Source organism: Brassica napus, chromosome C5, assembly GCF_020379485.1.
Source record: "Brassica napus cultivar Da-Ae chromosome C5, Da-Ae, whole genome shotgun sequence".
Taxonomy (NCBI): Eukaryota; Viridiplantae; Streptophyta; class Magnoliopsida; order Brassicales; family Brassicaceae; genus Brassica; species Brassica napus.
The window spans coordinates 33,102,214-33,174,302 of record NC_063448.1 but is presented as its reverse complement, the minus strand read 5'-3'; the positions used below and the strand labels follow the sequence as shown (position 1 = coordinate 33,174,302).

Below are 72,089 nucleotides of genomic sequence, written 5' to 3'. Positions count from 1 at the left end.
ATCTGAAGGTGGTGCAGGATCTCGCCAAGGAGTTTGATTCTTTCCAACTCACGAGAATCCCTCGCGGCGAAAACGTTTGCGCAGATGCCCTAGCAGCACTCGGAAGCAATCCGGGCGACCAAGTCAAACGGACCATCCCGGTCCAACATATCGACAAGCCAAGCATTACCTTACCCCAAGAAGAGAGCGAACATGTCGCAGCTATCGACACAGCGGATGAAATGGATGCAAGTAATTCGACCGATCGACCCGCAGAGATGTCGACCGACTGGCGAGTCTCGCTTATCCAATACTTTTCCAGAGGCTCCTTACCGGAAGACAAGTGGGAAGCTCGTCGACTAAAAGCCAAGAGTTGAAACTACGTCCTCATCGATGGACGACTACATCGTTGGACCTCTGCCAAAGTCCTCCTGACGTGCCTTGGCTCGGAGGAAGCAACTTTAGTTATGGAGGAAACTCACGAAGGAGCAGCGGGGAACCATTCCGGAGGCCGAGCTTTGTCTCTCAGAGTGAAAAGCCTTGGCTTTTACTGGCCAACCATGGTGGCCGATTGCTCAACGTATGGTCAACATTGCGATAAGTGTCAGTCTCACGCACCGAACATACATTGCCCGACTAAACTCTTGCAAACAACAACGGCTCCATACCCGTTCATGCGCTGGGCGATGGACATCGTCGGGCCAATGACAAGCTCGAGACAAAGGAAATATGTTTTGATCATGATAGACTAATTCACCAAGTGGGTGGAAGCCAAAGCACTAGTCCAAGTAACTAATAAGGAAGTACAGAACTTCGTTTGTAAGAACATCATCTGCTGGCACAGTCTTCCCTACGAAATCGTCACCGACAATGGGTCTCAATTCATTTTGAATAATTTATGCGGTTTCTGCACTTGATGGGCAATTCACCTTAACACCACGACGCCCCGATACCCGCAATGCAACGGACAGGCCGAAGCAACCAATAAGACGATCCTCGACGGGATAAAGAAACGCCTCGACCTTAAGAAGGGCTATTGGGCCGACGAATTGGACGGAGTACTTTGGTCACACCGAACGACTCCACGAAGCGCGACAGGCAGAACGCCCTTCTCTCTGGCCTACGGAGTCGAAGCAATGGCCCCAGCAGAAGTCAATGTCACGAGTCTGCGTCGATCGAAGATGCCGCAAAATGCGGAACTCAACAGGGAGATATTGCTCGACGCCTTCGATCCAATCGAAGAACGAAGACACCAGGCACTCCTCCGAATCCAAAACTATCAGCACCTCGCCGAGTCCTACTACAACAAGAAGGTCCGAGCAAGGCCGATGGAACTAAACGACTTAGTCCTACGTAAAGTGTTTGAAAACACAAAAGAGTGGAGAGCAGGAAAGCTCGGTACCAACTGGGAAGGTCCTTACAAAATAGTCGAAATTGTCAAACCTGGTGTCTATCGATTGGAGACCTCGACCGGCGAACCAATACCGAGGGCGTGGAACGCCTCCAACCTTAGGAAGTACTACACTTACCCCGCAGCCGTCGCCTGCGCCAAAAAAAAAAATGTCGAGCGAATGATTGACCATCACATTCACTCAACACCGAACGAATGACGGTTAAGTCACTTTCATTTGGCTTAAAGCGAATGACAAGCGAGTCACTTTTGCACAAACGCCGAGCAAGCAACAAGCACGTCAATTTTGCTCCACGATGGACGAATGACTGTGTGCTGCTCGGTCAAACCGAACTACCGATGGCTTGATCCCCTCTCAGGGTACGTAGGCAGCATGTCACCAGGTCCAGCTATACCAATAAAAAAAAAAAAAAAATATATATATATATATATATGTCTATCGATCGTATGAAGAGCATACTCTCGACGCAACACACGAGCGCTTGCATATCATTTTCGTCGACTCGAATGATTGCACATCGCATAGAGTATGAACAAAATAGAGTATTATTGAGTAGAGATATTGTTGCAAGGAGACATTTTCTACGCTGATATGGAGCATGATTGGGAGATGTAGTCAGTACGGAGACTCATCCAGACATCTTGGGAAGAATCTCGTCGCACTTCATCTCAGCAACGAGGAACATCTCGTCACAAGCGTATTACCTCGGCACCAGCTTATCGTCTCGTCCTTTCACTCAAGAAGATGGCAACACAACTCACGAGCCTGATCTCGTCCAATGATATTTACTTCTCGATCCTGAGCTCTCTGCATAATCTCATCAACTCTTGCCTCTACATCACGCCGGACATGGTTTTAGCAAAGAGCGTCGCACCTGAGCTTCCCATCGAAGCATAAAGGAAGCGCAGCCTCTCAAGCTCTCTCAGTCACGGCGTTCTCGAGCTCCACCAAAGACTTTCTATACATATATGCATATAGGCACCATACGAATGCTGGCACATCACCCTCAGCATGCTCGAACGATTGCACATCGTATGGCCTAAGTATAAATTGACAAGATAATTCCTTTCGTGGACATTACTTCAACGACAATAAAACGCTCAAAACTGAGATGCTTACCAAAGAGACGCTTACCGAAGGGAGCCTGTGTCTCCCCAACCTCTTACGACGTCGCCAGGACAAACCTTCCGGAAACGGCCGCACAAATCTTTCCTACCCTCATCTCTTTGTAGGAAATGTGGGTCGAGCTTCAAACTTGCAAGTTTTGTCTCATTCAAGGATTAGCGAAACACAAAAAGAGTTCATGGGAAAAGCGCATGTCAACTGAACGTCAATGTTGATCGGTCAGCATCTACCCCAAAGGCTTCCCCCCATCTCGACATAACTCGAGATCAATGATGAAGTGCCACAACACATTAATCACAGACCTTGTTTCCTCGTCAAGAATGAACTTAACCTTGCCAAAGCTATAGAGCTTGTCAATAAGCTTACCGAAGGCCAATCTATCGCTCCATAATTCAAAGTTTTTGACGGTCGATCGAACCAGAGCCATAACTTCGACGATAAAGAAGAGGACAGAAGGAAAGTTTCTCCTAAACCGACAAACAACTTATCAAAAGCCAAGAGAATAAAGCATAAGGGAATAAGGTGCAAAGTCTACCACATAAGAAATAGTTCAAGAAAAGAAAGAAGAATCCGAAGACCATCACAAAAGGTTCCCAACAAAAGAGGATATATATTGAAACAACAACAACATGGAGATTAATCCCGTTCAGGAGAACGATCTTGAATGATTGACTCAGACGCCTTAGAAGTCGCTGTCGCAGTAGTCTTCTCCTCGACAGGAATCCTTTCGGTTTGAACACCAGGCGCTGGCTCCAACGGAGATCGGAGAGACGCGGAAACTACCGAACCCACAGTCCCTAGATTCGACCCGATCTGATTGAAAGTTTGAGACGGTTCGGGGCGGGGAGGAGTAAGGGCGAGATCCCCCTCTGTAATCTCTTTGACGACGATCTCCTCTACTTCTTTCTTGAACTTTACCTCGTTAGCAGACAAAATATCTTTCAGCTTCTTGGGGACTGGAATTCCCCACTTCTCCAACCTATCCATCGATTGCAGAGTCCCAGAGGCTTGGCTGTGAAGGAGGCGTTTATCTTCCAGTTTGTCTCGATCGGCCTTGTACTTCCAAAATTTATCAAAGCGCCTAGCCGCTGAAACAAACAGACGGCCTCTCTCAGACACGAGCGCGCGATGGCGTGACTGTCGAAAATGATCCATCTCCCTCTTTGTCTTCTCGGCCCCCTCAACTTTTTCCCTTTCCAATCGGGCAATCGTAGTTTGGGCGGTCTCCAGCTCATCCTCAAGGCCGTCGGCGTTCTCGATAGATTGCTTACGCTCCCGGGAAAAACGGCTTCGCTCGGCAGCCAACTCCTTAACTTTACCAAGGGGCTCTTCCTTAGCTTTTTCTACCTCTGCGTCTGTGGTCTTGATTGCCGTTTTGGCCTTACCAAGGTTCTACGCCATCTTTCGCAAGGCCACCTCATAATCTAGTATTAGCTGGTTCTTACGAGCAGCAGCCTACAAAACGAAAAACAGGAAGACGGTTAATCGTACGCACAAAAGACCACTCCAATGAGAACGAAATACGCAGCAATTGTTAGAAACTTACCATCACGTCCGCACGGGCCGATTCAGCGAACCTATCCGGAAATGCAAGCTCAGAAACCTCAGGCATTAGGCGCGTACCACCCCTAATCTGATGTACCAACCCAGCACAGGCGGCGAGATCATTGACGAATGGCAGATCGTTATTATGACAGAAGGACAAATACTCAGATGAAGCCAATAGAAGCTTCTTGACAGGAGGACCCGATCCACCCCAAGGCCCGCAACGGGGAGCCGATGGAACCATCTCCTGAATAGGAAGATAAGAACCATCGTCCCCTCCCTCACACTTCTTATCACTGGACTCGGGAACGCCGTGCTCAGCAAACCTCTTTCTCTTCGATCCTAAAGGTTCGATCTGACCATCCTCGGCTAAGTCCTCAAGATTCGCAATCCTCTTCAACCTCGTCGATCGGGCGATCATCCTCTACCTGATTGGTCTCAACCTCCCGTTCCTTGTCCCCTTCAAGACTGGTGTTCGCTTTCTTCGAAGATTTGCTTTTCTTCTTTTTCTTTTTGGACGGACAAGAATCGGTCGCTTGATCAATCGCCCCCTCCCCTAAGGCCTCACCCGCGGAAGCATCTGTCTTCCCATCAGGAGATCAACGAGCGTCAGAGTCCTTCACCTCTGCTGTCGTCATGGCGCTGAAGCTCTCGCCACCCAACTGAGCATCGAGAATGTCGCTGTAGTTTGGGTATGACTTCATTGTTTTACCCATGAGTGGAAGCTTCAATCTTTTCCCCTTTGTCTCTTCCTAAGGAACGTTCGATGGCCAATCGTCTGAGGCAAAGAGAAAAACAAGTCAACCCAAAGAAAAATTTAATGACCGATCGATTGATCATAAAAAGGGAGAAAAGAAGAAACCTTTTGTGGTTCGCTTTTGCTGACGATTGATCCTCCGACGGTCGAAACTCTCCCAATGCTGCTGACTAAGTACAACGACCTTCGGAACATCCTTCCAAAAAGTATCCAATGGTCTGATAGTATTTGGATGAATAACTGCAAAGTCAGAAAACAAAGAGTTAAAACCGACATAGAAAAAATCAGTCATCTAAACATCATCTAACTACCGATACGACAGTTCCACAGGATGCGAAAATGTTCATCCGACGGCTCTTCAAAGGCAGCACTTTGTCTTTAACATAAAAGTATTAGTGCTGCCAGAATTTCGTCCTCGAGGGATGGCCGGTCAAGATACTTAACCCCGAACACATCTGAACAGCATACACGCCACCGGGCCTCGGCTGGATCTGCGTCAACTCTTCGAAGGCTCGAACAGACATCGATATGTCTATCTCCACCGCCATCACCATCAACGCAATGGCAATTCTCACCGCACCGGTCATCAACTGAGTCATAGCTATGTCCCGACGCGCACAATAAGAGGTAATTAGGCGAGGAATCGGAATCCACAACTTAGAATCTTGTTGGAAGAAAGACTCGTAAACACATTGAAAACCAATCGGTGGAGGCCAAGGCCGCTGGTCGGGCCGCGGAATGATAATCTCAAAACCGTGTGCTCTACACTCCTTCAACAGCGAAGAAACACTCTTGAAAGTCAATCGGGTGGGCAAAACATCGTTCCAACTCTGCCCATGTACGATAGCCGGCCGATGCAATTTTGACGGGAGATCCAGCAGCTGTTCGATCGATTGATCGCGCCGATAAAGGAATGGAATCAGCCGACCGGTCTTCTTCGTCGAACCGTCCGAACGATCGCCCACATCCTCCTTACCAGGATCGACGACCCCGTCATTCGCCAATGAGTTGTCGTCGCTAACCCATTTGGGCCGCTCCTCAGCATCGCCGGCGACCTCGATCCGATCGGGGTTTAAGCTAGCAACATCATCGGGAGCCCTTCGATGAGCCCTAATCGCCGAATCCAACAGTATTCGAATCAGCCCTAATGCTCTTTCCCTTTTCGGTTTCGGAGTACCTCCGCCGGGGCGACAACATCGAATGATTCAACAGCGGTGGTTGAGCCATTCAATCAACTACCGGCGAAAATAGTCAGGGCGGAGTCTCATGGTGGCAGATCGGAAAATTAAAAAAAAAAAGAGAAGGAGGAAGAAGAGAAAACGAAAGGCGACACAAAAAAAAAAGAGAGAGAAGAAATAAAATACCTTTATGATTCTGAGAGGAAGTGAAGAAATGAGGAAAAAAGCCCATATTTATAGTAGAGAAGCACGGGCTTTGAGAATACTGCCATAATTAAGGCTATTGGGCCTACGACGACACCTCTTTCTTCGCGCCAATAGAGCTGTCACTTCAGTGTCTGACACAAATCAGACCGATCGATCGGCCAGTCGACAAAGAAATTTGAGGGACCGAAGCCACGATATACGCTCTGATCAACCGTTCGAAGGTTGCGTTGTGAATAAAGGCAGACCGACCGATCGAACAGCAGATCAAAACGGAAAGAACCAAATTAAAACAATCAAATTAACTTGCGGCGCGATATCTCCAATTTCACGTCAGCGAGACTTCTTCGCGTAACCTCGTTAGCTATCGATCGACCAACGACTAATGCATCGTTGACATGCCTTCTCATCCTAAGTTTGAGAAATACCAACAACGATCGATCAATCGGCCAACAACGAGTCGTCGCACGACGGAAGTCAAGCTGGTAACTTGGGCCACACCCATCCTAGACAATGAAGTAAGCTTGTATTGGACAAACGGCCAAAAACTCGTAACGTGTCAATCGAACGCACTCAAAGCAGCAAGCAAAGACGCATCGGGCGATCAACCGAACCAGGGCAAAGTCCATTGTTATCTGAACCAACTCTTGCTACCCCACTGCGAGGAATCACGATTCCTCACAAGTGGACTGAGGGGGGGGGGGGGAGGGGGGCTTACTGTTGGAGAGGAATTTGACATCCCTCGCAAGGCCCATCGAACAATAGGACTAAGCCCAACAACACCAGAAAGACAATCGAAGGCCCGCTCGGCTAACGGGTCGATCGGCTTAAGGGCCCGTCCTATCGGCTTAGCCTCGCGAACGATTGACTGATCAAGCCAACATCTGGTCGGCATACCTCTATTCGACTCGAAAGTCCATCAAGCATGAGATTGGACATGGGCCTCTAGGGCGAACTAGCTTAAGGGCGAACGAAAGAGAGACGAACTGAGGCTATAAAAGGAAGCGGTTAAGGAAAGAGAAAGGGATCCGAAATAGACACTAAAACACTGACGGTAAGTTTAGGGTTTTACAACCGATCGAGCCTCTTTGTATTCTCGTCGGTGCTTTCAACAAAGCTCCGACCTTGTCTCTTTTCCTTAAAATTCCTTGTAATCACGTTTGTTATGTCATAACGTTCAATAAAACATCTTTGAAGAACCCACAAATCGATTTTAGTTCTATTTCATTCGACCTAACCAAACTCGGATTCAACAGTTGTATTTCTGAGTGACTTTAAGATTTCCAAGGAATATAATGGAAATGAAGCTGGAGGTTGTGGGGAGAGAAGTGATCAAACCAGCTTGACCCTCACCTCAAGATCTCCTTCACCTCTCCTTGGCTGATGTCTCTGGTCCAGCAGCTTACGTTTCAACAAACTTTTTCTACAAAACCGTCTCCAGAGAGTCCCTGGACATCACCTCTGGGAGGCTTAAAACCTCTCTGTCGGACACTCTCTCACGTTTCTACCCTCTGGCCGGAAGAATGGAAGGCGACAAAATCATGTGCAACGACGAAGGAGCCGTCTTCACCGAAGCACGTACCGATCTTCTTCTCTCGGATTTCCTCTAAAAGAACCTTGATAATACCAATTCACTTCCAGAATTCCTCCCCACAATTGTACCAGGTGAATCTGCCGGGGCATGGCCATTGCTGAGTGTTAAGGTCAGTTTCTTCGGATCCGGATCAGGATTTTCAGTCACCGTTTCCACATGTCACAGAATCTGTGATGCGTCCTCGATCTTGACTTTTATCAGTGGCTGGGCTGCTACAGCGAAAGCGGAATCTAGTAACGTGGTGATGATGAATATTCCTTCATTTTCTGCAACTACCATTTACCCTCCTCCTCCTTGCTCTTTCCAAAGTTCTTCAATTGATGGGCTTTACGAGCCTAAAAGCAAGTGTGTAACCAACATATTTTTCTTCAAATCCTCTAAGATCGCTAAGCTTAATCGCAGAGCCATGAGCGAGACTGTCCCAGTCCCTACACGTGCCGAAGCCATCATGTCACTTATCTGAAGATGTGCCACAAACTCCTCATGATCCAACTCCGCTGTTCAAAAATCTATGCTGATGATACAAGCCTTGGACTTGCGGCCTAGAATTCCCCCTGCTGTTTTGTCCAAGGACGCAGTCGGAAACTTACAAGCACCATTCTTTCTCAAGGAAGGCTCAGAGAGCAAGATGGAGATTGCGGAAATCGTAGCAGAATTTAGAAAGGCCAAGGAAGTGGTCAACGAAATGATAAAAGAGAATCTCGCAACCACCATCACGGCAACGACACTTGGTCCGAACTTGTTGAGTCTTTTGGGGAAATTAGCGTCAGAGTTAACACCAGACATAGACTTATTCCCAATGTCTAGCTGGTGCAGAAAGCCTTTCTACGAGGTTGACTTCGGATGTGGTAGTCCGGTCTGGATTGGATCAACTGGACATGTCATCCACAATGCAGTGTTTGTGCTGCTGTTGGATTCAAAAGATGGGGAAGATGTAGAAGCATGGATAAGTTTACCAGGGCAAGACATGTCTGTTTTAGTCCGTGAGCAAGAGGTGTTTGCTTATGCAGTCATTAATCCTCCAGTCCTCATCTAAACCTTTCGTAGATATAATGATAACTATGTAATAACCCGCGCCTTGCGCGGAATGTGATTATTAGTTTCGTTATTTTTTAATAAGGAGACATTAATCTGTTTAATATGGATATCGGTTCGGTTTTAGGTTGTTTTTTGGTTTTTAATCTCCTAAAATAAAACTATCATTTTAAATCAGTATTTATTTTGTTTGTTCGGTTAAAATGTTTGATGTTTTTGGTTTTTTTTTCCTGTGATAATAAAAAATTACTATTATTTGTTTATTTTCATGTTATGAATCTTAGATAGTCGTGATGTCGAACCAATGGTTTCATATTATAGTTTCTAAACGGATAATAGTTAAAAAAAAATAAAAATTCTTAAGACAAATCATTTTACGACCATGAAAGAAGCATTAAGAAAACGAATATTTTAACTTCCAAGAAAATTAGATATTTCAGTTGTGGTAAATACTTAGTTATAAGGTGATCACGTCAATGTGCACATGTATGTGTATGTAAAATTATATAAAGATGGTTGATAAATATATAAAGATACTGTTAATTAATATTAAATGACATTTTTTCAAAATAATACATGAAAAATAAAATTCTTGAAATAAAATTATTTAAAAAAATAGTGTAAAATTTATATAAACTATAATATATAACTTATATATAATTCTTTAAATATATGTATATATATATATATACATATAACAGATGAAATTGGATATTCGTTCTTATAAATATTGATATTTGTGATTTGCTTTTACGGATATTGCATTTTAGTATTTGATTTGCTTCGTAGAGTAATGGATATCCAATTTTTTCGGTTTAAATCAAAACGGATAACGAATCGAATCAAAATTTATGAATAATTTGTCCAGCTCTATTCGTAAACGGTAAAAAAAACGTAAAGAAGAACCATGCATGTGAGTTTTATATTATAGTTTGGCTGAGAAGCTCTCTACATGTGACATGTGTTCATTTTAGTGTGAACGCATTTATTGCAATGCTTCTACACGTCACATGTGTCCAGTTTAGTGGGAACACATTTATTACAATGCTTCTCATTTAATATATAAGGGATCCGTTTCCAAAATTGCATCCCATGGTTTTTACTCTAAATAATTCCGTTTTATTAAAATTGAACTGTGCTTGATTTAATCATTCTTCTTTCTTTTCTTGTGTTTTTTTTCTTGTATGCTATGATTTAAAAAAAAAAAAAAAATCAGTTTCCAATATCTTGTTAGGTGAATTTGTTTTATATTCATAAAGAGTTATTTAACTTCAAATTTAGAGAAATCAATTAACTTCAAATTTTATTTAATTTCTACATACATATATGAAATCTCATATTATTAAGAAATTAAACCATACTATACAAAATTATAATACAGTATAGATTTGAAAACTCAATTTTTCATAGTCAAACATGATATAAATAAATAAATACATATATATATATATATATATATATATATAGTGTGTGTGTGTGTGTTTTAAAATATTCAAAACATATCATAAAAAATAAAAATCTATGTTTTTAATTAGTAATCTGTAAATTTTGAATAATGTTTTTTTAAGAAATTATAAGTAATTAAACTAAAATAGGGAAACATGTAATAAGAAAATTAAACTGTCTTTTTTATATTCCTTTACTAAATTTTAATATTCTTATGGCTATGTGATCAAATTTCTCTATCTTGTAACTCTCTGCAGTCTTATTAAAATTACAGTAGAACCTCTATAAATTAATAAAGTTGGGACTTTAAATTTTCATTAATTTATAGAGATATCAATTTACAAAAATTTTCTTTTTTAGATTTTTAAACATTTTTAAATATTTTTATTTATAAAATAGGAAAATATTTGATTTTACCGTTTATATATTATTTAAATTTTAGAAATTTGACTTTCAAATTGTTTTATTATCTTATTTGGTATATATTTTTATGTTTCATAGAATTGTTATGTGGTTTTCGAAAAATATATTGAAAAGATAAGAAAAATAGAAATATTTCATTGTGAATATAAAACCAACAATATAATATTTAGTTTGTACTTATATAAAAGATATATATATAGATAGATAATTAATTTATGATTTTAATGAGACTATATATTTACATGAGAATTTTAAAAATATTATTAGCTTATTATTTTATTGATTTATATCATATTTTACATCGGTCCAAGTTGAGACCGGCGAAATTTATTAATTTATAGAGATTATTAATTTATTGAGTATTAATTTATTGAATTTTTACTGTAATCCGTGCTTGACCTAATCATTTCTTCGTCTTTTTTGGCTTTTTCTGGTACGCTGTGATTTGATAATAAAAAAAACAATATTCGTTTCCAATATCTTGTAAGGCCATTCATTTTAATATTTGCATTATCAAATATTTGTCTTCCCTGATCTAAAGAAATCAAGCGTTTCAATTTTTCACACAAATCAAAAAGATGATTAATATATCAATAAGTAGTGTTTAAAGATATGTCATCTAGGGTAATCTCAGCACATTATTACGTACAGCATATATTGATTGTCAACTTTTTTTTTCTTTTGGTTAAAGGATTTTCATTAATATAAATAACTTCCAAGGAAGCAAATAAGCACCAGTTCAGAAAAGAGAAGGGAAAGAAGGATCAAGTTACATCACAAGATCAAGACAAACAAGCGTAAGGGAACTAAGGCGGATTGTAACATAATGATGCAAGCCTCGGCCCCATAGGAAGACCAAGAGAAGACGTAGCTGAGCATTTGTCTCTCAGGAATGAAATAATTTTCTGAAATTGTTAACTTTCTTACTGGTACGGAACAGATTTTCAGAAATTCACATGATTGTAAGCTGACAAAAAGTTCAGTTTATGGTCTTGCCTTCGGTGTTGTCATACCCTTGATTTAATATCCTAGCGATTTTGTACTAAATTCAAAACAACAGAAGCAAAGTTTTAAAATAAGAAGTATTTATTTTGTTTTTCAGAAAAAAAAATGTTAAACATTTATTATTTCAGTATTTGGCAAATGATTAACTCATGTAAAGAAAGAGAAAGGAGAACAAAGGAGCAGAGCACATGAAAAGAAAATGGAGATGGTGAACATAACACACAAACACCATCCATGATAATAAAGAGAGAAAGGCTAAAGAAGTGAGAGCGGAGCGTTGGAACCTTCAGAAGAAGACAACACTGGAAAATCCTGCGGCAAGTTTCCTTTCACTATGAAGATGCTCCATCCCAAGCATTTCAGAGAATCAATAATCGCAGGAAGGTAGGGTTTCAATAGGTGGTGTGGTGCTGCGAGGAGACTGTCTATGTTTTACCATTCGAGCGCTCTCTTTCATTGTAAGCAAAACCACTGGACATGCAAGTGGCAGATAAAAATGTTTTCAAGCTCTGGTCTATTTGCACAGGCTCTGCATTGAGAGTGAAATCAATTGAAAATCTCACATTTCCGAAGCTTTTTACAAGACCGGTCAATCAAATTATTAATTAGCAACGGAAAAGCAAAAGAGCCCCGCGCTTGCACGGAGTTAAATTATATGGCAACATTTTTCCTATAAATATGGTCAATGCGAGACCTTTTAACAGAAATAAAAAATGAATCTCCATGAGCTCCTCTCAGGTATATGCGAATTCTCTTAGTCCATCCAAGAAGTTGTGTTTCTTTTTCGTTGGTTGTTCCTGTAGTTGTTGGTTGTGTAAACGATTTTGTTCACCTCCTCCTTGAAACTACCAATGTGTTCTAATTCGGATTTGAAGTATGGGAAATTAGTGAATCCCTCCATTGCGTACATGTCTTAGTGGACAATTTCGGAAAGTAGAACAAACAACAAAGAAAAGTTATATTAATAAAGTTTTCAGTAGGACTATGAAATTCTATCAATTTAAAGAGTTTCAATGATACGCGACACTAAATATAGCGGTTTTGAGTGTCATGGTTTACCATCGGAGGTGAGAGTTTAGCGACGAAGTGGGAGAACCCTAGGCCCTAGCTTAGAGATAGTGAAAAATAATAGACGATTAAGAGGCTTCTTTGGGTCTGTCTGACGCATCAGCCTTACCTTTTAAGGCTTATCTAGAAACTGGGTGTGATAAGCCGCATGTTAATTAAGATGACGTAACAACCATTAATTCATCATACAGCCATGTTCGAAACTCACCGCCGAGGGCCGTAAAATCGCCGGAAAAACGTAATCGGGCACCAACGGTGATGATTTAGATTGATTCGGTCCGAAAATCAGGATTCTTAAAAAAAATAGTTTTTACTCGTTTCATCCTATAATCGAGTAGTATATATAAAGATTCATGATGTTTTCATGAAAATGATCAAAAACGAAGAAATTGATGTATAACTCGTGAAAAATTATGAGCCGTCGGAGTCAATATTGTAGAAAACCTAAAAGGCTAAAGATGAAGATAGTAAAAGTCATAATTGCTTTTAATTAAACTTAATCATAAAAACATGCAAAACACCCATGGTTTCTTTTCGAACCCGGGTTGTTAACCTTTTTAAAGATGTGTAAACCGCTGTACTAAGTGATATAATTTGTAAGTTTTTACGAATAAATAATATATTAAAACAAAGGCATAAAGATGAGTACCACCAAAATAAATGAAATGCTGAGATGGACACCCTAAAGAGAGAGCAAAAACTCAATCATTGTAATATAGATTTCTTTAAACTTTACGATCTCAGAAACTAGTGAGTAGCTTAAATGTACCTAGAGTGTTATTAAAATTCAAAAACTGACCCTGAGTGTAACACACTATCAAAAATCTGCATGTACTAAAACAAGTTTTCTATTATCTTCCGGAATAACCATAATTTTATCCGGTTGTTCACATTTATGAAATTCAAGTTGGGCTCGTAAGAATAAGTTTGGTGCATTGAACCTTATATGACTGCATAAATTTACGAGAAATTACACTCTACACATTAACTCTTTAGTGTATTTAGCTCCATACACATTTACGTACTTCTAGGCAATATGTTAGACTTGCTTGGACGAAACTACCCCTACCGTATTCTTATCGTTTTGTTTCTCTCTACATTATTTTATTACTTTTGTGTTTAACCAAAACAACACGAAACCACTTTTTGTCAGACAAGTTGAAACCTATCACTATCCTTACATTCTTAACTTTCGATAACTACTTTCTAACCCTTCTCATCATCTTTCATCTATATATATTGAGACTTATTCTTCTAAATCCATCCATCTCAATCGCTTTCTACTTTCTATAAGTTCTTCCTCTTTTTAGTAGTGTAGATCTTGATTTAACTCCATGTCGTCAGGCGCCGATGAAGCCCCACATCTTCAATTCTCACCTCGCATGTTCGCCGTTGGTGATGAACCACTGGGAATTAGGGTTACTCCATATCATAAACCATCTGCCATCACCAAAATTCTAAACGCTCTAACTGAAGATGAAATCGAAGCTATCCGGAAGACCGCTTTTGGGAAACTGGTGGAAATTTCCGATAAACCGTCATTCTATGGCCGATTTGGGAGGTTTCTTATATCAAGACAGTTGAAGATCGTGAAGAAACACGAAGCCTGGTTTCTTTTTGCCGGTAAACCAGTTAGGTTCTCCATCAGAGAATTCGCGATGGTGACCGGCTTCAACTGCCGGAAGTATCCTACTCATTCAAAGAAAAGGAGCACGAAGAGTATAACTGAGAAGCCATATTAGGGTGAGCTTTTTGGGTTAATGAATGAAGTTCCAGTAAGCTATGTTGTTACCATGCTAAGGAGGAAAACAGCTACGGATCCAGAAATTAGGTTTAAGTACGCCCTGCTTGCTTTGCTCTCAGCCGTTATAGTGCCAACGTCTCACAATCCGCAAATTGCTCACCAGCATGCCGAGAAGATTAAATATGTTGATCAGTTCCTTGCGTTCCCGTGGGGGCGGGCTTCCTTTGACATGCTTATGAGCAGCATAAAAGAGAGAGATGAAGTATCACTATCACAGAACACCATTGCCCTCAAAGGGTTTGTGCTATCATTACAGCTTGTAATGATTGAAGCTGTTCCTTCACTTACTGGAGTTGTTGAAGATGGTGGTTCTTCTGCCTCCGACGGCGATGAATCTGATGATGAAGATGGAAAGGGAAAGAAAAGTATCAATACTGGGCATGCAAGTGATATTGATACTGTCGCGAAGGTATACATTTCAAGTCTATATAGGTTACAATGTTCACAATTTGCCAGTAAGTTGATGATGGTCTTTTTGTGCAGGCTCACATTGTTTCTATTATCACTGCGGGAGTTGAAGAATTTCATCTCAATCCCGAACTCGGATCTTCCGATGACGATGAAGATGTGCTTGTAGCCAATTTGGTCAAGTGTTTGGAAGATGGATTTGCGTTTGCTAATTCCCATTTTACCGGTGGAGCTACCAAAGCTAACGTGAACCGAATGCGTGAAGACGGTAAAACAGGAAAAAACCGGTCACGAAAGAACACCAAAGTGAACCTGAAAGAGCCTGTCACGGACGCCGTCAACGCTGATTATGTTGCAGACATTGTAAGAAAGAGTGTCTCAGCAGAACTGTGCAAGATGGGGGAACAAATCAAGAATCTCAGTGACAATGTAACGACCTCGCATCAGCTTGTGCGCACCGACATCCAAGGCATGTTCCAGAATTTTTAGAGGGATATTACGAAGTTTGTCACTCCCCTTTGCACTGCCCCACATATTCCCCCACCACCTCCTACCCCACACTCTACTCAGTTTGGAATGAGAAACCCGTCGGGTAGCACCACTCCTGCAAAACGCAAATAACATCATCAATGAGGCTGTTCGTTTTGCAAATCAGCACTCACTCCAAACAATGAAGATGACCTCACCCTGCATTTTCTTTAAACACAACCTAATTGTCACCATATGTGGTGATGCAACTCTTTGATGTCATAGGGTATAACGGCCGAAAAAGGGGTAGTCGAAGAAACTAATGATGATGATGCGGACGTCAATCTCGAATCCGAACAGAATGTAATGGAACTTCTCTGAAACAACAAATGACTTACTAGCTCCAAATATATTTCTTTTTGAATTGGTAGCTCACCTCGACGGGAAATAGATTGCACCTACTTGATTTGATTTGCTAGGATGTACGTTAGTTTGATAAAAATATTAGTACACTGTACTCTTTAATTATCGCATGCCCTGCAACATTACTGTTTGCTAACGTTTGGATTCATGTGTAGGCCGATGTCCTTTCAGACATAGACGCTCCTGCTGTGGAGACCAATCCTCATCTACAAGACAGTGTAAGTAATCTGAAAGAACATAGGATTTACTTATCTGAAACAACAAATATGACTTACTAGCTCGAATGTAAGGGAACTTTTCTGAAACAACATATGACTAACTAGCTCCAAATATATTTCTTTTTGCATTGTTAGCCCACCTCGACGGGAATTAGAATGCACCTACTTGATTTGATTTGCTAGGATGTATGGTAGTTTGATAAAAATATTAGTACACTGTACTTTTTACTTTTCGCATGCCCTGCAACATATTGTTTGCTAACGTTTGGACTCATGTGCAGGCCGATGGCCGTTCAGACATAGACGATCCTGCTGTGAAGAACAATCCTCATCTACAAGACAGTGTAAGTAATCTGAAACAACATATGATTTTCTGAAACAACAAATGTGTTGGTAGCACCCTTTTTTTTTTTTTTTTTTGAATTTTAGGATTTATGTTTGTTTGCCAAAGATATAAGTAGACTGTTCTTTTTACGTTTAGCATGTCTTTTCAACATTAATGTATGCTAACGTTTTCGACTCATGTGCAGGCTGATGTCCTTCCAGACACAAACGCTCCTGCTGTGGAGACCAATCCTCATCTACAAGACAGTCTAAGTAATTTGTGTCAATTTTTTAATGTATGCTAACCCTCCTCTCCACTTGTTATAAATTTTAGAAGATTAATGAGGTGTTTTGGATGGCGAATTTGTTAGCTAAATGCTAACCATATCTAATACCAACGTTATTATAATATCAATATGCCTCTTCAGGAAAATCACCCAAAATCAAAAGAACCTACCGATGTTGGTCATAGTCGAGTCCCACTCGTGGCTGAAAACGATCCCATATCGAAGGACAGTGGAGACACTAGTCTTGCATTTCCTAGGCCAACATTTTCCCTTGGCCTGACGCAGGAAGATCCTCAACTATCCAAAACTAGTGCACCTGACAGCGAGGACTATGGTGATGAACATATGACAGTCGATCCACCACCCACTTCCAATGAGAACGATGCTCCAGCGCCGCTTTACAGGAAAAGCAAGCGTCCACGAGTTGTTCCTCGGTCACTAGTTTGTGATTACCAGTGTGATAAACGTATACTGGTGCGTGCATGGGAAGCGCATGTATTCGCCACTAGAAGGGTCCCCAACATTGACTACGCTGTGAAATTCGCTAAACTTTCATCGAAGCTAGAGTCCCCAATGTAAGCACAGTCTATTAGATTTGCTAATTCAAATATTGGACTACATCCGTTAGTTTAGCCTACTAAAACTTTTTTTTTTTGAACAAACCTTCCTTTCTTAAATTGAAACTTAAACAGAGTTTGAGAGGCTCTGCAGTGCAGCCTTAGCTAAAGCATCTGCATCCTCATTGAAATCTCGGGAAATAAATTCAAAAGAAACAGAAGTGAACAAGGTACATAGTTGATTAATATCAAATAGAACTCCTTGGGCTTCCACGATCTTCTCTTTAGTATTGATGGCCATAATAAGGGACTTGGAATCTGACCGAATAGCCAGTTTGCGCAAACCCAATAGCCTTGCTGCCTTCAGGCCAGCTTTAGCCGCTAGTGCTTCTGCAACCAAGGCAGAGCTGACATTGCTGCGGTTTGATGAACATTGTTGGAGAGTCCTGCCGGTGGTGTCTTTAAAGATGCAACCAAATCCTCCGCCACTGGTGCCAGCATTCCATGCTGCATCTACAAAACACTGAGTCTCCATACCACTATGGCAAGTAGGTGGTGCCTGACGTCCTTTCTGTGGCGTCTGCTGTTTCCCTTTCTCTCTTTGTGCTGTCTGCCAAATCCTTGCTTCTTTCAACGCTAGAGTCACCAACTCCTGCTCAGATCCCTCCCGGTTCTCAAATACAAGTCTGTTTCGAGCAATCCACAGGTACCAAAGAATCCATGGGTATAGGGCTGTTTCATTAAGACCTGATGGTGGCAGATTAATCATTCGTCGAGAAGCTTGCAATAGGTTCTCTGGAGAAATGACGGTGGTAGGGTCCGGTTTATAAAGAGCAGGAACTAAGTGCCAAACACGACTCGCAAACGGGCATTGCAGGAGCACATGCCGTTCTGTTTCCATAAGGCCACATCTCTTGCATCTCCCTTCTACTTCAACGCCTCTTCTTACTAGGTTTGCCCCCACAGGTAAAACTTTACTTTTGATCTTCCAAAGGAAATGTTTCAGTTTCGGTGAAGCCTTGATTTGCCAAATATATAAGTTCCAGTTGAAGTCCACTTCTTCCTGGTCACGGTTTAATCTCCATAGGGCATAACCGGTCTTGGTTGAGTAAGTTCCATTCCTAGTAGGTAACCACACCAGTTCATCCTCCATGTGGAACTCACTCGGGATCAGTTTCTTAATAACCTCCTCATACTGAGGCAAGTGCAGTCTGACGGCAGATAGATTCCATTCCATTGTGCTCGTCTCCAGAAGATCAGAGACTTTGAGATCTTTGTTTGAGTCCGTTGGAGGTCCCATAGGGCACAGAGGATGTTTCGTTGAGAGCCAGGGGTCAGACCAAACATTGATCCTCCTTCCATTGCCTACTATCCATCCTAAGCCTTTAGAGAGAACCTCTCTTCCTGCCAGCACTCCCCTCCAACCATGCGAAGCAGACCGTGGGCTTGTAGCCGTTAGGAAGGAGCTAGAGTGACAATACTTCCCTGTTAGTACTTGAGACAGGAGAGAATCTGGGTATTTGAGTATCCTCCAAGCCAATTTTGCAAGTAGAGCTTCGTTGAATTTTTCAATCTCTCTGCATCCTAAGCCCCCTGCACTCTTTGGTAAGGTAAGTGTGCTCCAAGATACCCAAGACATTTTTCGATGGTCGGGTTTATCATCCCACCAAAATCTGGTGAGGACAGTTTGGATCTGCTTACAGAGAGATTTGGGAAGTTGGAAGCAAGTCATGGCATAAATGGGCATGGCGGATAGAATGGACTTTAACAAGACCAACTTTCCTGCTCCGTTGAGGTATCGGGAAGTCCAACTATGCGACTTCTGCCGTATTCGATCCACAATGCCAGCAAAAAGATCTCTCTTCTTCCGCGTGAAGTGCTCCGGGAGACCTAGGTATTTACCTATACCCCCTTCACCGGTTATATGAAGTTCAGCCTTAACCCGTCGTCTTGTTTCAATGGCGGTTTTTGCAGAAAAAGTCACCTGATTTTAGCAGATTGATGCTTTGCCCTGAAGCTACTTCATACTTCTCCAAGATATTCATCAGTTCCCGACAGGATGCTGAATCGCTCTTGCAGAAAAACATGGTGTCGTCGGCAAAAAGGAGGTGATTTAGAGATGGCGAATTACGAGCTACCTTAATGCCCTGCAAACTCCCTTGATCTTGTGCCTTTGAACAAAGCCCTGATAAAACCTCCGAACATAAGATGAAGAGGTAGGGAGATAACGGGTCACCTTGCCGTATTCCACGTGATGGTTTGACTCGTCCCTGTGCACTGCCATTAACGAGATATGAGTACGAGACAGAGCTGACACATTCCATGATCCAGAGTATCCAGGTTGGATGAAAGGCGGAACGGTTCATCACTTCTCTCAAGAAAGTCCACTCCAATCGGTCATACGCCTTACTCATGTCCGTTTTGACAGCCATCGAGCAATGCTTCTTTGCTGATGATGTACGCAAGTAATGTAGAATCTCATGGGTAATTAACACATTATCCGAGATCGATCTACCAGCTATGAAGGCGGACTGGTGGGGAGAGACAAGGGCAGAGAGAATCGGCTTCATTCTCTTACACAAAATCTTGGCAATGATCTTGTAGTGTGTGGAGCAAAGTGCTATGGGTCTGTAGTCCATCACCGTCTTGGGGGTTTTACTTTTCGGTATTAGACGAAAACTATTTCTTATAATATTCGTGTTTCTTGTCGCAGCACAATAAAACTCGATGGCTTATCTCTCACTAGTAAAGAGCTCTCTGCAATTGTTGACAGGTCTACGCACTTACCCCCAAAGGTAATGTTTGAATTCTAGATATGTATTAATTTATTTTTCCAATCCGGGTGAGGTCTCAACTGATGTTGTCAATGTTGTAGGTTCTTGACGTCCTCATTCATCATACACGTTCAGTTTTCCAATCCCATCCAGTCTCGCTCCAATCAAAGAACTCTGTTTTTCTGGACACAAAGTTTGTCTCACTCCTTTCTAAGACGTTTGCCAAGTTCTCCAAAGCATCTAAGAAAGAGATTTTTCGATTTCCAGCCGCATTAGCTGACTATTTAGTTCAAGATTTCCCAATTGATGAAGCTAATCGTTTCTACTTCCCTTTCAATTTTGACAAGAAGCATTGGGTTGGTGTTTGCGTTGACTCATCCCTAGGCCAGGTTTCTGTTTTAGACTCCAACACTTCTCTCAGGACGGACGGGATGATCACGTCAGAAATGCGTTCTATTTCACAGATGTTTCCTTACTTACTGAGACAAGCTGGGAAACAAATTAGTTCCAAAGACATGAAGACATTCACCATCGACAGACCTCGTTCCATCCCTCAGAACACCACCTCGTTTGACTTGGGCGTTACTTCTATTTTAATAATCCAAGCTCACGCGGTTGGGGGTCTCGAAGTCTGCCAATGCATCACACCTGATGTGCTAGACGTTGAGGTGGAGCGCCTCGCAGTTATGATCTATGAAGAAAACATTGGAGTCATCTGAGTGTGAACTCGTAGACTCTGTGTCCGTTGGCGCGTCAAGAAGATCGTCTGCTCAACCTTCAATTTTGTTGTTTGTTATGTTTTTTAATGTTGATGTTTCTAGAATCGAAAACTTGTTTGTATGAATGTTTTGGAAAGTTGTCGCTTTTCGACTTTAAATGTTCCGTCTTTAGCATGCTAACAATACCGGTTCAAAATAATTACATTTCAATTATGGTTGTTATACCAACGGAGCCGAACTAACCTGAGTTAGCTCATACTTTAAACCTACAAGTATGCGATTTAGCATGCTAACAAGAAAACATACATAATAAATACAAACAAACCAGGCGGGCTTGAACTTGGTTTACATACAATTCCGGTTTAATTTCTAGAATATAAGTCCGATACTCCGCTTCTCGTAACAAAACGTTGTCGTTAGACATTATTTCCTAGGATAAACTTTGTTGATTGGGCTCACCAGACGAAATATATCTGTTTGGTCGAGAAGAGGAGCCCATGTATCCACGAACTAAACGATGTCGTTGTCTTTCCTGCTCCCCTTATTTTACTCTACCCCGATACTCCGCTTCTTCATAACCCTAGCTCGCTGGAAAAAAAAAATTAAAAAAAAGGAGAGATTGAGCCGTTGATATGTCGAACCAAACCAAGGGAAGCTCGTCCTCTGCACCCGGTACGTGGTTACGCTCTTCTTAGCAAGCACTATCATCAATTTAAAATGTTCAATTTTTTACAGGCGGAGCACGTTCTAGGCGCCGAAGAGGTGAGAAACAGAGGGGGATCCCGCAATTATGTCGTTGTGGTGAAGAAGCAGTGATTAGGACATCAGGGACTACTAAAAACCCCGGTAGGCTCTTCTACTGCTGTCCAAAGGGAACAGAGGAGGTAAATGATTTTCCCCCTATAGCCTTTATTTCGGGATGTATGTTAATGCTCCCACATTCATGATAGAACTTATTGGTAAATAGTTCCAGAACAATCCTTTAATTGAGAGGGTGACATTACTTCACATTTCCATGTTTCAAGACAAATTCCATCTTTTCACATGGACTGACGAACGTGTGGTGGAAGAGGTAGAGGACCTAAAGTGTGAAGTTTGTGAGCTGAAAGCAGACATCTCCGATGTTAGAGCAGAGCTAAGTACAATAAGGAAAGAGAGCGAGCGTATCAAGCTAATGGTAGAGTTGGCAAGAGACAGAAAATGTTGTTGTGCTATATTATAAGAGTAGGAATGCCGATCCCAATGCTATATTATTAAGAAGAAGTCTCTAACTTGATTTTTCAATCTCAAAAAACCCATGTAACCTTGTCCTTTATTGTGTTGTTGTCTTTTTAATTGCGTAAGGAGAAATTTCACATTACTCTAGCACTAATAAACTAACTTGCCGGAGGGTGTCTGGTTGAAGGGATTGAGGTTTTAAATAGTGAAGTGAGCGTATCAATCCAATGGTTCAGTTGGCAAGAGACAAGAAATGTCGTTGTACTATATTTGTAAGAGTCGAAATGATAAAGTTGTAGTGGGTTTCTTTCTGGGTGAGGCCCAACTTAGCAAGCTAAAATTATCAGTTACAAAAAAAATAAATAAATACCGTGCTATAAAATGGACGTAGAATTATTTTGGTGTTAAAGTTTCGCTTCATTAGATTTTTGGTTTCTACATATCAGTTTTCCCTCATATGTTAACGTACGTTCATACCTTTATCATTCTATCATAATGTAAATGTTGGCATGATAGTATGAAGAATAACACAACAACGAACCTTTGTATCACACTTGAATAATGGAAGGAATTTTTATTAATAATAACAAAGCGTTACATCTTAACTCCTACAGACCTCGATGATCGGATAACTACTATTAGAATATCACACAAGATAAATAGCAGTTGTCCATCATGATCCCACCCCTTTCCATACAACTCTTCCTACGCCACAAATTCCTTCCTACAAGCTTCCCCAACATACTATATAGATTTCTTGCAAGTGGCTTTGTTGTGTCCCAGCCCCTTGCAACGGCTACACAAGGCCCTCCTCTTAGTGCGTTTCATCTGCAAACATTTTCATCGATCAGGTCAAATAGTAAATCATATTGTATCTCAATTCCATTAAATCTACTTAGTATACTTACTATTTTTTTCCCCTGGAGAAGAACCTCTGCTTCTTCGGCCTCCCAGGTGGGCGTCTTGTCACTGGAGGACACAATTTCATACCACCAAAGTCAGAAACCAAATAAAACACACCTGTGTAGTCAGGCACTGGCAATACACTCCCTGCATATGCCGACCTTAGTCCCTCAATAGTGTATGCAGGCAACACCAATGATTCCACGCTAATCTTTGCCTTGATTGCAGCAGCTATAGCATGTGAACATGGAATGGCAAGCACCTGAAACTCATAACAGCTACATGTTTTTTTTATCGAGGTCAACGTGAAAGCTTCCTCCGTTCATTTTGCGCACCTCGTACTCGTCCTCTGCAATTTGAGTTACGCCGTATCCACCTGTCTGCTCAAAACTTTTTGTTAGCATTCTGGACACCATTGGCGACATTAAACCCCTATTCCTTTGGGCTGCTTCCCTTCTTGTTGCAAACCAACCTGTGAGCTTAGTACGGATGTAATCGATCAAAGGTATTACCGGAAATTCTCTAGCTTCCCGCAAAACAGAATTCCATGATCCCGCAAGGTTGCTTGTCATGATATTATATCTCTTCCCTGGGAAATGTGATCTCGCCCAATGCTCTAACCCTATATCAAGTAAGTACTCAGCACATGCTGCATCCATTGTCTTAATCTCGTTAAAAGTTGTATAGAATTCATGCAATATGAAGGTCCTAGCTGCTTTAGCAACGAGATACTCCAGGTGTCGAGCTCTAAAATTCAACCTTATGTTTCTCTTCAAATGAACCACGCAGATACAATGCCCTGCTCCCGGATAGACCTGTATGCAAACATCATTTTATTAGCATGATCCACGGTAAATGCGTGTGTATGTACTCATTTTTAACATGATCTGATGGTTAAAGAGATGGCGAAATATTAATTACCTTGCTAAGACCTTTGTATATAGACGTGTGCCTATCAGATACAAACACCAACTCATCATCCCGCTCAACAAATCCTGACAACTGCTCAAAAAACCACTCCCATGAGGAGTCGTTCTCGCTGTCAACTACTGCAAAAGCTAGAGGGAATATCTGGTAGTTGCCATCTTGGGCAGACGCAGTCAGTAAACCTGCATATTTTCCTTTCAAGTGAGTACCATCAACCACTACCACTTTCCTCATGAACTCATAACCCTTGATTGAAGCGCCAAAAGCGACAAACATATATTTGAAACGTTCGCCACCACCCTCAACTGTTTCAGTGTAGAGTTTTGTTATCGTCCCCGGATTTGCAGACACCAGCCTTTGTAGATAGTCTGGTAGAAGCGGGTAAGATGACTGTGTGGTACCTTTAGCTTTATCAATGGACACATCCCTAGAACGCCATGCCTTCCAATATGAAATATTGACGTCATGGTCGCCACACATCATCTGCCTTATTTCACGCGGTTTAGGTCCTCCGCCGGCACTTCCAAACTTGTTTCGCATTAGCTCTCCAATAACCGATGAAGTCGCTTGAGTCTGATAACCACCACGCTCATCTATCGAGCATGAATGTTGTGATACCACTTTCCAAACTTCGAACACATCAGCATCCTTAAGTTTCACTGCATACACTCTCCATGGGCAATTCAGACCACAACATTCAAGCACCATCAGCCCTTGTTCAGACTTCCTACTTCTGTACTGAAACGTCATGCTTATGGCATAAATAGCCATATGTTGCTTGAAAGCCTCTCTGTTTCTGAACATCATTCCCTCAGCAACATTGTTTCCGTTCTCTCCTAACTCGCCTATAAACAAATTCATCACGGAAATGGTTAGTACGGGAGACAATGCCAACTCTTCAAACTAGCAAACCAAAACTATAAAGATCTCATGCCAAATAAGAAGCAGTTATATTTCTCATTATATTTCCAAACGATGCACTTGGATAATAATTTTATTGTTTACATATATTGCACTTTCTTGTATTAGAAATTCCATTTAGATGTTCCATTTGACCGTAATATAACAAAGATTCTTTTCATTTAGCGCGACAACAGAACTACAACAACGCTTACATATGACTTAGCAGTCTAACAGGCACATCATACAATCCAAAGAAAACACTAGCGACCCAAACATATTACAGAACCAGCAACCACACAGGATACATGCGACAACAAGGAGACCCAACTTGCTAAGCCCTTTCCCTTTCCCAAACTAAACATTTTAAAGACACCCACCCTCGGTGCTACTCCCTTCCGATGAAGTTTGCTCTGCCCTCTCACCACCCTTCTTTGCACGTCCACCATCTATGTTATCCTTGCTCCCTTCAGCGAATTCCGTTGGTGCCTTTTCCAATGCTTTACCAGCCCTCTTCCCTGTTTACACATTTATGTATTAAAAATTGTTTACAATTTGTCCGCCATATCATTAAAATTTACTTTTAAGTGTAAAGCATCATGTACCTTTGTTCTTTGGGAGGATGCATGCAAACTCCCCAAGTTGAATCGCACTCTGTTCCTCTACCATTTCGTTTGTACGCACTTGTTCACCTACATCTGTCGGCACAAGTGTTGCATGTGTCGATCCTGTTGAAGAGCCACCGCCATGATCATCCGTTGCTGCGTTTGCCTCAGCCACACCCACATATTGATTTCCCGGTGGGTCATTGACATGTAAACCTTCTGGACAAGCAAACCCCTCATTTGCAACATCTTCCCAAAAACGCATAGTATTCTCAACCCCTTCACCAGTTATTCCTACGGTGGGACCATGTGTTGGGTAGTTCAACAAGTCCATTCCCACATCCCAAAATACAGACGGTGCTTGGGCTTGCGTTATTTGTTCTGGCATTAGGGATGTCCTCCCTGTTATCCCTGCATCAAAAATATTTAGCGATGTTTAGTTGTTATTGCTATAAAACTTCTTTTTTATCACGCTAACAGTTTAACGTTTACTTGTTAGCCAAGTTTAACACTTCCAGTCGCATCAGATATGGTAAGCATTAAACGTGTTTGTGCTAGATTCTTTACAAAACACTCAAATCAAAGATTATAAAACCAACCTTGCACAACATCCTCGAGAGTTCCTTCCATCATAACTTCATCATCATCGTCGTCAAGTTCAATGATTTCTCTCACCGGAGTTGTGTTGCGGTTCCGATTAATACAGTAACTGTCAGCGTTAGCCATCTCCAAAGACACGCGATGAAAAAGAAGCATCGCTTCCTCAGGAAATATCATACATGTGTCTGTTTACTTAGCAGTCTAACAGACACATCATACAGTCCAAAGAAAACATTAGCAACCCAAACATATTACAGAACCAGCAACCACACAGGATACATGCGACAACAAGGATACCCAACTTGCTAAGCCCTTTCCCTTTCCCAAACTAAACATTTTAAAGACACCCACCCTCGGTGCTACTCCCTTCCGATGAAGTTTGCTCTGCCCTCTCACCACCCTTCTTTGCACGTCCAACATCTATGTTATCCTTGCTCCCTTCAGCGAATTCCGTTGGCGCCTTTTCCAATGCTTTACCAGCCCTCTTCCCTGTTTACACATTTATGTATTAAAAATTGTTTACAATTTGTCCGCCATATCATTAAAATTTACTTTTAAGTGTAAAGCATCATGTACCTTTGTTCTTTGGGAGGATGCATGCAAACTCCCCAAGTTGAATCGCACTCTGTTCCTCTACCATTTCATTTGTACGCACTTGTTCACCTACATCTGTCGGCACAAGCGTTGCATGTGTCGATCCTGTTGAAGAGCCACCGCCATGATCATCCGTTGCTGCGTTTGCCTCAGCCACACTCACATTTTGATTTCCCGGTGGGTCATTGACATGTAAACCTTCTGGACAAGCAAACCCCTCATTTGAAACATCTTCCCAAAAACGTATAGTATTCTCAACCCCTTAACCAGTTATTCCTACGGTGGGACCATGTGTTGGGTAGTTCAACAAGTCCATTCCCACATCCCAAAATACAGACGGTGCTTGGGCTTGCGTGATTTGTTCTGGCATTACGGATGTCCTCTCTGTTATCCCTGCATCAAAAATATTTAGCGATGTTTAGTTGTTATTGCTATAAAACTTCTTTTTTATCACGCTAACAATTTAACGTTTACTTGTTAGCCAAGTTTAACACTTCCAGCCGCATCAGATATGGTAAGCATTAAACGTGTTTGTGCTAAATTCTTCACAAAACACTCAAATCAAAGATTATAAAACCAACCTTGCACAACTTCATCATCATCGTCGTCAAGTTCAATGATTTCTCTCACCGGAGTTGTGTTGCGGTTCCGATTTGCACGGTAACTGTCAGCGTTAGCCATCTCCAAAGACACGCGATGAAAAAGAAGCATCGCTTCCTCAGGGAATATTGCGTTCATCACCCGGTCAGTTTGGGCTGCACGATCACCAAACACAAGACCTGCATTACGAAAAGCATTGGTTTAGACATTATTTCAATCAAACAATAAACAACAAATTAAATGTAGAGTTTTTCTATCCGAGGTCGTATACTTACTTTCATACGCAGCCCTTGAGTTTTCAGTTGCAGTCATGTCAAAAACATACGAGGTTGCACCAATGTTGAAACTTGTTCGACACAGGAACTGGTACTCAGCCACTCCTTTAGGCCCCACTGTTACAAGGATTGCTAGATCCTCCAACCAGGTTCTCACGTTAAGGATCAAGGAGAGATCAGACGTGGTAGCGATCGTTGTTGGGGGTGTCTTGTCACCCAGTGGCATGAGCATCCAGCTAGGCAGACGGTACGTCACAACCACCGGAGTACGGTGACTTAGGCTGTAACGGCGCCTTATGATCTCGTCGAGCATATCAAAGGTCGCTGTCTTGCTAATCAACAACCCATAGCCATAATCTTCAGGGTCGGTTATGAAATCCCATTTTTGGTTTCCGTTTTTCTTCCATTCACCTAGCCAAATACGGATAGAGCGAACCATCCTGAAGAAACAACATACTACAAGAGTTAATGCATGACGATGATATGAAAACAGCCATTTTTATTGCAGCAAAATTAAAAATAACGAGCTAATCATGTTCATATTTAATGACTGGTGATCATATCTTCAGATTACATAAGAAAAAATACAAAACAATAAGTTGAAATCGAACAACAATTAATGCATGACGATGATCATTCTCCTTAAAACATTCTATATATAAGACTGTCATAAATTAACTACGATGAAACTAATTAATACCTTCAATTTTCTCTGAATTTACTCTCAGTGTTTATGGTGCAGAAGCTTTCCGGTTGGGTCCCCTTTTATAGCGAAACCCGACGTGAACTTTCTCACTCTAGCCCCCATACAAACTTTTTGCATGCCTTCGAAGATCTTTTTTACTCTGATGCTCCTTTCCATGCACAGGCTATTGTCAGCGGTAGAAGCCGCTCATTCGTCAATTCTATTTGTAAACTCCGTAAAGTTATTTTAGCGGGTATATATACTAGATTAATGATTACTAACCCCTAATCGAAAACAATAACCCTTTTAGCCTCCAACCTAGACTAAGCCTACGGCAAAACCTATTCCTTATCTTATATAAGGGCCTTATCGTCACTTTGCTTTGCCTTCTTACAATCGAAAGCCCACAACTTTTTTTCTGATGGATATTCACCTAATTTCCACATTCTTCTTGTATTTTGGTCCAATTCACCCTAAATTTATACGCAAGACATGGATTTATATTAAGGCGAAGAATTATTAATATTATTATTACTGTTATTTTATTGTTTTACCAATAAGGTGAAGAATTATTCAAACATTACAGATAGTATTTTTATTTGCCGTCAACGTATTATAGATAAAAAAAAATATATATATATATATATATGAAATTATATAATTATTCATGCAGATCAAAGCTACCTTTCTTTTGAGTAGACTTGGAGATAAGATGAAATCAGTATGATGGTCACATGACAATTTGGTATAAATAATTAAACGAGGCTCCGCATTAATAAACATCCCATGCGAGAATGGGATAATAAAGAGAACTAGATTTTTGATCCGCGCCGCGCGGATGTTTGTTTTCATTTTTCTATATATAAATTATTTTTTTTAAACATTAGTGGTATATATTTTTAACGTTAATTATATACTTAAATGTTTATATAACTATTTCAAATACAATAATTTTATAATTTACATGTTATAATTAATCAATTGTTTAAAACCATATGTATTTTTACTTCTTATTATATATTTATCTTATTGTATTTGCATTTAGTTATTAAGCAAATTAATATATTCATGAGAAAACATATTTGAAAATTATTTTGTATTTATTTTTGCTAAATTCTGACCCGTGTTTCAAAGCTGTATTTCTTTTTACTAATATTTTTTATGCTTATTCATTTTATATAATATATTATTGTATTTACAAAAGTCTAAGATATGTTAATTTTAGGAGAGGTATTATATGGTTTGCTAATTTTAAACCGTTCTATCATCATATTATATTTTTAAAATAAATAATTTATATTTATGAAAATAAAATTTATAAATTTATCAATTGAATATACTTTTATCATATTTATTTAAGTATAATAATTGAATTTTAACATGATCATGACTATAAAATAGATAAAATGTGATATAATTTATTTATTTTTCATTTTATAAACGATAACTTAAAATACATTAAATTATTGTTAAAATATTTTTACACAGATTTATTAGAATTTTTTAAATATAATATATAAATATATATTATATTTAAATGAAAATATATTATGATTAAAGTAGTTACAAAGATTTTATATTATAAGCTTTAAAGAAATACATGTTAATTTTTATACATGTATTATATAGTTTGCTAATGTTAACCCATCTTACCAACGTATTAGATTTTATTTTTGAATATAAATATTTTATACTTACGAAAATAAAATATATAAAAAATTTAAATTTAATACAATTTTATTATATTTAGCTCAATATAATAATTTTCTTTTAATATGATTGATTGTGATTATATAATATACAAAATATTGTAGAATTTTTTATTTTTCATTTTATAAACGATTACTGAATTTATTAATGTATAATAATATTTCAAACTAATTTCCAAATTAGTGAAAATATTTAAATAAAATTTCGAAAATGAAGATCTTGTAAAAATTTTTTCAAACAGATTTGTTAGAATTTTAAAATAAATATATCTTATATTTAAAATGAAAAGATATCAAAAGATATTATGATTAAAGTATTTTAAAGATTCTATGTATTATTAGTCTTAATAAAATACATTTAATAAGATTTCGAAGTGATGGTCCAAATTAAAAAAAATCACACATGAAAAAAGTCATGACTTATATTTTAATATATAAGATGCTTTTTTCACGCGGCACGCCACTGGTGATTCACCTTCTTTTTAAATTTTCAGTGAATGATGATAATTTTTTCTCTTGTAAGACGAAATTCTATAAATATACTGAAGTAATAAAATTTATTCACACATATAGAAATGGTTTCGGATAGTGTATTAATTTTGAATAAGCATCTCTATTCTTGGGTAAACATGTAGATGTGTCAAAGAATTAATTAAATATTCATTAAGAATTAACAAAAGTGTAACGACTCGGTTTTCTTAACCGGGTTTGATTTTGTCCCTTTAATTAATTTGGACCAATCTCAATTTATTTTCTTTTGGTTTAGTCAAACCGTGTCTGCATATATATAAAACGTGGTATCTCCTTCTTGACTCTAACCTAGCCGCAAAGAACCATTGACGATCTCCTTCTCCTCCTTAGCTCTTATATACTTTCTCTCCATCTAACCATGTCAGCACCACGGGAGATGCAGTCATGTTGCCGGAGATGGCATAGTGCCATTAGACGTGAAGAGGAGTCAAAGGTAACCGGTGCCGGCGTATTGTGTCAACGTCACCACCACCACCGTTCATCAACACACCGCCTTGTTGTTGGAGAGCCTTACTTCAGCCTCGTGACATTACATAGTGGTGTAGAAAACGTAATCAATACGAAAAGGTTTAGTGTGTTATTATTAATTTCTTCTGTTACAAGGTTCTTAATAGAACCCTAGATTAGTTATATTTAATAGTGCCTCGTTGTTTTGTCTCTATTCCTTTTCGGTATGGTGGTCGTTGGCGAGATCGAGATTCATGGCGGAACCTTAGTTTTCTTGGTGATCAAGTCATCTGATCCGTTCTGAGTTCTTAATATTTGGCAAAGGTGATGGCTATTCCGTTAAATCCCGAGCTAGTTTAGTACTACTATTATGGAAAGTCTAGTTTCAAAATATGATCTTTCTCCATGAATCGAGTATGATTGAGAGTCTTGTTTGTTTATTATTATTATTATTGATTGTTAATCTGGACATAGGATAATAGAGGATTAAACGGTTGAATGAATTGAGTGATGTTAAAACTACTATATATATATGTATATATATAAACATGTCCGGTTGTGTGGATTGCGGGTGCACAAAGACGTTTTTGTAAACCGTCGACGAGCAGTGTGATTGCGGGTGCACAAAGACATTTGTGTAAGCCGCCGACGAGCAGTGAGATTGCGGGGGTACAAAGAAGTTTGTATCAGTCGCCAACGCGCAGATGGTGAGAGTGCAGAGATGGACTACTGTACGCCTGGAAATATACATATATCCTTATGAGGAAATGCGGGGTGTATTGAGCATGTACTATCAGCGCATTGGATGTTTTATGTGGTGTATTAGACACTATGTTTGTTTCATGCTAGAGCTAGGCCTACATGGTCGTAGTGCTATGTACTGAGTTAGTGGTTTGCGGTTTAGCATCCCATACCTCACAGAGTAACTCCCCTGTTACTCACCCCTCATTTATTTCCCCTTTCAGGTGAGACTGACGAGCAGGAGGGATTGTTATCGGATTGGTGCTTTGTGCGTTTTATTTCGTTCTTTTTTCAGACATGCTGTTTTTATGTTTTTATCGATATTTCGGGATTTATCTCTCTTATTTGAGTTATGGTGTTTGGAGACTATTTATTAGGATTAATAAATGGATATTTCAGGTACTTGCTTGAGTAAAATGATGTGTTTGAGGCGATTTGGAAACTTTTTGAGAGCTTTGCTGGAAAGTCTACAAACATTGCTCTGACGGGATATATAGTAAACCATATATATTCCGCCTACGTCGAACCTTCGCTTTGCTGGTTTTGCTGGTTTTTGAGAGCTTTGCTGGTTTTTGAGGAGCTGCGCTACTGCCGCCTACGTCGAACCTTCGCTTCGTCCTCCTTTCATACATCTGCAACCAAAAACCATAAACGAAAATAGGAGTTCAGTTCGGTTTGATGGTTTGGTGCAATATCGATCGACGGAACTAGGGGATGCCGATCGATGTCTCGGTGCGAAAATCGATCGATGAAACGTGTGTATCATCGGTCGATTTCACCTTCGCGGAAACCTGCAAAAACCCATTGATGCAATTCGATGTGCATGGAATATATAATCGGTTGAATCGATCAGTAGTCCCTATTCTATCACTCCTTTAGCTTGAATCGGTCTATAAGGGCATGAAAATCCTGGTTCCAGCTCATTTTCTATTTCAACCCTAGGAAGAACGAAAAATTAGAAAATTTCTTGTTCATACCATGATGATGCGTGAGTTAAGCGATCTAGACGGAATGAGGGTCGAAAATCGAGTGAATTGAGCGAAGAAATTGTCGGAATTGGCCGAAAAACGAGAGAGAAAAGAGATGGGAATGTGTTCCTAGGGTTTTCGGGTTTGTGTGGTTGTCGACTTAAGTGTCGACTTAATATGAGCCTGCGTCTGTTGATTTATTATCGATCCACGATGGAGTGTCTTCGTCGATCGACAGACGTTATGTTTTCAGCAACTCTTTTTTGTTTTTACTAAATCCTAATTATCGAAAGACTAGAAATGGGTTGCCTCCCATTCAGCGCTTATTTTAAGTCTTTAGCTTGACTCGACGTTTGATTTTATAATTATCGGGAAGTGGGTCTAAGTTTATAGGCTCGATAATTAGGATTTAGTAATTCCTCTCCTTTATTATTTATAAGCGTAATGGCTCCATAGGAATTTATGTTCACAACAGTGAAAGGACCTGACCAACGAGATCGAAGTTTTCCGGGGAACAGTGTTAGCCGAGAGTTATATAGCAGCACTTGATCATTTGGTTCAAAGTGCCGGGAAATGATCTTTTAATCGTGATATGCTTTCGTCTTTTCTTTGTATATCTTCGAACTCTCGTAGGCTAAATGTCTAATCTCATCTAGCCCGTTGAGCTGCATGAGCCTCCTTTCGGCAGCCGGTTTGATATCGAAGTTTAATAATTTAATAGCCCAGGATGCCTTGTGTTCCAGCTCGACTAGTAAATGACATGATTTCCCCTACAGTAGGTAAAAAGGGGTGGTTCCTAAAGGAGTTTTGAACGCAGTCCGGTGTGCCCAGAGTGCATTGTTCAATTTCCTAGACCAATCCTTTCGAGACGTTCCTACAGTCTTTTCTAAGATTTCTTTGATTTGTCGATTTGAGACTTCTACCTGCCCATTCGTCTGCGGGTGGTATGGTGTAGCAATCTATGGTGCATTTCGTTCTTCCGGAGTAGTCCTTCAAAAATATTGTTAATGAAATGGGATCCACCGTCTTTATGACTACTCGGGGAATTCCAAATCTCGGGGAAATGATGCTTTTGAAAAGCTTAATAACGACGGACCCATCATTCGTTGGGGAAGCTACTGCTTCGACCCATTTTGACACATAATCAACAGCGACTAAAATGTACTTATTCCCGTAAGAGGAAGGGAAAGGACCCATGAAATCTATTCCCCAACAGTCAAATACTTCTACCTCTAGAATAGATTTATGTTCCATTTCATGTCTTTTACTGATTTTTTCTCTCCGTTGACATCTGTCGCATTGTGCTATGAATGCATGAGCATCGCGAAACATGGTTGGCCACCAGAATCCTGCTTGAAGGATTTTTGATATTGCTTTAAAGGTCGCAAAATGCCCAGCATAATCGCATCCATGGCATTGGAATAAAATGCCGTGTATCTCAGTTTCGGCGACACAGCGTCGATACATCCCGTCAGAGCAGTGTTTGTAGAGATATGGTTCGTCCCAGTGATATCTCCTAACTTCTCTTAAAAACTTTTTCCTTGTATAACCTCGCAAGTCTTCGGGCTCTATGTCAGCAGTGTTTGGGAATTTCTCTTAAAAACTTTTTCCTTTTTACTATATCAGCGTACCAAGGTCTGTTCTTTGAATCTTGCCCAACCGCGTGCACTTTCCGATACAGACTTTCATCTACGGGGGAAGCGCGGTATGGGTACAACTCGTTGTACGCGACATTAACTTTTATATCGAAGGTGAGGGTTCTAGGATTCGTCTTTTTGCTAAGATCATCTGAAGTGTCGATCGACATACTATCGTCGTCATCGATCGACCTGGTACTCCCGTAATCGATTGACATGGCATCGTTGTCGTCGATCGACAGGTCCTCGAAGGTGAGACATACATTCCCGATGAATGAATCCGTGTGGTAAACGTTTTCAGTTGGTAAGAAATCATCGATAGGGACGTTGTTTTCTATTCTTATCTGGGAAAGATGATTGGCAACTCCGTTTTCTACTCCTCTTTTATCTTTAATCTTGATGTCGAATTCTTGAAGTAGAAGGATCCATCGCAGGAGTCGTGCTTTCGCATCTTTCTTTTGCATTAAATATTTAATTGCAGCGTTGTCAGTATGGACGATGACTCGCGAACCGACCAGTTATTGGCGAAACTTTTCAAATGCATAATCTACAGCAAGTAGTTCTTTTTCTGTTTTTGCGTAGTTCCTTTGTGCCTCGTCGAGTGTTCGACTGGCATAATAAACTGCATGTAGCTTTTTGTCTTTCCTTTGGCCTAGAACTTCTCCTACAGCGAAATCGCTCACATCGCACATGATTTCGGAAGGAAGATTCCAGTTAGGTGCTTGTACGATGTGGGCAGTTATCAAGGCTTTCTTTATTTCTCCAAAAGACTTTACGCATTCTGGTGAGAAGTCGAATTTAACTTCTTTACAGAGGAGGGAGGTGAGAGGTCTAGCAATTTTGCTAAAATCTTGTATGAACCTCCTGTAAAATCCGGCATGTCCGAGAAAACTTCTCACATCTTTTACGTTTGTGGGTGCCGGTAGACCGGTCATTACTTCAATTTTTGCCCGATCTACTTTTATACCAGCAGCGGACAGTTTATGTCCTAGGACGATTCCATCGTTAACCATAAAGTGGTATTTTTCCCAATTTAGAACGAGGTTCTTTTCTTCACATCTTGCCAAGACTTTACATTGGTTATCGAGATAGTTTTTGAAACTAAATCCATATACTGAGCAATCGTCCATAAAGACTTCTATGAAATCTTCTATCATATTAGTAAAGATTGACATCATGCATCGTTGGAAGGTGGCATGGGCATTACAAAGACCGAATGGCATTCTGCGGTACGCGAATGTTCCATTAGGGCATGTAAAGGTCGTCTTTCCTTGATCGTCAGGATGTATAGGGACTTGGAAAAATCCAGAGTATCCATCAAGAAAACAGTAGTATTGGTGATTTGCCAATCTTTCCAACATTTGATCAATGAAGGGTAAGGGAAAGTGATCTTTTCTGGTGGCAGCGTTTAGCTTCCTATAATCGATACACATTCGATGTCCAGTGACAGTTCGCATGGGAATGAGTTCGTCCTTTTTTGGTACGACATGCACGGAGCTAACCCAGTTGCTATCCAAAATCGGGTAAATGACTCCGGCGTCTAGAAGTTTAATTATTTCCTTTTTAACAACTTCTTTCAAGTTTGGGTTCAGTCGCCTTTGGTGTTCCACTGACGATTTTGAACCGTCTTTTAAGTGAATCCGGTGCATGCACAGATCTGGAGAAATTCCAGGAATATCCTCGAGAGAGTATCCGAGGGCTTTCCTATATTTGCGTAGTTTATTTAATAACAAGGCTAATTCTCCATTGGTCAGGTTGGCGTTCACGATTACGGGGTAGAAATTTTTATAGAGAAATGCATATTTGAGTCCAGCGGGTAATGTTTTAACTCAATTTTTGGTGCTTTTTCGGGATCCCATTTCTCCAAGGAGGATGTTTGTCGGTCGACAGCTTTCATTAAATATCGATCGACGTTGATTTCCGAAGTGTCATCCTCTATGTCATCAACGTTCGCTATTTCCATACTCGCGTCCATTAATCGTGTGTATTCCTCAGTTCTACTGTCGACACTAAATGTTTGTTCTTCACTAGATGTGAGTATTTTCTCCAGGGGATCATCTGAGCACAGGTTTATGAAAGATTATTCAGTCAATTCACAGATATCATCCACATAGAAAGTCTGTTTTTCGATTAAGGGTCGTCTTATCAGCTTATGCATGTCGTAGGTCATCGGAATGTTTCCAATGTTTAGACTTATTCTACCCTCCTTGACATCGATTATCGCACCTGCTGTAGCTAGAAACGGTCTACCTAAAATGAGGGGATCCTTTGGTTCATTTCGGTATTTCAGCACCACAAAATCCGTTGGGACGTGACAGTCATTAATCCTTATCGGCACGTCGTCAAGTACTCCCTCAGGTAATCTAACGGATCTATCAGCCAGAACCAGAGTTATTTTGGTAGGTTTGAACTTGTCGTATCCTAGGGATATCGCAACAGAGTGCGGCATGAGGTTCACGCTGGAACCTAGGTCACAAAGGGATCGATGAAAACTTTTATTTCGTATGTTGCAATCCAAAACAAAGCTGCCCGGATCGGGTCTCTTGATCGGAGTTTCGCCTTGGATTATTGCACTTACTTCCTCTAAAACCATCATGACGCTCTCAGCCGCTGGAAAGCTGTTGGACACCATGTCTCTTACATATTTTTTTATTGAAGGTGATACTTTAATGGCATCACTCAATGGCATCTCGAACGTGATCTTGTCGAATGCTTTCTTGCAGATTGCTTTATCTAACTCTCGCTTAGTCTGCGTCTTGTTATGAGGGAAATGTGGTAGAGTTCTATACACTCTTTCCATGGCTGGTTCAGCAGGAGTTGAGCGTCGATCGACATTGTTTCCACATTGTTGATCGATATTTACTGTAGTGTGTCGATCGACGTTGATCCTTTCTTGTCGATCGATTTCCACATCTTCTTCCAACCTTTCTTCTTCCTCCTCGAGAGCGATGGCCGCTTCTTCAGTGTTGGGCAGCTCTTTCTCTCGAGGTGTTTCTAAATCGGTATTGGGAGCATTGAAGATTATCGGGCGTGACCTATTTTCACCGGTTTCCTCAACAACAACATGTTTTTCTGCGTTGTTGATTTCTATTGTGCTTGGAATTAGGCATTTTCTGCTTCTTAGTAACACGGCATTAACCTGACGTTTCGGGTTCGCGTCAGTCCGCCCATGGAGACGTCCTTCCTCTCTTTTGATGGTGGTTGCGTTTTCCGCGACCTGACCGTCCACTCTCTTAATGTGTTCACTTAAGGCGTCAAATTTCCTCATTAGCTCACTGAACATTATGTCTATTTTTCCGTTAAGGTCAGTGGCCAATTTGTGATTTCCCGTGAAAGCTTAGTTTAACCTAAACTTCGATCTGCCTCGGCGCGTTCCAACAGTAGCATCGTAACTTTGAGTAAAGCTATCGGGGCTGGGGATAGGGTACTTATTTTTCAGGGTTTGTGTATCTACAAAATCTACTTGATGTTTTAATTCAGATAGGGTGTCATCGTCAATTTTATAAATCCCAAATTGGTTCTGTCCCTCAAGTACGGAATGAAAAGAATCGAGAGATTCGTTGATTTTGGCTAGAACCATCAATTGAGTCAACTCTCCTTCCTCGCTCTACGTCCATCATTTCGAAGGATCTACCCGTAGCTACATTGTTGATCAGACGTTTTGCTTCTTCAGGGTTTCTGGTACTGAAACTCCCTTCACTGGCTATGTCGAGCGTGATCTGGTAATGCAAGTTAATACCTCCGTAAAAGGTATTAATGAGTTGTGGTTCTGAATAGCCATGATGGGGACATTCAAGTTGGTAGCTCTTGAATCTCTTCCAAGCGTTACTGAATGATTCCCGTGGACCTTGACGGAATGTGGAGATATTCTTCCAAGTAATGCGTCTCATCGAAGAATTGATTGATGAAGGTACTCCTTATCTCCTCCCAGCAGGTCAAAGATCCTGTTGGTAGTTGGTTTAGCCATTTTTCGGTGTCGCTTTCTAAGGACAATGGAAAGAGTTTACAACGATTGTATTCGTCATTCATCATATCTTCTAGATACTCGATGTGATCGTGTGGATGCTCTGAGATGGTCCTACGGAAAGGGTTTTGACATAGCATGAATAAGTATTCGAGGCTAACCCCAGATTTCTTGGTATCATCCTTTGGTAGTTTAATGGCGGACCTATTGGAGTAGGTCCTGCCAGGGTTTAAGTAGTCTTGCAAAGGTAATTTCCATTCATGATATTTCTTTGAGATCGAATTAATTTGAACAGAGATTGCAGTCCCCTGTTCATTTGTAATTTGGTTATTTGCGTTGCTTAGTTGACCTTTAGGTTCTCCTAGGACTACTCTCTCATTAGTATTATAGGTAAAAGAAAACGTACCTGCTTTCGGTGAGGTGTCGTCGATTGATGTTTGATGTGCAGTATCGACCGATTTTTCTGTCGACTCGTCGCTCGATGTTGTTGCTGGGTTGTCGATCGATGGCCGGGCGAAATCCATGTCTTCCACCTTGAAGTTCATGTGTCAGCAAGAAATGAGAGAAAACTTTTAGCAAATCTAGTAAGAAAATCTAAATTAAATTCTAAACTTAATCTAATTGTAATAAGAAAGAGTCCCCGTCAACGGCGCCAAATTTGATATCACTCAAATTACCCTAAGGAGTGAATTACTCTCTCAAATAAGAGGTTCTAATGTAGTACTTAGGGATCAAATCCACATAGACTCTAGGATTACACAATAGATTATGGTTTTGGAATAAATCTAGATTAAATGGTTTATAAGTTTTAAAGCAGTAAATGAAGCGGTGAGCAAGTGTATTGCTCGATTGATTTGTTTTGGGGTTGTTAACAGTTGGGAGAATTAGCTAGATTCAGGTATATTCTTAGGTATGATAATTAAAACTTAATTTGGCTTTTTAGGGGTTTATTGATGTTAATCATTCTTGAATACAAACTTTAGATATAATCAATCTGATTATCTAATCTGGATCTCGGATTTCAACTCTCGTATGTTAATCACGAGAAAGTGTCGATCGATTATTCGTTACGAATATCGATCGATACAAACGAATAATCAATCGATACAAACGAATAATCGATCGATACACCTTTCAAAATATCGATCGACAGGGCTATCGCTGCGTCGATCGATACTTCTTCCAGAGAGCTTTATGGACAGGTTTGATCTAAATTCTCTAACTCACTAGACCAACTCCCGTCTGTATCTAGTCATTTAGATCATGCTAGTTATTTTCAGGTATTGAGTCAAGCAATCGCTTGATCCCGATTAATCGTAAGATCTAAATTTAAAGGGTGATCAATCCTAAACTTAGCTTTAAGCATAACTAGATGAAAGAATTATATTTCTAAGCACCCTAACAATTGTTGTTGTCAGTAATACATTTATCAACCTATTGAGAAACCTAAATCTAACAATAAAGACTACTCAGACATATTCATGGAACACATAGTTATGATGGTGTGAATAATACTTAAATAAAATGAGTAAATAGAGTAAGCAGCAAAATGAATAATACTCTCTCCAATTCTAAGCTCTTCCCTTTCAATGGTGGCTTCTTGCTTCCTCCAAACTAGGTCTAAAAGGTCTCTAGGCAAGTCTGCCTCTAAAATGATACAAAACCCTAATAAATAGCCTAACAGGCGGCCAATGACTTAAAATGTAATTATTGTAACTTTTGTGAAACTTTAATTCTTCTAATTTTTTATTAACTCTCGGGTGGCTTCGCCGTCGATCGATATGAAGAGCTCATCATCGATCGATATTCCTTGGTAACTATAGGTTGATATTCTGACAAATAATCGACCATCCAGCAAAGCTCAGAAAGTCTCCAAATAGCTCCAAATACATCATTTTCTTCCAGATAGTACCTAAACCTGTAAGTACTCTAAATAGACTCTATATAGTAATAATATATCTTAAAACACTCATAAACCATGGTTAAAAATGTGTAAAATCCATGGTCTATCACCCGGTTTCCTTTGCTGGAGAGGCAGTAGCGAGGCTTATAATGGGAGTTCCTCGAAGATTCCGCTGGGTGACCTTTCTGATGACCAGGGAAGCCTTGCGTCATAGTCGTGTTTGGGGTAAGCCTTCCCTTTCTATTCAGTAGGACTTTATCTTGTTTATTTCTTACAATACTTTTTTCTAGGGAACGTGGCGAGGCTCCTGGTATCTGTTGTCTATGGCGAGTATCAGAAGGCTAAAGCGCGGAAGCGGCGTCTTTCTTATACTCCTCCGCCAAGACTAGCGAGGGCTGCTTTATCGGCGAATGGTCTGTCTTCCGTCTCATCAACAAGTGCCGAGATTTTGCCTAACCGTGACCTTCTGGTGGATGCTCACCGGAGATTGACTGGCGAGGTATTCCTTCTTCGTAGCCAGGTGCAGGACATGATGGCTCGCCGGGACCTACTAGTCCAACATGTGAAAGCCTCGGCTAGATGGGAGCTTATGAAGGAATGGCTGGAGAGGCGTGCAGATCATTGGAATCTGGAAGAAGAGTATCGTCATCTGTTCCAGTCTGGAGGGCTTAACCATCAATCGGGGAGCTCCTCCCAGGCTGCAACCCCGAGATCTGTTGTGGGGTCGCGATTCTCGGAGGGGCCTTCTTTCTGAATGATTCTTTTCTTTGTCTTTTGAGACTCTGGTTTTTGTTGCTTTCTTTTGAATAAAGATTCTTTATAGCCCCCCTTTATTTTATGAATAATGATGCTTCATGGTTCTTTTCCTTTATCTACTCCTTGCTGTTGCTTCGCATGCTCCTGATAGTAGTGTTTTGCATGTTTCTTCTTTAACATGATATCTTTCCGCATGTTTCTCAATCGAGATGGGACTTTGTAGTCTATGATCTCTCTCTTTTCGTAGGTTGAAAGATGGGATCCAGGGAGATAGGCTATAAACCAGGAGGTTTCGAGCTAGAGTGTGGACTATTCGAGTTTGGAGATTATTCTTGTAACCTGGAGGTTGCATGAGGACCCGGGGGTCGTCTGGGGACCCGGAGGTCGTGGAGGAGCCTGGAGGTTCCCCTTGGATCCTAAGATCATTTTGGAGACCCGGAAGTTCCCCTAGACCGTGAGATCTTTGTTCGGGACCCGAAGGTCGTTTCTCTAGATCCTAGGATCGAGACTGGAACCCGGAGGCGGTGTATGAATCCGGGGATTATATGATAGATCCGAAGATTGTGGTTGGAACCCGGAGGTTTTCGAGATTGGACCCTGAGGTCGTGTAAAAATATGGGGTATCCCTTTAGATCCGGAGATCGTATCAGGACCCTGGGATATTTGGACCCTGAGGTCGCATGGGAACCCGGAGGTTCTTAGGGATGTAATGACCCCGATACGCCTTAGGCTGCACAAGGGTTCTATCCTCTTTCTAGAATCGTATTAGGCCCTTGAGGCCGTGTAGGAACCCGGAGGTTTAGATCCGGAGATCGCTGATTGGAACCCGTAGGTTCTCTGAAGTTTGTTGTGACCCCGATGTGCCTTAGGCTGCACAGGGGTTCTAGCTTCTTTTTTATCTTTGGAACCCTGAGGCCACATAGGAACCCGGAGGTTCTTCCTTAAACCCTGAGATCTTTGATTGGAACCCAGAGGCTATGGGGGAACCCGGAGGTTCTTCCTTAGATTTTATACATAGGACCCGAAATCATATGGGGAACCTTGGGTTTCCTCTTTAGATCGGGGGCTTGCATAAGGACTAGTTTCTCAGCCGAGCGGCCTCTCTTTTTTCATCGAGTAGGTCGAGGCTTAGCGCCATCAGCTCATTGTTCTCCTCCTGAGAGGTGGATCCGGAGACCGTTGTTCTTACGTGCATCTCTGTAGGTACAATGGCCTTAGAGCCATAGACCAGCGAGTAGGGAGTTTCCCTAGTTGCTGTTTTGGGAGTGGTCCGGTAGGCCTTGAGAACTCCGTGTAGTTCTTCCGCCCATTTCCCGTGAGAGCCCTCCAGTCGCTTTTTAAGCATGTTGACCACCATTTTGTTTGTGAACTCGGCTTGTCCGTTGGACTGGGGTTGTCGGGGTGTGGCGAAAGTTAGTTTTATGCCCCAGTCCTTGCAGAACTCCTTGAAGTTGTGGCTCGTGAACTGGGGTCCATTATCTATGACAATCTCGTGGGGGACCCCGAAGCGAGTGATTACGTTGTTCCACAAGAATTTGCGAATCTGGAGATCTGTTATGCGGCTGAGCGCTTCTGTTTCGACCCACTTGGAGACGTAGTAAGTTACTATCAGAAGGAAGACCTTCTGCCCCGGTGCCATAGGGAATTTCCCTACTATGTCCATGCCCCACTTTCTGAAGGGCCATGGTGAGCTTATGGACTTGAGATTCTCCAGAGGAAGCTTGGAGACTGGAGCGTGCCTCTGGCACTGGTCGCAGTGCTTTGCTTGTCTGTCGGCGTCGGCGGCCATCGTGGGCCAGTAGCAACCCGCCCTTCTGGCTCTGAGCACCAGGCTTCTACCGCTAGAGTGGAATCCATAATCTCCTTCATGTAGTTCTACAAGGATTACAGGGGCTTCTCGGGGTGTGACACACCTCAAATACGGTCCTGAGAAGAATCTTCGGTACAGCTTCTCCTAGGAAAAACAGTACCTTGCGGCTCGCTTCTTGATCTTCCTGGCTTCGTTTCGGTCTTCCGAGAGGATGTCGGCCTCCAGATACTGGACTAGAGGGAGTCATCCAGGTTTCGCCTTCTTTGACGGCAGAGACCTCCTCTGATGGGGGTTCCTCCAGGGTAGCTGGCCATTGATGCGGATGGGAAGTGTGGCCTCTTCGGCTCGTGGAGACAGAGGCGCTTCACCGACCTCGTTCGTCCCTCCCTCGACGCCTGCCAAGGCTAAATCCCTGACGTGGATGGCTGCCAAGGAGTCAAGGGAATCGGCGATCCTCGCCAAACTGGTCTGAAACTCGGCGCGCATGGCTTCCTTGGCCTCTCCGATCGCGCAAACCGATGATCCATCCCCAGTCTTGACCTTACGCTTTAGCCGACGCAACTCCGAGGACTTAGCTGCCTTCGCCTGTTTTGTGTTAAGCAAAGAGCTCGCAGTCTTCCCAAGATCCCGCTCAAGCTCGCCAATCCGAGACTCAAATCGATCTGCTTCAAGGGAATGAGAATCCGCAATGACCTTCAACTTCCCTTTAAGCTGCAATGACTTTTCTCGCGACTCCTCTAACTCCTTAGTGAGGTGCTCGGCCTCCGATCCGGATTCTCTGATCATCCCGTCAATCAACGAAACAAACTGCAAGAAAAAAGGGTGATCAAGAAACGATTGACACACACGCACTAAGAAAGAGAGAATTTTTTTGCTCGAAACGAACCTTGGCGCGATTTCGTGACGACAAACCCGAACCAGACGCCTTGGCAGGCAAAGGACCAGCCTCGGGGCATCTCTTCTTCTTGGCCGGGTCCGGGTTAGCGCTCGGTAATAGACCATGGATTTGACCCACTTTCACCCATTGGTTATAGGTGTTTTTACTACTAATTATTATATTATAGAGTCTATTTATTATATTTATAAGATCAAGAGTTATTTGGAGATAAGTGATGATTTTGGAGCATTTTCGAGATATTTGAAGCAAGCACCCGAGATGACCATCGAGCTCGACCATCGGCCGATATTGAGGAACAAATATCGATCGATGTTCACATCAGAACATCGATCGACAGCGAAGCGTGCATAAAGCCCGTTTGGTCACAACCGACTTGAAGCCCTAGTCTTCACCAATTTACAAGATTACCCCTGACGAGTTTTAATCTAATTATATACGCTTTGCCACCATGTTAGAGGCAAAGTATGCCTTCTTGTGTTTCTAGTTTTACTACTTTCAGCAAAAGGTTTTTAGGATTTTGATAGATTGGAGAGAAGATCCAAAGTTATATTTGTGATTGGAACTCCATTAATATCTATTTACTATTCTAATGAAGTTTTCTTACCTAATTGCTTTCATGAATTGCTTGGTCATGTTTGAGTAGTTCCATTATTAGATTTTAGGGTTTAAATAGGTTATGATGGATTAGCCCCAACTATAGATTGCTGAGTTGAAATAATAATCATTATAATTATCATTAATGCCTGATTCTAGATTAGCTACCTAGAACTTGCCCTAGGATTGTTAGATAAAATTGATAGCTTCATTCTCATCCCGAAACCATTCTAACTGAGATAAGTTTCTTGCTAAGAGTAAGGCGAGAGCTGATCTAGTGAGCTTAGTAAGACTCATTCAACCTGTGCATAAAGCTTAACTAGAAGCACGTCGATCGATATCAATACTGAAAAATCGATCAACAGAGTGAAAGGTGTATCGATCGATATCCCTATAGGATCATCGATCGAGAGTACTATTGATCGAACACATTTGTTTGGGTCATTAGATCTAGTTAATAGATAAGTCCAGACATGCGAGAGCTGATTGACTTGTTGATTTAGTAGTTGAGCTTTACATTATCATGCATGCAACTCATTAGGCATCTGTAGGATTATAATCCCAAGTTTCCTGAATAAAAATCCTAAGTTTAGCTATTTCATTTTTAAGCATCAAAACCTCAACCAATCAATCGTGCAATTACTTGCTCAACAAAACTGAAACTTTACATTTAAATCATTAAACCACCTTACTTAACAAATCATATTAGATTCATTAGGTTCCCTAGCTCCTTGTGGATTCGATCCTTAAGTACTACAATTGAACCTCTTATTTGAGAGAGTAAATTCACTCTTTAGGGTAATTTGAGTGAGATCAAATTTGGTGCCGTTGCCGGGGAGCTTTGATCGCCTATTAGATTTAATTTTGTTAAGTTTCTGACATAAAATTTTTCTTGGATTTTCAGGTACATACCCAGCAGTACCAGAAGCAACAAGGAAACTCAACTGCTATTCTCACGAGATCTGCAAGTTTGGAGCGTTCAATCCGCAAAGAAGCACGCTCCTCATTGATCGACAACAACGCTTGTTTGTCGCTCGATTCTCGTCAACCTCCATCGACCCATGCACTAGTCCCGTCGACCGATACTCGCTCACCACCGTTGACCGAAGACACTCATCTCCCGTTGACCAACACCTTCCATCCGACATCGATCGTTATTTCAGTACGAACTTCGATCGATACTGAGCCGCGAGACATGGTTGCGACGTTGATTCTTGTACGTGATGAGAGAGGAGACGTGTATGACCAGGAAGGTCATCTGCGTAATGCAATAGGTCAGAGGATAGATGCTCAGGGGGCTGCAATCCCTGAGTCTGAAGCTACAAGAGCTACTCTACCTGTAGATGAGGCCGCTCGACCTAGAACATTGGCTGACTACAACCATCCAGATCAGTTCTACACCAACAGATCAGCCATTCGACCTCCAACTATTCAGAGGGATTTCGAGTTGAAGCCGCAGTACTACACACTCTTGGGATAGACACCCTACTATGGGTTATCTCACGAGCATCTTATGGACCATCTGGAGAGGTTCGAGGATCTCATATCTGCTATTAAAGTCTAGGGAGTCTCTGAAGACTACCTCCTATGCAATCTCATCAAGTACTCACTTGCTGGAGATGCTTCGCATTGGCTTAAGCAGCTACCACCAGGATCCCTAACATACTGGAGCGACATCAAGAATGCATTCTTATGCAACTTCTTTGATGAAGCACATACTGAAGACTTGAGGAGCAAGATTGCTACATTCACTCAGGAGCCTGCATAATCATACAGAAGCTCCTAGATCAGATTCAAGTCTTATCAGAAAGACTGTCCACACCATGGATTCAATGAAGTACAACTGCTCAGTACTTTCTACAGAGGCATCACGGTGCAATACCAGATGGCTCTTGATGCTTCTAGCAATGGGAATATCAACACGAGGAATCTAGAGGAGGCAGTGAAGGTCATTGAAAACCTAGCATCTAGCAGCAGCACCAAGAACACTGATTTTGAGAGGAACAGATCTGCCACCATCCTTGAGAATGATCAGATGGATGAGGTGAAGGCAAAGCTGTACAGTGTTCACAAGCTTCTTAGAAAGCAGGTCTGCTTGGTTGAAGATGCAGAGGCTGTAGACACAGAGGGTAGAGGAGAGGAAGCAGATGTGAACTTCATCAGTGGAACTGGATTCCAAGTTTCTGGAAACCAGGGTGGAAACAAAAACTCCTATGGAAATAGGGACAATTTCAACCAGAGTTCGCAGAACCAGAAACCCTACAACAACAACTACATAAACAACATGGGTTATGGAAGCTCCTACTACCAGAAGCCACCACCGCCAACTCAAGAGAGCAAGATTGAGGAGATACTTGATAGAGTTCTCGAGGGACAGCAGCGCATGACAGTGGACTTCATTGGGAAGATTGATTCTGTCTACACCAACCTGAACACAAAGTTTTAGACTTTGAGCACTCATGTGAAGAAGCTCGAGATGCAGGTTGTTCAAACAGGAGAAGTTGTTAAAAGGCAGGGAGCCTTGATAAGAGGGGTAGAAGATGAGGTGATGAAGCACCACGTGAATGCCATCATTGGGGATGATTTCTGGCAAGTGGGGAAAGAAGAGAAGCTGCAAGAAGGAGATTTCGAAGTAGAGAGTCTGATGACTTTTGGCGGATCGCATTGGTGTCGATCGAAGCCAAGCCACGAACATCGGTCGACAGAAGTCACCCAAAACCGATCGACATCCTCTCCTGGACATCGATCGACAACACCTACGGAGTCAACCGCATCTTGCAATGCCGTGAGGATCATGACTCACGAGGAGTTCGCAGCAAAACACCCACATCTGCCCAGTCCTGTCTATGTGAAAATCGATCGACATTCAGAGCCCGTCATCGATCGACATTCTGAGCCCGTCATCGATCGACATCAGGAGACCGTCATCGATCGACAACAACCAGCACCAATTGATCTACAGGCACCTATTACATACCGAGTGCAGATGCCGAAGATAGATGTTTCACGTCTTAATGCACTCAGGCCCAAACCCAAACCTTCAGAAAACCCACCAGAGGCAGTCAGGACACCTTCAGATGATCGAGTAGATTCTATGGAGGTTGATAGGGTTCCTATGGGAAGAACCCTAAGGAAAAAAAGGAAAATGTGGCGAAACATCTAAAGAGGGGGGGATAATGAAAAGGAAAAGGAAAGTTTCCGAAAAAAAAGTCTTCAGGATTCCTCTAGAAAATCCATTCGATGAGGCTTATTATACCCACAGATTGTGGATGTTCTTCAGAGAAACCCGAGAGACAGAAGAAGACATTAGGAGAATGTTCTGTTAAGCTAGAGAGCAGATGAGGAAGAGGGTTACATTGAAGAGGAAGAGTGATCCTGAGAAATTTGCAATACCATGCACGATGAAGGTTATTGAATTCCCACATGCCTTGTGCGACACAGGAGCATCAGTCAGCATCCTACCTAGGATTATGGCAGACCATCTAGGTCTGCAAGTGGAGCCTTTCAAGGAATTGTTCACTTTTGTGCCCTGTTCTAAGAGAAACTCAAGAGGGATTGTGAGAGACCTAGAGGTGCTGATTGGTAATGCCCTAGTTCCAGTTGATTTCCATGTCTTGGACATCAAGCTAAACTGGAAGTCTTCTCTATCACTTGGGAGAGCCTTCTTGTCAACAGTGGGAGCAATGTGCAACTTGCAAACCAACCAGTTGTGCCTAACGCTCATAGATCCCATGTCCACTATAACCCCATGCCAGTCAAGAAGCCACATACCACCCCTAGAAGAAACAATGATCCAGGAATCATTGCAGCATACCACTGTGGAGCTGAGTATGAGACAGAATACTCGGCGTTGATCGAAACTCACACTGTAACATCGATCGACAGTTCCCATCAGAAATCGACCGACACAGCAAAGGAAGAATCGGTCGACAGTAGTCCAGAGGATTGGGGGAACGACTGCTACAATCCAATCATGGCAGTAAACGATGCACCACCTAAGACCCGCAATGATTTGTATGATAATGAATACATAAAGAAAGGAATTCTAGTATACAAATTTTGCCCTTTAAGACCAGAAATTCAAGCACAAGTGGAAACAGATTCACTTTTTGCAGAAGCCTATGGAAAAGGAACTAGCTCCAGCCGAATCAGTGAAGCAGACAGACGAGCGGGGATCGACATAGAGATACATGAATCGATCGACAGAGCCAAGAAGAAATCGTTCGATGTTAACTTCCCACCATCGATCGACAGACGTCCAGAATTTGGCAGAAGAGCTTTTGACCTTTTTGGAACCAGAAAGTTCTACTGGGAAGAGAAAGATGAGTATGGAGTCTACATAGATGATCAGGGATGCACAAGAGATAGGATGGACACATCATTAATGTGTCCAAGGAGGATATCAGAAAGCTTCTGGAAAAAGCTTCGAGAGATGAGCACAGCTACATATGTCTTCCAAAACATGCTAGCTCATTCACACAGACTAAGCTGGTACCAGAGATCTACACCAAGGACGAGATCAATGAGATGTTCTATGGAATCTGCGCAGAACAAGAGAAGAACAAAGAAGACTTCCAGATGAAGCTTGATGGAGTCTACTATCCATTGAATGATAGTATAAGTTGGCTAACTACTTGCATGGAAGAGATGAGGCAAGACATAGCCAGAATTCAGCGTGTGACCAACGTATCTCGCTCTACATCGAGCGACAGACATCGACAGGCATCGATCGACAGTCGCTTACATGCATCGATCGATAACCGCAACCCAACATCGGTCGACGACAACCCACCAAGCCACTCGATCGGTCGCTACGTAGCGACCGACCAAACCTTTGGTTCGGTCGATACGGACCAGATTGCTACATAGCGACCGAACTATCTCGGACATCGATCAACGGGTACGACCCAAATCCGTACATTCTCCTCTGTTCCTCAATGCTAGCTCCCATGTACCGCAGCCATATCATCTCTCACATCATTCCGATCAAAGTTACCGTTGAAACTTTACTATAACAACTACGAGAACTTTATTTTGTCGAAAAGAAAATCATAACAAACGTTTCATGTCGAAAGACTGCCCAACGAGGTCTAAAACGCGACTACAAGCCCACTTACGATTCTTTAAGAATGAGCTCGTAGATACTATGGCGGTTTATGTTTTTATTATAAAAACATAATATAAAGATCAGTTTCCGCAGAAAAAATGTTAAGTCTCCACGGATAAACATGAAGATCGGAAAAAATGGAATATCTCCATTTTCACTTAAGACGGCTTAAGGGCAGGAAGGGAAAATCTAAAACCGACCTTGGAGGAGTATATAAGGAGTCCTAGGCGAGAGGCACAAAGGGAGAATTCTCGGCACTTAGAAACTTTGAGGCATTATTCTCGACATGCTCTTTTTCTATGACTGACACCCGTTTACCAGACGAACGCGCACAAGCAGTTCGATCTCTTGGTTCACTCTTGAACTACGTTCGGCTTGATTCCAGGCTCAGGTCTGCCCTATGCCGACTCTGGAGACACCCAGAGAGGCTCCCGAGAGTAGCTCCCCCCATCCGGAAGAGCAACCCCGACTCTTATGCCGATACTCCTTTCACGGATGAGATCACCTTGATCGAGATGCCCAGGAAGTTCTCCTTCCCCAGCATAAAGGCGTAGGACAGCACCACTGATCCGGACGACCACATCGCCCAATACAGACAAAGGGTGCTCGCCGTAGCACTCCCAAAGGTGTCGCGTGAAGCTACCATGTGCAAAGGGTTCGGCTCCACCCTGACTGGACCCGTTCTGCAATGGTACATCAACCTACCCTCCAGGTCCATAGTGTAACGACCCGCTCCCGGAGTATCTTTAAATTTGAAGGAAATAAATCGTGAGAGGTTTTCGTCTACAAGGAGAGTATTTTTCTAAGTGTGGATACACTTGTAATCGTGAAGATTGGGTATGAAGATGTATTTTTACTAAGTGTCAGATCTTAAGTGAGCTCATGGAATAAATTTGGAACTGGCGGAGCGATGATAAACTGATCATGGAATGATCATAACATACATGAAGCGAGATCAAGACCAATTAAGGAATGTTCGGCTGTTGGGCAATGCGGGTTCCATGTAAGGAAAGTTTGACTAGCCATCATTGCGGGATAATACAAAAGGAAGGTCGGATCTGCGGGAGTCAGCTAAGGAAAGAATCAAAGATATCAAGTCAAGCCATTGATGGTGATCTTTGACCAAGCTAAATAAGGAAACTGGCATTAGGTGCCCAGCTTGGTGAGAAAGCTTGGGAAATCCTATAAAAGGACTCCTTGAACTCTCATTTCTAAGACACAACCAAGAAAAACATATTTAGAGAGAAGTCAGAGCAAGAACGAGTTGGTAGAGAGAGAAGTTTGAGAAGAGGGATCAAACGAAGAGGAGCTAAGGAGTTCTTCGTTAGAAACGCTAGGAAGTTCAGAGTCTTCGAATCCTAGAGATTCAGCTAAGGTGAGGACGTGATTCGTGATAGTCTAATAAGAACTATTTGTCCTATTTTGATTCGATATGATTGTATTTATGCTTGGATAGAATTGTTTATGGAAAGTTCGTTCATCGTGTTCATAGAGAAATGTATGATATGAATTTTGTATGGAAAGTTCGTTCATCGTGTTCATAGGGAAATGTATGATAGGAATTGTTTAAGGAAAGTTTGTTCATCGGGTTCTTGAGAAATGCATGCTATTGATTTGCGGGATGGATTATTGAGTTATGTTAGGACGTTTATGTGAGAAATGAATGTTTGATCTTGAGAACTTAGGTCAGGAAGTTATAATGCGTTTAAGGAAAGAATAAATGAATTGAGATAATGTAAGGAAAAGGTTAAGGAAAAAGGTTAAGGAAAAAGGATTAAGGAAAGGTAATGGACCGACGTGTCACAGGTTGGCTACGGCCGCAGGTTTGGCTTCGGCCGCAGGTTTGACTTCGGTCGCAGGATTATGGGCATTCGGGTCGAAAGGTTAAGAAATGTTAAGAAATGAAAAGGATTTAACTAGTTACGTAAGGAAATGATAGAACCTGATGCTAGGGTGTTAGTTTGATTTAGTATTGCTTATTGGGCTATAGTGGGCGGTATTGAGCGTCCTCACTGAGTACTTTTGTATGCTCATGCCTCCTTTTGTGATGCAGGTGACGAGTAGTTGATTGGACCGGAGCGCGGGACAATGAAGACCATCGGGGTGGGTTTTATTTTCTTATAAACTTGGGATTTCTATTGGGTGTTTTATGAATCATATACTATTACTCTACATTATTTTCTCGGATTTATTAATAAAGTTGGAGTTTTGTTTGAGTTTATTCTTGGAAAATTTCCTGAATTTTTACTTAGAATTTTTCAAGGCTTTTTTAATATTTTCGGGTCGGGGTGTTTCACATAGCCTCCTTCGCGATTCTCAGCGATAAGTTCTTGGAACAATTCGCCAGCATTAGGGCGGAACCCCTGCGAGGCTACATAGCCCGCTTCAATCAAGAGAAGGTGTCTATTCCCGAATGCAGCATCCCCACTGCTATCTCTACCTTCAAAAGAGGCCCACTCCCCGAAGGGGATCTCTATAAGGAGTTAACCAAATACTAGTGCAAAACCATGGAAGATGTCCTATCTCGAGCCAGGGCGCAGGTCAAATGGGAAGAAGATGTCCCAGCCGCGCTAAGGCGCAACAAAAGCAGGATCCCAAGACGATCAGATCAGACCGAATCGAGCGAGACGAGAAACCCTCTCAAAGACCAGCCAGTGATTCCGGAAATCGAAGCCGGGGCAGATACCATAACCGGCCGATCGAGAAGGCAGAAGGGATGGCAGTGTCCACGTGGCCAGACATCTCTCACGTCTCCGTCTCAAGGCCGGAGCTGATCAATGTTCTGAGGTAGATGGGCCAACAGGTCAAATGGCCTCAGAAGATGAAAGCACCCGACTCTTTCCGGAACCTTGGATTCTGGTTCTACTTCTACCGAGACCATAGTCACAAAATGGAGGACCGCGTCACACTAAAGATCGAGGTCAACGAGCTGCTTAAGAAAGGACACCTCAAGGAGTTCCTTTTTGAGAAGGCCAAGAGCCACCTAAGCAAGGACACAACGGGAAAGCCCATTGAATCTGCTCCCGTCTCGCCACCTCGACAGGACCGATTGATTCATGTCATATCGGGCGGTTCGGGGATCAGCGGCATAAGCCAGGCAGCCGCGAAGAAAAGCACCTGGAACGCCAAGCACGGCCTAGTGGCAGCCAAGCCAAAACGCCTACTCCTAGGTACGGACAAAATAAGTTTCACAGCCAAGGAGCAGGAGAAAGTTCTCACCCCGCATCACGACGCCCTGGTCATATCGTTCACTGTAGCGAATTGCCTGGTGAAAAGGATATTGGTAGATAATGGAAGCTCCGTTAACATCATCTTCCAGGCCGCATACAAGGATCTGGGGCTGGAGGAAAGCGCTCTAACTCGGAGGATAACCCCGCTTATAGGGTTCAGCGGAGAAGTCAAACAAACCGCCGGAGTGGTTATCCTCCCCGTATACGCTGAAGGGATCAACATGTCAACCAAGTTCCTCGTTGTTGACTGCGACTCGTCCTACAATATGATCCTAGGACAACCATGGATTCACGTCATGGGAGCCGTCCCTTCGATTCTTCATGAAATGGTGAAATTCCGTACACCCTGAGCATAAAGGCGATCAGAGGAGATCAGGAGTATTCCCGCTCCTTCTACCAGACTACTCTGAAGGGAAAGACCAAGGTCTTATAGCAATTACAGAGTAAGCCTCTGGCTCATCACACCGAGGAACCGGAGGTAGAGGAAATGGACGACGTGCCATTTACCGAAGGAGATCTGATCCAAGCTGACCGAAGGATTGAGGAGGAGATTAATAGACTTCCACAGGTCCAACTCCGACTTCTTCGGTTGGTCCCACGCAGATATGCCTGGGATCGACCCGAATATCATCATGCACAAGCTGCAGGTCGATCCCCTACATCAACCTGTAAAACAAAAGAGAAGAAAGTTTGCTCACGAAAGGGACGCAATCATCAACGATGAAGTCAAAAGCCTGCTTGGCGCGGGGTTCATTCGTGAGGTGCAATATCTGGAATGGCTGGCCAACGTCGTCGTGGTCAAGAAAAAGAACTGTAAGTGGAGAGTCTGCATAGACTTCACGGACCTCAACAAGTCCTGTCCAAAGCACCCCTTCCTGCTACCTCATATCGACAAGCTGGTGGACGCCACCGCGGGGCATCAGCTGATGAGCTTCATGGACGCGTTGTCCAGCTACAATCAAATACTTATGCATCCGAAAGACCAGGAGAAAACATCCTTCATGACGTCCAGAGGGATCTACTGCTACAAGGTTATGCCTTTCGGCCTAAAGAACGCAGGATCAACCTACCAACGACTGGTGAACATGATGTTTGCGGACCAGATTGGGCGAACCATGGAGGTCAACATCGACGACATGCTGGTCAAGTCCCTGGAGGCTGAGGACCACATATCTCACCTACATCAAGCCTTCTCCACCCTCCGGAAGAATAACATGAAGCTCAACCCAGCTAAATGCTCATTCGGGGTCAGTTTTTGCAAGTTCCTTGGGTACATTGTAACCCACCGGGGCATCAAGGCCAACCCGGAGCAAATCAGGGCCATTCATTCAATCCCTTCCTCGAAGAATGTCAAGGAGGTCCAAAAGCTAACAGGAAGAATGGCGGCCCTGAGCAGGTTCATCTCCAGACTCTCCGACAAATCTCACGCCTTCTGCAGAACCCTCAAAAATCCAAAGGACTTCCAGTGGACGGAAGAGTGCGAATCCGCTCTCCATGAGCTAAAGGTGTATCTCACCACTCCTCCTCTCCTATCCAAGCCACTACTTGGTGAGGTCCTGCTGCTATATCTTCCAGTCTCCGAACACGCCGTGAGCGCCGTCCTAGTCGGCGAGGAGGGAAGCAAGCAGTTACCAATCTATTATGTAAGTAAGGCACTCCTGGACGCGGAAACCCGCTATAGCCATCTAGAGAAGCTGGCCTTAGCCCTGATAGTCGCCGCTCGCAAGCTCTGACCATACTTCCAGGCTCATCCAATCGTGGTTGTCACCTCCTTCCCTATAAAGTTGATCCTCCACAAACCCAAAGTCTCCGCATGCCTAGCCAAATAGGCTGTGGAACTTGGGTAGTACGACGTAATCTTTCGACCTGCCACAGCTATAAAGTCACAGGTCCTAGCGGACTTCGTGGCCGAATTCTCCCATGCCTTACTTCCAGCTTTGGAGCGAGAAGTACGCCTCTGAGGCGAAACCAAGGAAGAGGGAGAATGGATCCTGCACGTTGATGGATCCGGCAATGTCAGAGGAGCTAGAGTGGGAATAGTGCTTACCTCGCCGACAAGGAATACGGCCTCAAGGGCCGTGAGATGCAACTTCAAAGCAACCAACAACAAAAGCGAGTACGAGGCTCTAATCGCATGACTAACTCTCGCCCACCAAATGGGAGCAGAAAACATCCAGGTCTTCGGCGACTCCCAGCTGATAATCAACCAAGTACATGGAGAGTACCAACCAAAAGACGACAGCATGATCCACTATCAGGCGGTCGCCCAGCGGCTGATCAAGAAGTTCAAGAGTTGCAAGCTCACTCAGATCCCCCGGGAACAAAACTCGCAAACCGAGGCCCTGGCTAATTTGGGGTCTGCCCTCGAAACAAACAGCCAGATGAACACAACCTTGCTTGTGCTTCAGTGGCCAGCCACCCTGGAGGAACTCCCATTAGAGGAGGTCTCTGCTGTAGAAGAAGGCGAAACCTGGATGACCCCCCTAATCCAGTATCTAGAGAACGATATTCTCCCGGAAGATCGCAAAGAGGCCAGGAAAATTAAGAAGCAAGCCGCAAGGTACTGTATCTCCCAGGAGAAGCTGTACCAGAGATCCTTCTCTGGCCCGTACCTAAGGTGCGTCACACCTCGAGAAGCCGCTAGAATCCTTGTAGAACTACATGAAGGAGATTGTGGATCCCACTCTAGCGGTAGAAGCCTGGTGCTCAGAGCCAGAAGGGCAGGTTACTACTGGCCCACGATGGCCGCCGACGCCGACAGACAAGCCAAGCACTACGACCAGTGTCAGAGGCACGCTCCAGTTCCAAGCTTCTCCCGGAGAACCTCAAGTCCATAAGCTCACCATGGCCCTTCGGAAAATGGGGCATGGATATAGTAGGGAAATTCCCTATGGCGCCGGGGCAGAAGGTCTTCCTTATGATAGTTACTGACTACTTTTCCAAGTGAGTCGAAGCAGAAGCGCTCAGCCGCATAACAGATCTCCAGATCTGAAAGTTCTTGTGGACCTACGTTATCACTCGCTTCGGGGTCCCCCACGAGATCATCACCGACAATGGACCCCAGTTCACGAGCCACAACTTCAAGGAGTTCTGCAAGGACTGGGGCATAAAACTAACTTTCGCCACACCCTGACACCCCCAGTCTAACGGACAAGCCGAGTCCACGAACAAAACAGTGGTCAACATGCTTAAAAGCAACTGGAGGGCTCTCACGGGAAGTGGGCAGAAGAGCTACACGGAGTCCTCTGGGCCTACCGGACCACTCCTAAAACAACAACATGGGAAACCCCCTACTCGCTGGTCTACGGCTCTGAGGCCATTGTACCTACAGAGATGCACGTAAGAACAACGGTCTCCGGATCTACGTCTCAGGAGGAGAATAACGAGCTGATGGCGCTAAGCCTCGACCTGCTCGACGGAAAAAAAGATGCGGCTCGACTGAGAAACTAGTCCTACCAGCAAGACGTCGCCAGGACGTACAACAAGAAAGTCAGAACCAGAACCTTTCAGCAAGGGGACTAGGTTCTACGACGAGCAGAAAAAGGAACGGGGAAACTCACCCCAGGGTGGGAAGGACCCTATAAGGTCATCGAGGTGCGGAGAGCAGGCGCCTACAGGCTGCAAGATAGCAAAGGTAAAATACAACCCAACTGCTGGAACGCCCTGCACCTCAAAGCCTATCATTTTTAATACGGTCTCCGGATCATAATTTCTTTACTACTATATACTATTTAAGAATTATGATTTCCTACTCCTATGTATGCTAAACGTCTCCGGACAAAGCTTATAATAAAATAATTCCGACTATAAAAGCAGAGGGGAAATCATTTTACTTAAAAGGGCATACGAGCTGGATCAGGTCTCCAGAGACCTCTGATCCTGGCCAACCCTCACAAAAAGTGGCACGACCACAGTGGCACGCCTACAAAGAATCAAAACGGGTATGAGACATAAAACAAGAATGGGTATGTGCAAGCCTGAGTATGCTGTCAAAACTACCTAAAACCCATGTGCAGCCTAAGGCGCATCGGGGTCCCCAGAGTACCAATGTGAAAAGTACATGTATTAAAACGCTACGAGCTACACGATACAGGGAACACATGGTATATACTCATTGCAAAAGTACTGTGAAATACAGGGAGCAATCAAAATCCTGCTTCTCCAGACGTGGAAAGCAGCGTAAGCCTGGCACTTGGGTCATAACACCCACACCAGCACCCTCTAAGCCTGTCAGTGACTTCCTACAGAAGTAGAATACAGCATAGGAACTCGATAGTGGCCAGCTTCCGAGCGGCAGAATGCGAAATCCAAACAGGTACCGGTAGTAGCCTTGCCTAGGAAGGCGGAGTACGGTCCCTGCAAAAAAACAAAACATTCTGGGTTCCCAAGGAACTCCGGGTCCTTATGCGAGCCCCCGATCTAAAAAGGAAACCCATGGTTCCCCAAACGACTACGGGTCCTACGCATAAAATCTAAGGAAGAACCTTCGGGTTACCCCGTAGCCTCCGGGTTCCAATCAAAGAATCTCAGGATCTAAGGAAGAATCTCCGGGTTCCTATTTGGCCTCAGGGTTCCAAAGATAAAAGAAGTCAGAACCTCTGTGCAGCCTAGGGCGCATCGGGGTCATTACAACTTCAAAGAACCTCCGGGTTCCAACAAGCGATCTCCGGATCCAAACCTTCGGGTTCCAACACAGCCTCAAAGGGCTAATACGATTCTAGAAGAAAGAATAGAACCCCTGTGCAGCCTAGGGTGCATCGGGGTCATTACATCCCTAAAGGACCTCCGGGTTCCCACACGACCACAGGGTCCAAATACACCATGGTCCCTATACGATCTCCGGATCTACGGGAAAAACCATGTATTCTCATACGACCTCTGGGTCCAATCACAGAAACCTCCGGGTTCCAGCCACGATCTCCGAATCTAATCAGAGAATATTCGGATTCCTACATCGCCTCCGGGCCCCAGTCTCGGTCTCAGGACCTAGAGAAAAGACATCCGGGTCCCAGATAAAAGACCTCGTGGTCTGACAGGAACCTCCGGGTCCCAAACACGATCTAAGGATCCTAAGAGAGCCTCTGTGCCTCCATCTCCGATGATCCTCGGGTCCTCATGCAACCTCCGGGTTACGAGATCATTCTCCAGACTCCAAACAGTCCACATTCTAGCCCGAAAACCTACTTATTATTAGCATATCTCCTCAGATCCTATCATTCAACCTATGAAAAAAGAGGGATCATAGACTACATAGTCCCACCTCGATCGAGAAACAGGCGAAAAAATATTTTTCAAAAGAAAAAGCGTGCAGGAGCGAAGTAACAGCAAGGAGTAAATAAAAGGGTAAAACATGAAGCATTATTATTCATAAAGTCAAGGAGCGGGCTATGAAGAGCGCCTTTATTCAAAAGAAAGCGACAAAAACCAAAGTCTCAAAAGATAAATCAGAAAGAAGGTCCCTCCGAGAATCGCGACCCTATAACAAATCTCGGGGTTGCAGCCTGGGAGAGATCCTCAGATCGATGGTTAAACCCTCCAGATAAAAATAGGTGATGATGCCGATATTCTTCTTCCGGATTCCAATGACCTACGCGCTTCTCCAGCCATTCCTTCATAAGCTCCCACCTAGCCGAAGCTCTCACTTGTTGAATTAGTAGGTGTCGGCAAGCCATCATGTCTTGTACCTGGCCACGGAGAAGGAGTGCCTCGCTAGTCAATCTCTGATGAGCATCTGCCAGAAGGTCCCGATTAGGCATAATCTCGACGCTTGTTGACGAAATAGAAGATAGACCCCCAGCCGATAAAGCGGCCCTCGCTAGTCTTGGTGGAGGAGTATAAGAAAGACGCCGCCTCCACGCTTTAACCTTCTGATACTCGTCAAAGACAACCGATGCCGGAGACCTTGTCACGTTCCCTAAAACATAAATATATATATCATGAGAAGCAAACAAAGACAGAGTCTTATCAGATAGAAAGGAAAGGCTTACCCGAAACACGACTATGACGCAAGGCCTCCCTGCTCACCAGAAAGGTCACCCAGCGGAATCGCCGAGGAATTCCGATTATAAGGTTCGCCACTGCTTCTCCAGCAAAGGAAACCGGGTGAGAAACATCTGACAAAGCAAGAGTTGAAACGTCAGGATCAAGCTCCCTAAAGGACGGTAAAATTCAAAACTCAGAAGAAAAACTTACCCATGGTACGCCAACACGTAGGGTAACCCACTGGCTCCTGAATCTTCACGAACACGTACCGGCTGTTCCAACCATCCCCAAAGCCTCTGACACCCCTCGAAGGTTCCTCGACCAAAGGGGCGCCGTCACTGGATCGAAGATGGTAGAACCCATCTTTGTTCGCCAAAGGAGAAAAGTAATAAGAGTATAAAATATTATGCAAATCCATGGAGTTCTCCAAGCACTTGGATAGCCATTAAAGTCCTCCAGGTTAGGGGAGTAAGTTGAGAAGGACAGAAACCAAAGAAAGATGACACTTCGTCTATAAGAGCAGAAATAACACCCCGGAAGCTTGCTTCCAGATATGGAGCGCGTTTGAACTCGGTCAGACTCCTCATCCCCACTGAAGGATGAATCAAGTACTTCCTCCTTATGTTAGCCAGGTCCCCTCTCGGATCTCAGAACGGGGACCATCATCAAAGAAACAAGAACGGAGCCTTCTCAGGGGCGCCATCGGAACCACTTCACTATGAGCCTCAAGAACATTCCCCAAAGATGGAACAGGGGACGAGAAAGGATCGGTAAAATGACGACGCGGCATTGTACGACCACCCAAGAGCAAGGACAGAAATTAGAGCAGCTCGGGATTCATCTTTCTCAGCTAAGAATCAGCGCTAGAGTTGGGTTGAGGCCAGCTAGGAACTATCGTGAATCTCTATTTATATCCGGGTCGCTCCCTTTTTCCGTGGGATCCGAAAAGGAAATAAGGATGTTTCCAAATATCTCGAAGAATCCCTGATTTAAAGAATAAGCGGCGAAAAGGAAACTCGATCTCTGCAGAAAAAAGGGAAAATACTTCCTATAAAGAGGAAAGTGCACGTTTTTGGAAGAATAAAAAGAGCATCTAGTACGGGCCCCAGCCCCCGGTCTATCCTCTGCATATCAGTGCATGTAGCTCCTCCTTAGGGAACATCAGAGCTCCAGGCTCCATCGTATCCAAGACATCATCAGAAGCCCAGAGCTTCCCATCTTCGACAAGAATCATCAGACCAAGTAGCACTAGACCCCGGTCTGATATAGGGGAAACTGATCATCCCTCGGGTTCAGAGTACGGTTCCGACCTGAGTGGAGCCCGGGATCGCATGATTACTGGAGCGATGTCCTGCCTAAGGGAAGCCTGCTGAGAATGAGCAACTCCGGTTGACTTGAGTGCACAGGTTATTCCCCGAGTTCGATGAAGAAATCGAGAAATAAGGGGCAAACTGTTGGGGAAAAATACTCAGGTATTGAATTCCTCCAGACCCCAGGCAGGACACCGGCCTCTGGATCCCTGCTGGAAGGAACCCCGGTTCCCAGGATCCCTGCTAGAAGGAACCCCGGTTCCCATGATCCCCGCTAGAAGGAACCCCGGTTCCCCGCTATGGTGTTTTTCGGGCCCGGTCCCAGGATCGCCCCCTTCCTCCGGGAAATGGAAAACTTCGGATGATAACCTTCCATATTTCCGAATATGGAAGAGTTTAACTTAGTCCAACCGACTAAGGCCCGGCTTAGGAAGATTATATAAAGGGAACCTAAACCCTAAAGCAGGGGATCGACACTTCGAGACTTAGAGATTAGAGCTAGGCGGTTATAACTAGGGTTCTTACTCAAAACTGTTGTAGTTCCAGCTCTTTAATCTAATAAAAACATCTCTTCAAGTCTACTTCTCTCTAATACTCACGAAATTAATACAAATACTAGCCTTGTCCATCGTTCTATGGTACTCACAAAGATCCTACACAAAAATTCTCTAACAGAGGGCATCTTGACATTCTTCATTCGCGACATCCACTACAGAATCCCTCTCTCCGCTCTCAGCACATTCTACGTGTTCCAGAACACCGAGCTTCAGCACGCCGTCGTACCTGACTTCGCAGGGAGGTCACACTTTTAGGAGCACATCGCTATGGGCATTTTCGGCTCCGGCTCAGCTCATCAGACGGACATTCGTCACCCGACTCTGCGCTACTTCATGAAGGTCCTTGCCAACACTCAGTTGTGCAAGATGAAACCTAGTAGTCTACTATGCGGTGATGAGCTCACATTAGTCTACTACGTGGTGAGGAGATTGGTTAACATCGAGGACATTGAGGAGCCCGCAGACGACACATGGCTCAACCTAGGATCCCTTTTCGTTGAGCATCTCGTCAAGCTGAAGATGAAGCTGTTCCAGTCCCAGGGAAAGAAGAAGGAGACGGTCGGGAGTCTACTTACACCGATCTTCAGACACTGCAGAGTACCACTAGATGATGCTACGATGAACGACCAGATCTTCTACATGGATGCAGCGCACCTCACGAGTGGACAATGGCTCAAGGGGAACCGCTACTGGTGTTTCAGGGATGAGGATGGCCTGCACTTGGTACAGCTACCCCACCGTGCACTCACAGACTTCTCAGCAGGCCTCGCCAGCATCCAGTTTCATCCCAACCTAAACCTCCTCAGTGCTCCGTCGACCACCCCGCACAGCTACACTGTGCAGCGACCTGTTTAGCATATTTATAGGATCAAGAGTGATTTGGAGGAAAGTGATGATTTTAGAGCATTTTGGAGATATTTGGAGTAAGCACCCGAGATGACCATCGAGCACGACCATCGGTCGACATTGAGGAAGAATAATCGATCGATGTTCACATATTGACATCGATCGACAGCGAGGCGCGCAGAAAGCCCATTTGGTCTCAGCCGACTTAGAGCCCAAGTCTTCACCTATTTACAAGATTACCCCTGACGAGTTTTAACCTAATTATATAAAGCTTTGTCAACATGTTAGAGGCAAAGTGTGCTTTCTTGTTTTACTGATTTTAAAGCAAAGGTTTTCTAGGATAATTAGTAGATTGGAGAGAAGATCCAAACAGATTTGTGATTGGAACTCCATTGATATCTATTTATTTATCTATGCAGTTGTTATACCTTATTGCTGTTATGAATTGCTTAGCCATGTCTAAGTAGTTCTCTTGTTAGATTTTAGGGTTTAAATAGGTTATGAGGGATTAGCCCCAACTATATATTGCTAAGTTGTGATATTCATCTTTAGGATTGTCATTAATGTCTGTTTCTAGATTAGCTACCTAGAACTTGCCCTATGAGTCGTAGACATAAGTGATAGCTTGCATATCACCCTGAATCCATCCTAACTGAGCTAAGATTGCTAGAGTAAGGCGAGAGATGAACTAGGAAGCTTAGTGAGCATATTTAATCCGCGCATTAACGCTTGACCAAGAGCGTCGGTCGATATTCCAATTGACTAATCGGTCGACATTTCAACAAGTGTATCGATCGATATTCCTATAGAACAATCGATCGACACTAGTCAATAGACAAACTTAGAAAGCGAAAGCCTAATGGTTTGTTATTAAGTGTTTAGCTCTATAATGTCTTGCATACAACTTATTATGCATCTGTAGAATTATAATCCTGATTACCTGAATAAAAACCCTAAGTCTAGCTATTTCCATTTAAGTACCAAAACCCCAATCAATCAATCGAGCAATCACTTGCTCACAAACCTGTAACTTTACATTTAAAACACTAAACAACCTAGCTTAACTAATCTGATTAGATTTATTAGGTTCCCTAGCTCTTTGTGGATTTGATCCCTAAGTATTACAACTGAACCTCTTATTTGAGAGAGTAATTCACTCCTTAGGGTAATTTGAGTGATATCAGAGTTCCATGAAATCTTCTATCATGTCCGTAAAGATTGACATCATGCATCGTTGGAAAGTGGCATGAGCATTACAAAGACTGAATGGCATTCTGCGGTATATGAATGTTCCGTAAGGGCATGTAAAGGTAGTCTTTTCTTGATCATCAGGATGTATAGGGATTTGGAAAAATCCCGAGTATCTGTCAAGAAAACAGTAGTATTGGTGATTTGCCAATCTTTCCAACATTTGATCAATGAAGGGTAAAGGAAAGTGATCTTTTCTGGTGGCAGCATTTAGTTTTCTATAATCGATACACATTCGATGTCCAGTGAAAGTTCGTGTAGGAATTAGTTTGTTTTTATCATTCTTTACCACTGTAATTCCACCTTTCTTAGGTAGAATATGCACGGGGCTTACCCAGTTGCTATCCGAAATTGGGTAGATGACTCCATCATCTAGAAGTTTGATAATTTCCTTCTTAACAACTTCTTTCAAATTCGGGTTTAGCCTCCTTTGTTGTTCCACTGACGATTTGGAATCGTCTTCTAAGTGAATTCGGCGCATGCACAGATTTGGAGATATACCAGGAATATCCTCAAGAGAGTACCCGATAGCATTCCTATACTTCCACAGTTTAATAAGTAACAACGCAAGCTCTCAGTTTGTTAAGTTGGCATTTGCGATTACGGGGTAGGATTTATTTTAGAGAAAAGAGTATTTGAGTCTGGCAGGTAGTTGCTTTAACTCAATTTTTTGTGCTTTCTCGGGATCCCAGTTTTCTAGCGAGGATGGTCGATCGAAGGCGGCCTTCAAATATCGATCGACGTTGATTTCCAAATCGTCATTCACCATGTCATCGACATTTGTTAATTCTACACTTGCGTCCATTAATTGCGCGTATTCATCAGCCCTTCTGCTGTTGCTAAACGTCTCCTCTTCTGTAAATGTGAGAACTTTTTCCATGGGATCATCTGAGCATACGTCTATGAAGGCTTTTTCAGCCAACTCAAATATTTCATCCATGTAAGAGGTTTGTTTATCGATTAAGGGTCGTCTGATCAGTTTTTCCATATCGAAGGTCATTGGAATGTTTCCAATGTTTAGACATATTCGACCTTACTTCACGTCGATGATCGCACCAGCGGTAGCTAGAAGTGGTCTACCTAAAATGAGGGAATCTTTTGGTTCATTCTGGTATTTCAACATATCGAAGTCCGTTGGTACGTGACAGTCATTAATCCTTATTGGCACATCATCTAGTACTCCCTCAGGTACTTTAACGGACTTATCAGCAAGAACCAAAGTTATTTTGGTTGGTTTGAACTCGTCGTATCCCAGGGATATCGCGACAGAGTGCGGCATTAGATTTACGCTGGATCCCAGGTCAAAAAGGGATCGAGGAAAACTCTTGTTTCGTATGCTGCAATCCAGAACAAAACTGCCCGGATCAGGTCTCCTGATCGGAGTTTCGCCTTGGATTATTGCACTCACCTTGTCTGAAACAATCATGACGTTGTGTTCGACAGCTGGGAAGCTGTTGGATACCATGTCCTTAACATACTTCTTTATCGAAGGTGATACTTTTATGGCATCAGTTAGTGGCATTTCCAGCGTAATTTTAACGAATGCTTTCTTGCAGATCGCTTTATCCAATTCTCGCTTAGTTTGCGTCTTGTTAGGAGGAAAGGGTGGCAAAGTCCTATACACTCTCTCAACTGCTGGTTTAGCTGGACTGGTTCAGCTCGGCGGATGGCCGAGCTAGTCGCATTATCAATCCAGCTCGGCGGATGGCCGAGCAGGTCGCGTGTTCGATCCTGCTCGGCCATCCGGCTCGGCAGATGACCGAGCTGGTCGCGTGTTCGATCCAGCTCGGCCATCCGCCGAGCTGGTCACGTGTTCAATTCAGCTCGGCCATCCGCCGAACTGGACTAGTCCAGCTCTTCGGATGGTCGAGCTGGTCGGTACAGCTCGGCGGATGGCTGAGCTGGTCGCGTGTTCGATCCAGCTTGGCCATCCGCCGAGCTGAACCAGTCCAGCTCGACGGATGGCTGAGATGGTCGCGTGGTCCATTCAGGTCGGCCATCTGCCGAGCTGGACTGGTTCAGCTCGGCGGATGGCCGAGCTGGTCGTTTTGGTCGATCCAGCTCGGCCATCCACCGAGTTGGACGGTGTGCTCTGTCCACCCTTCAATAAAACAGGCATAACTTATGCTTTAGGATGCTGATTGACCGCAGACCGGTGGCATTTGAAAGCTAACTCAAAGATCTATCTTGTATCAAAAGATGGACTCAATCAAACCATGGCGAGATCTTCATCCATAGCTAAACATCTGACGTGTCTGTGCAGTTCTGCACCTCAAAAGGTCTGAGCAAACGAGTTGGACTGCGTGTTTGGTTCCGTGATCCATTTCTCTCGAGTCTTTTGCTCAGGAGCTTTTGTCGAGAGTGTGTTGAGAAATATTTCGTTTATTTTGAGATAACCGTTTTTGACCCCAACAATGTTTGCGTCTTGTTGTCGATAAAATATATCGATAACTCGTCGTATAACCTTTTCAATAAAAATTATACGAAATTTATATTGCGAGAAATACTTTCCGGGGACTTTTAGACATTGACTCCGTCGTGACCGATTTTGACACCAACAAGGTCTTTGACTTCTCAGATAGAAGCAATACAGAGGGAGATAGTAGAGATTCAGGGATACGTCGCTCGTCGACCAGAAGCATCAGCATCGATCGACATACGCAACAAAAAATTGACCGACAATCATAGACGCACATCGGTCGACGAAGCTACAAACCGAGGCAGGCTAGTACCAAAGGTGACATCAGACATGTCTGATACACACAACCATGGATAGGATATTTCAGCTGACACTTACGCTACACTTATGAGACATCAGTTCAACTTTGAAAGTCTTGGAGACAGATTACAGAAGACAGAGAACACAACTGCAACAATGAAGGACAGATGGCATAGAGGAGATGAAGCAATGAGAGACTTCACTGGTACATGGTTCAACAAGCGCAGAGAAAAGATGGAGACTTGTTTCCCAGCAAGTTCCAACTTTCCACATTACTAGTCGAATCACCTCCAAAAGTGAAGTTAAATGACTATAACAAAGCGCTGAGTGGGAGGCAACCCATTATTAGGTAATATTTAATTAGTTTTTATTAATCTAGTATTTAAGTTGGTTTTTAATTAATTCAGGTCATAAAAAAAAAGAGAGATCCAAGTAGACGATTGCTGTGAGTATCGACCGACGAAACACTACCAACATCGATCGACAGAACATCACCTGCCGCGACCGATATCAACACCTTTACATCGATCGACATCCATTCCGGTCTGGTATATTGTTCTAACTTGTTACATTGAGTCCTTATGATTTAGTTATTACCATAACTCTGATTGAATTTACACTGGGGACAGTGTAGTTTAAGTCTGGGGTGAGGTTTACTGATAGTAGTTTATTCATGAGTCTTATGAAAATGTTTTCAAAAAAAAAAAAATTTATTGAGTCAAGAAGGGGATGAACAACTTATTGATTTTGCTTGCTATCTAACCACACCATTCTAGACTTACTAGTTGCAGATAGTACTAAAGATACCAAAGTGGATCAACCTGTCAACTATGCTACACTTGCTGAGAGTGTTTGAAGGAACCAAAGCTGACCTCCAACCTAATTGAGCTCAACTCTGCTTGTCTTGGGGCTTGGTATACATGATGATATGATCATGGACCAGCCAAACAAAGAAGATAATGAGAGCATGGATGATCCAGCTGATGGAGGAGCTCTTGCCATATCTGAAGGTCCTATGACTCGAGCCAGAAGCAAGCAACTCAAAGAAGCCATTGGAGGATTACTTAAGACATCACTGAAGCAAGAAGAGAGTCTTGGAAGAAGCTTGATCAACCAAGACATACTTGCCACAATTCAAGCCATCTCAGCTCCAAGATAGACATCAAATGAGCAAGTAACATATGTATGCTCTTTTTCCCTATCTTTGGTTTTGTCCCACTGGGTTTTCCAAAGATAGGTTTTTAATGAGGCCATATGTTGCTTTCCTATCACTCATTTGATGATCTCAGTTCAAGACTTTATTTTAATTATTTATCTTTGATAACATGAAGCAGAATTAGGCTGCTAGACTTGAGAATTAAGCTGCCAGACTTGAGAACCCTTATAAGGTTTTATAAGGTTTTTATAAGGTTTTATAAGGTTTATTTTTAAGGCCCATTTAGAGACCAAAGAGCTTGTTCCTTGCCTTCTCTATAAATATGTGTCTGAAAACCCTAATAGAACTATCCAATCTTTTATTTTCAGACTCTTGTCTCTCTCTGACGGCTGCAAGTCTTCTTGTAGATCTGAGATTTCTTGAGTCTTTGTTAGTGTGTCATATCTAACAAAACCACAAGAGTGATTGTCTTGGTGTGTCATATCCAAGGGATTCACTTAGGAGTATCAAGAAGACCTCTCACATCTCTTTGTGTCACCATTCATTCCACAAACCTTGAAGCAGATTGAGTCTTTGATTCTCTGTTTGCAAGGATCTATCCCATTCCAACCAGAGAAGCATCCTAGGAGTGTATTATGTGGTATCAGAGCAAATTTCTGGAAGGAAGTTTCTAAACTCTCTACTTCTGTTTTCAATTTCGAAATTTTCTTATAAACCCTAGATCTGAAAAAAAAAAAAATTGAAATTCTTCTAATCTGTTTAGATCTGTTCTGTTTGGGTTTGTGGTCGAAATTCTCTGTCTAGATTTGAATCTGATTCGATTTGGGCTTGAATAGGTTGAGTTTTTCTTGATCTGTTTGAGTTTTTGGTCAAACTGTTCTAGATCTAATCTTAGGTTGAGTATCTGATTATTGTCTGATTTAGGGCTTGTTATTTTCAATCTGAGGTCAATATTGATAGATCTGTTGTTCTGTGCTTTGAATGTGATAAATCTGAGAATTTTTATTCTAGATCTGTGCTGAATCTGTTTCATCTCTTGTTTGTTTTCCTTATTTAATTTTGATTTTGAACTACTTACTGGCTTAGTCTTTCTCTTGTCTCAGGTACCATGGCAGGAGATCAAAAAGGAGAACTCACTAAGGATGAAAAGCTTTTACTTAAGGTTATGAGTGCTCAGATGCAGGAGAAGATGAAAGCCAGCCTTGATAAATTCCGGCATGAGTTGAGACAGGAACTCCAACAAGCTACTGGTCAGAGTTTTGAGTCTAGAAGCAGTGAGAGGAGACAAAGACGTGGGCATGAAGGCCGAAGCAATCACAAAGATAAATTGGCTGATCAAAAGCTAAAAATCCCTCCTTTCTATGGTGATGCTGACCCTGCTGCATACGTGGAGTGGGAAGAGAAGATGGAGTTGATTTTTAACTGTCAACACTCTGCTGAAAGAAAGAAGGTTCAAATGGCTACTGCTGAGTTTTATGGTTATGCTTCAAGCTGGTGGAATCAATTGGTGTCATCTAGGAGACACTATGGAAAAGAACCTGTTGCAACCTGGCTCAAATTGAGGGCTTTGATGTGTCATAAGTATGTTCCAAGACAGTACCACAAGGAAGTACTTCGAAAACAGTATGAAACAAAGCCATGCTCTTCAAACTCAGTCCAGGAACAACAAAGTAGAATGAGATCAAGTTCAACCAGTGTTATTGGTTTACCTAGCAAGACAACGAGCTGGTTCAGTGAGGAGGACATAAAGAAGCTGTCTCAGGTGATTATGGATGTGGAGAAACAATTCAGGGATACCCATACTACACGTCCATCCTTAGAAGAACAGAACCAGGAGTTAATCACTTCAGTCTCAGAACTTAATTCAGCAGAGCCGGTATCAACTACCTCTATTCAAGGAGATCAAGCCAAAGAATCATCAGTTGCCATTCAGAAAGATGAGCAGCCTGTTCAGAACGTCATGGTTCCTTTCAAACAAGCCATAGTACCAGAAGAGACACCCAGGGAACCACAAACAGCTTACAAAAAGGGACAACTGATTGTCTTTGATCCGTGTGATCTCCAAAAGACATTCTTGGATACTTTTCTGATCCATCTCTTTGTCTGGAACAAGACCAGAGCAGTAGAGCTTTCAAGACACGAACTGGGCATGGAACATGTTGTATTTGAGCCTGGAGGAGATTTGTGGAATCACAGGAACAATCCCATAGTGATTGAGAAGAAATCGGCAGCAACAACAATTGTTTTTGGTGATCTTTTACCATCTGAAGTTAAAGGGATGCACGTCTCAGCTCAGCAAGAGTTTCACTACGAAACCAATTGGAGAATGTTACCCACTCTTTCCTGGATCCAACAAACAAGACAACGCAATTGGGCTGGAAGGTTACAGATCTACTTGTGGAAACCTGGAGTATATGACAGCATACTTATCATCCCTGGAGAGTGCTCTGCTCGTGCTAGAACCAGCTTGGGTAATAAAGATTTGGAAGCTGATCAAAATGTCTAGCTTCTTGATCATGTCAAGGTGTGTAAGCCACTAGATTTGCAAAAGCTTCAATACCATTTCAGAGATTGTCAAACCAAGAGTGGAGATGGAGATTTCATTAGAGTAAATGGTGAAGTGATTACTGGAGTAGGAGGAGAACTCATGTTTTCTTCTCAAATCAAAGAGAAACCACCAGATGGACTCAGTCTACATCAATCTCCAAATAAACCAACCCGAGGACAAACAGTTTTGAGTGCTATACTTTTCTAAAGGAGAGGCTATAGTAATGATCAGAGTATCAAGAATGGATCCTTGGCTAAATTGGAGATGCAACAATCAAATCTTGGAAGCTGTCTAGCCGCCAGCTTTGACATAGGAGCAGTCCGAGGATCATATCTCAGCAACCAGAAGGAATTAAGCAACAAACTCAACTGCCATGGAAACTTAACTCATCATGGTCTCACGTCGAATTGGAATCATGTCCAAAGGTTCTAAATGAAAGAGTTATGGGCTCTACAAGTCGGGTGATTCTGTGTTTGCTTTGTCTGAACTTTTCTGAGTTTAGAACATCTCAATCCTGTCTATGGCGACCAGGTGAGCATGCTAAGGTAAATAATCATGTTTTCAAAAGTTCTTTATTTAATTACACAGATATGATGCACTTGTTTTTGTCAAAAGAGCCATGTGCAGATTTTAAGAGAGCTTGGAAGCATATAAGAAGAAACTACAAAAATGAGGAAGATAAGAGATTCAAACCACCTGATCTAGACCAGGATAACCACCAAGACGTCCCTGGCTTTATCATCATCAAAGAAGCACCTCCAGATGCAGCCTACAATCCAAAACCGAGCAGAAAAAAATTTGGGATAAGACTCTTACTTTATGACAACTTCGCATGTGCTAACTTGTTTTGTTTCAGTGTGTGTGAATCGGGTTTGGGGAATGCATCAGGAGTATGGAGAGCCCAACGTATCAGTTCCTTCTACCAAACAAATCCAGTCAGCAACAATGCCTATCAAAGAGGCTTGCAAGGTAAGTGTAATCTGATTATCAACGTTAATGTTACTGACTTGGCTCCTTTTGTTGCAGATGAGCTAGATTTGAGGACAAATCCTTTTCAAGAGGGAGGGGATGATATGATCATGGACCAGCCAAACAAAGAAGATAATGAGAGCATGGATGATCCAGCTGATGGAGGAGCTCTAGCCATATCTGAAGGTCCTATGACTCGAGCCAGAAGCAAGCAACTCAAAGAAGCCATTGGAGGATTACTTAAGACATCACTGAAGCAAGAAGAGAGTCTTGGAAGAAGCTTGATCAACCAAGACACACTTGCCACAATTCAAGCCATCTCAGCTCCAAGATAGACATCAAATGAGCAAGTAACATATGTGTGCTCTTTTTCCCTATCTTTGGTTTTGTCCCACTGGGTTTTCCAAAGATAGGTTTTTAATGAGGCCATATGTTGCTTTCCTATCACTCATTCGATGATCTCAGTTCAAGACTTTATTTTAATTATTTATCTTTGATAACATGAAGCAGAATTAGGCTGCTAGACTTGAGAATTAGGTTGCTAGACTTGAGAATTAAGCTGCTAGACTTGAGAACCCTTATAAGGTTTTATAGGGCTTTTTGCAAAAGTAACTCAAAACTTGAAGTCAAACAGAAAACTAACCTTTTCTTTTGACTCCTTTTTTTTTGAGATTTTAACCCCACACCTGCATTTTATCTACGAAAATGCCATTAACATTTTTTTTTTTTTTTTTCGAAAATGGCTTCTTTACTGTCTCAACCTCATCTTCTTCAAGTATTTACAATATTGTCACTGCAATGAATAGTGGCAACAACCTTGTACGAACTGTTTGGAGCTTTTAATGCCCTTTAATGCACGTAAATCTCTTTACACTCTCTCTGTTTCAATTGTTATGAACTAAAAACAACATTTCTTTCACTTTCTCTCTATATTCATCCAAAAAACTCAAGCTTTTGATTCAAAATATGGGCTATGGTTGACAGAGCCATATTTCTTTCGTTTTTACTTACGGTTGCTTTCGTTTGAGGTTCTGGGTGGTTGGAGAAGACCCTGTGTGCAAACGAAGTCATCTCACCTAGTTTAAGGTACGAATTTGAATTTTTTTTCAAGATCTGTTCGCGTAGAAGACTTACTAGTAAGTCATCTGTATGTAGAAGACTTACTGATGAGTCTGCTGGTCAAACGGACGACTTAAATTAAGTCGTCCAGCTTTGTTTGTTAAAAAAAACACTCCAGACGACTTATATATACGTCGTCTACGAGAAACGGGCTAGTTTTGCATTTGACCGAATCGTGTCAGATCTTTGACTATTTCTGGACGACTTATAATTCAGTCGTCTCTGGGAAAGTTAAAATTTTAATATTTTATGAAAACTTGACGACTTACGTGTAAGTCGTCCTAGGTTAGTTTTGTAATTGAAAAATAAAACTTCATAATTTAACTTTAACCAGACGACTTAATATAAAGTCGTCCCTCCAGAAGACTTAATTTAAAGTCGTCCGGGGAAAGCAAAGTCGTCCAGAATTTTTCCCAATTTTCTGGTCAAACCTTGCTTATCCCGGACGACCTTAAATTAAGTCGTTTAGCTGGACGACTTTCATCTAAGTCGTCTGGAGAAAGTTAAATTTCAAGTTTTATTTTTCAATTACAAAACTAACCTTAGGACGACTTACACGTAAGTCGTCAAGTTTTCATAAAATATTGAAATTTTAACTTTCCCAGAGACGACTGAATTATAAGTCGTCCAGAAATAGTCAAAGATCTGACACGATTCGGTCAAATGCAAAACTAGCCCGTTTCTCGTAGACGACTTATATATAAGTCGTCTGAAGTTTTTTTTTTAACAAACAAAGCCGGACGACTTAGAATTAAGTCGTCCCTTTTAATTTTCAATTGCAAAAGTGACCTCTTTAGACGACTTACCTTTAAGTCTTCTGGACGACTTAATGCTAAGTCGTCTGCGGCAATGTTTATTGAACTTCTTCATTTTCTCTATGTTTACTAATGTGTTTTATTTTGAATATTTGCAGATGATTTTTCAGTTACATGCAGTGTATGGAGAATGGTTGTTGAGAGATTTCCGTTGGGATTTTGTGGTTGATGATCTCAAAGGAGCAAGATTGTTTTTATTGAATGAAGATTCAACACATGCTGAACTTGTTGCAATGGCTCAAGAAGATTATAACCTGGACATGAGAACAGTGAGTGTGGAGATTAGCTACTCATTACCAGCAGAAATGATGATGGCTCCAGGCAGTCTTCCCATTCATGTTACAAGTGATAGACAAGTTCGAAACTTGCTGGAGATACTCAAAACCCATAGAGTATGTCTTTGTGTATCAAGCCGCAGCAAGGTCGAAACGGTTTCAGAGAAAAGGGATATTGATGAAGCTGGTG

General features: G+C 42.4%; 5 protein-coding genes and 1 pseudogene across 6 annotated transcripts; 5 read left to right on the top strand and 1 right to left on the bottom strand.

Moving 5' to 3' along the window:
• The first annotated feature begins 6,925 nt into the window (after nt 1-6,925).
• LOC106351768 lies at nt 6,926-9,065 on the top strand (annotated as a pseudogene).
• Nucleotides 9,066-14,105: 5,040 nt separating this feature from the next.
• On the top strand, nt 14,106-17,282 carry LOC106350294. Its single transcript, XM_048757413.1, has 8 exons — nt 14,106-14,490; nt 14,542-14,984; nt 15,059-15,412; nt 15,737-15,814; nt 16,030-16,092; nt 16,374-16,436; nt 16,623-16,712; nt 16,845-17,282. The coding sequence occupies exons 1-8, from the start codon at nt 14,106-14,108 to the stop codon at nt 17,280-17,282; spliced, it is 1,914 nt and encodes a 637-aa protein (XP_048613370.1).
• Nucleotides 17,283-30,335: 13,053 nt separating this feature from the next.
• LOC125587637 lies at nt 30,336-69,885 on the top strand. The gene is made up of 3 exons (XM_048758482.1): nt 30,336-30,867; nt 51,179-51,228; nt 67,277-69,885. Exon 3 carries the CDS (start codon nt 67,282-67,284, stop codon nt 68,677-68,679), a length of 1,398 nt encoding a protein of 465 aa, XP_048614439.1. The 5' UTR covers nt 30,336-30,867; nt 51,179-51,228; nt 67,277-67,281; the 3' UTR covers nt 68,680-69,885.
• LOC106347715 lies at nt 30,863-40,860 on the top strand. Of its 2 annotated transcripts, XM_048758483.1 has the most exons (4): nt 30,863-31,071; nt 39,881-39,977; nt 40,096-40,185; nt 40,251-40,860. In XM_048758483.1, the coding sequence occupies exons 3-4, from the start codon at nt 40,110-40,112 to the stop codon at nt 40,712-40,714; spliced, it is 540 nt and encodes a 179-aa protein (XP_048614440.1). In that variant the 5' UTR covers nt 30,863-31,071; nt 39,881-39,977; nt 40,096-40,109; the 3' UTR covers nt 40,715-40,860. The 2 variants fall into 2 exon arrangements, with proteins under 2 accessions (XP_048614440.1, XP_013642760.1); XM_013787306.3 differs by having other exon boundaries at nt 39,881-40,185.
• Nucleotides 36,174-37,376, bottom strand: LOC106350296. The gene has a single exon (XM_048757412.1). It carries the CDS (start codon nt 37,374-37,376, stop codon nt 36,174-36,176), a length of 1,203 nt encoding a protein of 400 aa, XP_048613369.1.
• LOC106350297 lies at nt 51,917-52,705 on the top strand. Its single transcript, XM_013790203.1, has one exon. It carries the CDS (start codon nt 51,917-51,919, stop codon nt 52,703-52,705), a length of 789 nt encoding a protein of 262 aa, XP_013645657.1.
• Nucleotides 69,886-72,089: the final 2,204 nt, after the last annotated feature.

What these genes read in the sequence shown, in the direction of transcription:
- LOC106347715 (XM_013787306.3), top strand. Translation starts at nt 40,059, where the DNA reads ATGGTCTATCACCCGGTTTCCTTTGCTGGAGAGGCAGTAGCGAGGCTT. An exon ending in GCGTCATAGTCGTGTTTGGG is followed by an intron (nt 40,186 to 40,250) that starts GTAAGCCTTCCC and finishes ACTTTTTTCTAG; the next exon opens with GGAACGTGGCGAGGCTCCTG.
- LOC106350296 (XM_048757412.1), bottom strand. Translation starts at nt 37,376, where the DNA reads ATGTTCAGTGAGCTAATGAGGAAATTTGACGCCTTAAGTGAACACATT.
- LOC125587637 (XM_048758482.1), top strand. Translation starts at nt 67,282, where the DNA reads ATGGCAGGAGATCAAAAAGGAGAACTCACTAAGGATGAAAAGCTTTTA.
- LOC106350294 (XM_048757413.1), top strand. Translation starts at nt 14,106, where the DNA reads ATGTCGTCAGGCGCCGATGAAGCCCCACATCTTCAATTCTCACCTCGC. An exon ending in ATATTGATACTGTCGCGAAG is followed by an intron (nt 14,985 to 15,058) that starts GTATACATTTCA and finishes CTTTTTGTGCAG; the next exon opens with GCTCACATTGTTTCTATTAT. An exon ending in TCAAGAATCTCAGTGACAAT is followed by an intron (nt 15,413 to 15,736) that starts GTAACGACCTCG and finishes TTGATGTCATAG; the next exon opens with GGTATAACGGCCGAAAAAGG.
- LOC106350297 (XM_013790203.1), top strand. Translation starts at nt 51,917, where the DNA reads ATGGGCCAACAGGTCAAATGGCCTCAGAAGATGAAAGCACCCGACTCT.